This window comes from Bidens hawaiensis, unplaced genomic scaffold (genome assembly GCF_021521415.1).
Source record: "Bidens hawaiensis isolate Kalapana, Puna unplaced genomic scaffold, B.hawaiensis_p1.1 tig00051727_1, whole genome shotgun sequence".
NCBI lineage: Eukaryota > Viridiplantae > Streptophyta > Magnoliopsida > Asterales > Asteraceae > Bidens > Bidens hawaiensis.
In genome coordinates, this window is record NW_027499296.1 from 1 (window position 1) to 72,089 (window position 72,089).

The 72,089-nt window shown below is 41.0% G+C and overlaps 2 pseudogenes across 1 annotated transcript; one reads left to right on the forward strand and one right to left on the reverse strand.

The window, feature by feature from the left end:
• Positions 1 to 7,023: 7,023 nt before the first annotated feature.
• LOC143599274 (bifunctional dTDP-4-dehydrorhamnose 3,5-epimerase/dTDP-4-dehydrorhamnose reductase-like) lies at positions 7,024 to 36,203 on the forward strand (annotated as a pseudogene). Its single transcript, XR_013147272.1, has 3 exons — positions 7,024 to 7,495; positions 27,188 to 27,454; positions 35,870 to 36,203. The product of XR_013147272.1 is annotated as a bifunctional dTDP-4-dehydrorhamnose 3,5-epimerase/dTDP-4-dehydrorhamnose reductase-like (transcript).
• A 28,790-nt stretch (positions 36,204 to 64,993) lies between these two features.
• On the reverse strand, positions 64,994 to 65,494 carry LOC143599275 (ethylene-responsive transcription factor ERF026 pseudogene; annotated as a pseudogene).
• Between the last annotated feature and the right edge of the window lie 6,595 nt (positions 65,495 to 72,089).

The following is a 72,089-nucleotide window of genomic DNA, read 5'->3' on the forward strand; positions in this document are numbered from 1 at the left end:
CCAGGACTCGCGGAAATAATCGCGCAGGCGATTGCGACACATGAGGCCAGCAAGGCCGAATCAAGTCAGGGTCGTCAGAATGAGACCCCAGAACCCGAATCAGGAGCCTTGGACAAAGGATGCTCCTACAAGACATTCATGGCCTGTAAGCCTTGGCCATTCAAGGGTACCGAAGGGGCCATTGGGCTCTACAACTGGATTGACAAGATGGAGACAGTTCTCTCCATTAGCAGATGTAGTGAGAACCAGAAGGTTCTTTACGCGACATGCATGTTCCAAGAAGCAGCTTCGTCTTGGTGGAAACTTCAAATGAAGACTTTGGGGCGAGAAGTTGCTCTTCACAAGACCTGGGAAGAACTGAAGGAAATGATGATGAGAAAGTTCTGCTCTCGCGCAGAAATTCAGAGTCTGCAGCAGGAATTCTGGAACCACACCATGGTAGGAACGGATATCGACGCCTACAACAACCGGTTCAACGAGCTTTGCCAGTTGGTACCCCGACATGGCAAACACGGAGGAAAAGAAGATCGAGAGGTATATTTTTTGGGTTACCTCCTGTTGTTAGGGTTCCGCTCAACGCCGCAGCGCCTCCAACCTTTGATGAGGCGGTAGCGCGGGCCATCACCCTTACAAGGGATACGGTCCGTGCGGGTATGTTAACTACGCGCGGAATCGAGCAGCGAACCTCTGATCCCAAGAGGAAGTGGAACTCTCACCACCGAGGGTCCGACTCCAAGCAACCACCGTTCAAGAAGCAGGAGAGCGCAAGGGCTTACGCGATCCAAGCCGCGGAGCCATCAAGGAAAGGATACAGCGGGCCTCGCCCATGGTGCAACAAATGCAAGTATCACCACGAGGGTGAATGCGCAAGAATCGAATGTGCCAAATGTGGCAGACCGGGGCACAAGACGATGAATTGCCGTGTCAGAGAAGCTGGAGCAAGCGACAACTGCTACGCATGCGGGAAGCCAGGGCATTTTAGCCGGGATTGCCCGCAAAAGGGAAACCAAGCTCGCGGGAGAGCTTTTGTGATCGGCGCAGGCGAAGCTAAAGAAGAGCCGAATGTGGTAACCGGTACTTTTTTGCTTAACGGACATTTTGCATCTGTCTTATTTGATACTGGCGCTGACCTGAGTTTTATATCCGCTGAGTTTAAAAACTCCCTAGGCCTAGCAACCAGTAGGCTAGACACACCTTATACTATAGAACTAGCCAATGGTAGGCAGTTATGCGCAAGCGAAAGAACTGAACAATGTGTAATAGTCATGGGAGGTCACGGGTTCAATATTAACTTGTTGCCAATAGACTTGGGAAGTTTTGACATTGTGATAGGTATGGATTGGTTAGTCGAGAACCACGCGGAAGTTATTTGCCATGAGAAGCAGGTTCGGGTCCCACTGTTGAACGGAGAAACCTTGGTGATTCAAGGAGAAAGAAGGGGAGTTGCGACGAAACTAATTTCGTGCCTAAAAGCGCGCAAGTGCCTAAGGAAAGGGTGCTACGCCTTCCTGGCGCATGTAGTAGAGAAGAAAGGAGATGAGCGAAGAATTGAAGACTTACCAGTAGTGCGCGAATTTCCAGAAGTTTTCCCTGAAGATTTGCCCGGATTACCGCCGCCGCGACAAGTCGAATTTCGTATTGATTTAGTCCCAGGAGCTGCGCCAGTAGCTCGAGCGCCTTATCGATTAGCTCCATCTGAGATGCAAGAGCTATCCAATCAGTTACAGGAACTATTGGATAAGGGTTTCATACGCCCAAGCTTTTCACCTTGGGGAGCTCCAGTACTGTTTGTTAAGAAGAAGGATGGTTCTTTCCGGATGTGTATTGACTATAGGGAGCTGAACAAGCTGACAGTCAAGAATCGGTACCCCTTACCGAGGATTGACGACTTATTTGACCAGTTGCAGGGATCCAGTTATTATTCGAAGATAGATCTACGGTCAGGATACCACCAACTTAGGGTCCATGAGGAAGATGTGCCGAAAACAGCCTTCCGAACTAGATACGGCCATTATGAGTTCTTAGTGATGCCTTTCGGGCTAACTAATGCGCCGGCTGTGTTCATGGATCTGATGAACCGCGTGTGCAAACCATACTTGGACAAGTTTGTGATTGTGTTTATAGATGATATTCTGATTTATTCTCGGACCAAGGCCGAACATCAGCAACACCTGAAATTGATTTTGGAATTGTTGAGGAAAGAAAAGTTGTATGCGAAGTTTTCCAAGTGCGAGTTTTGGCTTAGAGAAGTTCACTTTCTCGGTCACGTTGTAAACGAGAAAGGAATACACGTTGATCCTTCCAAAGTCAAGGCCATCGAAAACTGGGAAGCGCCAAAAACCCCAACTGAGGTGAGGCAATTCCTAGGACTAGCTGGCTACTATCGACGCTTCATTAAGAACTTCTCCAAGATAGCTCTACCTCTGACCGCGCTAACTCAGAAAGACAAGAAGTTTGTTTGGGGCGAAAATCAGGAAGCAGCGTTTCAAATGTTGAAACAGAAATTATGTAGTGCGCCAATTTTGTCTCTGCCCGAAGGGACGGACGACATCGTCGTTTACTGCGACGCTTCACATCAGGGACTCGGATGTGTCCTTATGCAGCGAGACAAAGTCATAGCGTATGCCTCGCGCCAACTCAAGACCAATGAAAAGAACTACACAACGCATGATCTGGAACTTGGAGCGGTTGTCTTCGCGCTAAAGATTTGGCGCCATTACCTCTATGATACAAAGTGTATAATCTTTACGGATCACAAGAGCCTTCAACATATATTTGATCAAAAGGATTTAAACATGAGGCAACGAAGATGGGTGGAGTTGTTGAATGATTATGATTGTGAAATTAAGTACCACCCTGGAAAGGCGAATGTGGTAGCAGACGCGCTAAGTAGGAAGGAGCGAATAAAAACGCTACGAGTCAAGGCTCTAAGGTTGACCATTCGCGCAGATCTCTTTACCAGCATCCGAGACGCTCAGCAAGAAGCCTTGAAACCAGAGTTTGTTAAAAACGAATCCCTTGGGGGTATGATTAAGGATTTGGAGCTCAAAGAGAACGACACTCGGTATTTTGCTAACCGCATATGGGTCCCTCTCAAGGGAGGATTGCGCGAGCAAGTATTAAACGAAGCTCACAAGACGCGGTATTCCGTACATCCTGGCGCAGACAAGATGTACCAAGATGTTAAAGCGCTGTATTGGTGGCCCAATCTTAAGGGCGCCATCGCGACGTATGTCAGTAAGTGCCTGACGTGTTCAAAAGTAAAGGCTGAATATCAGAAGCCGTCGGGGTTACTTCAGCAGCCAGAAATTCCCATGTGGAAGTGGGAACAAATCTCTATGGACTTCATCACCAAACTGCCAAGGACACCTGGGGGTTATGATACGATCTGGGTTATTGTAGATCGGCTAACTAAGTCAGCGCACTTCCCTGCCGATCAAGGAAACCGATAAGATGGAAAAGTTAGCCCGACTGTATATTCGAGAAGTAGTTTCAAAACATGGAGTCCCAGTGTCCATCATTTCTGATAGAGATAGTCGGTTCACATCAAGGTTTTGGAGATCGTTACAAGGGGCTCTAGGTACTCGTCTTGACATGAGTACGGCATATCATCCCCAAACGGATGGGCAAAGCGAGCGAACAATCCAGACATTGGAAGATATGCTGCGCGCGTGCGCAATCGATTTCGGTGGTAGCTGGGATACTCATCTCCCATTGGTTGAATTTTCTTACAACAACAGCTATCACACAAGCCTCAAGGCTGCGCCGTTTGAAGCTTTGTATGGGCGCAAGTGTAGATCCCCACTGTGCTGGGCTGAAGTGGGTGACAAGCAAATGACAGGTCCAGAATTGATCCAAGAAACAACAGACAAGATTTTTCAGATACGGGATCGCCTTAAGACAGCGCGCGACAGACAGAAGAGCTACGCAGATGTGCGAAGGAAACCGTTGGAGTTTCAAGTAGGGGATAGAGTACTTTTGAAAGTCTCTCCATGGAAAGGAGTCCCCCGTTTCGGCAAGCGAGGAAAGTTGAATCCGCGCTACATTGGACCATTTGAGATCCTGGAAAGGATCGGTCCGGTTGCTTATAAACTCCGTTTACCCCGCCAAACTCAGTGGAGTTCATGATACGTTTCATGTGTCCAACCTCAAAAAGTGTTTATCTGACGAAACGTTGATTTTGCCGTTGGAAGAGATTCACATCGACAAACAGCTGCACTTCGTAGAAGAACCTATAGCAGTAACCGATTGGAAAGAACAAAAGTTACGCAGAAGCAGAATCAAGTTAGTAAAGGTTCAATGGAACTCGAGGCGTGGGCCTGAATTCACTTGGGAAAGAGAAGACCAGATGCGCGAGAAATACCCACACCTCTTTCAGAACATGGCTTCTGCCAGCGACGTCTCCTAAATTTCGGGACGAAATTCTCTTAACAGGGGGAGAATGTGACACCCGGTAAATTCCCAATCCCTTAAACCAAGTAATCAACCTAAATATTAGGTAATTATGTTATATGCGCATTGCGCGAGTGCGCCATGTTAGTCAGTGCGTGCATTTGTTATGTGCGCCCTGCGCAGCGCGCCATGTTAGTCAGCGCGTGCATTTGTTATGAGCGCCTTGCGCGAGCGCGCCATGTTAAGAACCAGCGTGGGCATATGTTATATGCGCCATGCGCGAATGTTTTGGCTTTATGTTTTCATGTACCTTAACGTTATGTTGTCTAATGGGTTGACCATCCCGCATGATGCTAAGGCGGGTGCATCCCAAATCGTTTATGCGCGTGCGGAAGGGGAACTAACCTTCCCGCATGGCGGGAACATTGAGAACTAGTTTGTCTGAAGCTCCAAGATGGAATTGACTTCAACATGACTGATCACTATGTTGAAATACCAAGACCACCTGGAGAATCTACAAATGAAACTCAAATGTCCCTGACTGCGAGAAGGTCACGCACCTACCCGCAGCAAAGAAATGTCCTTCACGCAGAAAGCTATGCGCACAAAGTAATACGCGCAGAACACTTAGTCTATTCTCCAGTTGTAAGGAGATTACTCCCGCCCAAAAAGAAACGGTAGCGTGTTTCAGAGATTTTCCACTGTACACTGACAAAGTACCTGAAAAAGCACACTGTAACATGAAAAGTCAACTGTCAGCCACCCTACTCCACCAACCACAGACCTGCATGTCCTGTCCAAATCAAATCAAAATCTTTTATCCACTACTCCACTCTTAAATAAATAATAATAATTTCCATACTTTATCATCATTACACCTAGATATAAAGAGATTTCAATCCCTAAAGCAAGGGATTGTGTTCCCTTGAGTTTGCCTATAAATATGTAACCTAAAATATCACCCAAAACACACTTCAAACTTCTCTCTTAAGAACTGCAACTTGCACTAATCATCTCCCAGGCATCCGTTGCTTTCGTTTCCGATCCTGTTACCAGGTAAGCCAAGAATATAACCTTGAGATCTGCTTTCCAACCCTTATATTCTCCTAATTCTTGATCTTAATATATATACTTCTTGTTATTTAATCGTATTCTAGACCTTCAATTCCGAGGCCAACACCAAGAAAACCCGAATCTCGATTAATCCCTTAACAAGAACCACAGGTGAGTCTCACAGCCCCTATTCTCGCTGTTTTCACTGTTTTTAAACTGTTTTCGGGGCGAGGGACACGTACTTAAATAATGTTTTATCATGGTATACTTACAAGCTATGCAAGCGATTATGTGTTTAAATTATATTTCATGATGAGCAATGCGAACGGTTATCTAAGGTTTTCGATGTATGTGCGCTAGAACTCGAGTAAGTGATCACTTTACCATTGGAACTCTAAGGGTAGGGACTGCTGGTTTGATCCACCCACTCGTAGGGGTCGCACCTCTTTGCATAGACGAGTGCCTAGTATGGTCATGGGGCAGTACTATGGGTTTGAGCCCGCTCGTAGGGGTCGCGCCTCTTTGCATGGACGAGCGCCTTGTTTTCCGGCACAACGTCCGCGCGTAACCCGCGGGACGGAATTATTGATTAGCTCGTAGGGGCAGCGCCTCTTTGCATAGACGAGCACGGTTTTTCAGAAATGTCCACGCGTAAACCGCGGGACGGCATTATATTATTTAGCTCGTAGTGGCAGCGCCACTTTGCATGGACGAGCACACTTCCAGTAATGATCGCGCGTAGCCCGCGGAACGACTTTTATCAGAAATATGTGTCAGATCTATGTTTTCATACGGATTATCAAGTATATGTTTAGACATGAAATCATAAATGTGTTTCAATATGATTTTGTCAAGACTATGATGCAATGCGATTTATCAAGTTACTAAAGCTTGTGAACTCACTCAGTTTATACTGATTCAAATGTTTTTACGTGTCTTTCAGGAGATAACTAGGTAGCGCATGGAGTCACACTTAGAGCACCTCACGCTGAACATCTAAAACTAGCTTTTTTTGGAAGATTTTAGTTCTATCCCTTCGATGCGCGTGGTTGTTCCCGCCGCGCAAGGGGATAGGGCGTGGAAATCTTCAACAGTTTTATACTTGGATGTTTTTATGTAATTTTTGAACAATGTAATGTATTTGTATTAAACATTTCATGCGCAATGAAAATCTTACTATAAATGTTTGCAATGGCCCGTGCTTAATTATCAATCCCCACTCGCGCGCGCCCGGCTGTTTCCGCCGCTCAGGGCCGGGTGTGACAGTGATGGTGGTTAACAGTGGGTGTTAGTAGGTGATGTTTAACCCTATGTAGACCTTAGAATATTTAGAAGTGGGCAGATCAAGTTTACACCAAAAAGAGTTCAAAAAAAAACAAACAACCCACAGGCAATGTATGTGCGCAACCTGAACAACGTATATAAAATAGCATGCACAGAAAAACTTTCATGAACACTTTTTCAGAAAAACAAACGGCACCTAACTCGAATAAGATATAACAGCTGGCACATCTCCTTCCCCCTATTAAACTCACACACAACAACCCCTCCCTCACTCCACCACCACTACCCATAATATCCTCTACACCTCACCCTCACCCAATTACCATGGTCACCCAATCCAACGGCTCACAACCCACCCCACTCCACTTCCTCATCTACGGCCGGACCGGCTGGATCGGCGGTCTGCTCGGCAAAATCTGCGAATCCCAGTCCATCAACTACACCTACGGAACCGGCCGTTTAGAGTCCCGTGAAACCCTAATAGCCGAAATAGACTCCGTACACCCTACACATGTTTTTAATGGTGACCGGGCGGCCGAACGTTGACTGGTGTGAGTCGCATAAGGTGGAGACGATTAGGACGAATGTTGTCGGGACGCTGACGCTTGCTGACGTGTGCAGGGAAAGAGGGTTGATTTTGGTTAATTATGCGACTGGGTGTATGTTTGAGTATGATTCGGAGCATGAACTCGGGTCGGGTGTCGGATTTAAAGAAGAGGATACTCCGAATTTTGTTGGGTCGTTTTATTCCAAGACTAAAGCTATGGTAAGGTTTTGTTAAAGTCTGGATTTTAATTTTTTATATTTTGGTTCCAGATTTTAATTTTAATTTTATTATGTTTTTGTGTGAATTTGTTGGAAAAAAATATGGGTGGGTTTAAGATTTTGACACGGTCCACACGAGCTAGAGCTTGGCTTGTTTCAAGCCTTTTTTTTTTAATTTGAACTCGGCTTGTGAGTGTTTTTGAGCTCATCTCGAGATAAAGTACTTTATTATTTATTAAATAGTTTATATACATTTTTTAAAATTCTTTTATGTAAAATAAATGTAGTTTTGATAAAGTACTTTATTATTTATTAAATTAAATAATTAGTGATGGATTTAAGCTCTTGATATTCATTTCATAACGAACCTTTATCTTCCATTGGTTTGTGACAGAATTACAAATTTTGTCCTTTAAATAAGACGAATTACGGTTCGTGTCCTTTTCTAAGTTTCCTTGCAGGCGGTGTACTTTAAACTTTTTTTTCCTACAAGTTTTGTCATTTACACTAACTGGGTTAGAAAAACTTAGTTAAATACCCTCACGTGAGACGCATGTGAGGGCATTTTTGTCTTTTCACACTGTCTATGTATCTTCCTTTCTTCTCTCTCATAAATTGAAGAAACCAAACTGCAACTTTTTTTTCCCATCAAACCCAAACCCTAATTCCAAAAATGACACCCACCTCCTACTCTAACTCTACTCCTACTTACACTCCTACTTCTTCCACCTCCACCGTCGCCGCCAGCAGTTCTTCCACCTCCACCGCCGCCGTCGTTGAACTCCCTCATCATCCAGCGTACGAGTTCAACATCCAACCCCCTCATCATCTTCCAGCATCTTCACCCAAACGACTTCACCATCTTTCTTCCGGCATCTTCACCCCCAAATCTTTAATCTCTAGTTCACCACTCTTTATGCTTCCCAACATCGAATTCCAAATAAAGAGCGAAGATTCAAACAAGCTTGAAATCATTCCTAATCAAACCCTAGTCATCAACTCCGGTCGACAACGTCGCCGATGTACCCGCCCCCCATAAACGTCGGTGAAGAAAGAAACAGTTCCCGTAGATGATACCCTCAAATGACGCCGTCAATGACCTCCTATTCATCCGCCACAAGTCCAGCGACAAAGACACAAAGTCAAAACCCTAACGTCTCGCCATAGCGTCGTTGGCAAGTCGGCAACTTATGAATCCATAAATTGATTGCACGAATCAAGGATTCAGGTAACGATTTGTAAAAGAGTAAGTGGTCGCCAGAAATTCGACTTGAACACAGAAATGGTCGCCGGAAAATTGAGATTCGGTTTTCAGCTTCGCCACCATCGTGGACGGCCCTAAGGCCATGCCGGAAATTGGTGTTTGCATCAGCAAAAGTAAGAAATCCTTCAACACCACCGCCCCATCATGACCCTGTTGATTATTCCCTTTGTTGTGTGCCGCCTTGCCGGAGTTTGGGTTTGCAGATCTGTTTATCAACATTGCTGCCCAAAGGAGGGGAAGGTGTTATAAATAACATGATATAGACGAAAAGACAAAAATGCCCTCACATGCGTCTCACGTGAGGGTATTTAACTGAGTTTTTCTAACCCAGTTAGCGTAAAGGACAAAACTTGTAGGAAAAAAAAGTTTAAAGTACACCGCCTGCAAGGAAACTTAGAAAAGGACACGAACCGTAATTCGTCTTATTTTAAAGGACAAAATTTGTAATTCTGTCTTGGTTTGGTTTGTAGAATTATAAAATATTGTATCCAATTTTATGGGTATTTATGGATTATTTATAATTATGGGTCCCACAAAGTTAGAGTACAAGTAAAAGATTTAGTTATTTATTTCAAAATCTATTTTTTTTTCATATTTATGATTTGTTCAATGTACACATTGATATGTTGATTTTGTGTTTGACTTTTGATATATGTTTGTGAAATTGTTGATAAAAAGTAAAAACTTTGGTGGATCTAAATATTCTATAAGCTTTATTTTTACTTTATGGTTCATATGAGTCCATATTATTTACTTTTTCTATACTCAAAACTAGAGCTACAAATTAGGCCCCACTAATGAGTGAAGCCATAGTGCAGGAAAAGGTGACGCCTTATGGTATTTGTTTGTTCTTATGATATTTTTGTGTGAATTTGTTGATTCAAGAGGTATGTACCCGCCTCAACACCGAGCGAGGCGGGTCAACCCACAAGATATAGACAAGAGGGTTGAAATCAAGATATTATGAAGGCACAAAGCCAAAACCTATGCGCATGGCGCATATCACATATGCTCATGCATCACATGCTCAGGCATCACATATGCTCAGGCATCACATATGCTCACGCATCACATATGCTCACGCGTATCACATGCTCACGCACCATATATGCTCACGCATATCACATCTGCGCGTGGCGCATCCGCGCGTGGCACATATCACATGCTTGTGCATATCACATCTGCGCATGAAACATCTGCGCGTGAGAATAAAGAGAAGACCTCGCGCATCCTCAGGATAGGCGCATATCACACATGCACATAATCAACCTCGTCCTTATCCAAATCAGGATTAGGGCAACCTTGATTGTGCACGTCAGACAACATTCCAGAAGGTATCTTTTTAAGGAATAAGAATATGCTGACGTTGACAGCTGCCAATGAAAGGTGGACAACTCAGCAAAACCCATGTGCAATTAATCAATGAAAAAGCACCAGGTGTCCCAAGGACACGTGGCGCAAAGCAATAGGAGGAGGCCAAAAATGCCCTAATTGGGTCTGAGCCCAATCATTGGAAACCCTAGCACTATAAATACCACTTCAACTCCACAAGGAGGGGTATGCCTTATTACACAGTATTCAGCTATATTAAGCAATACACTCCAATTCCTTACTCTCAGATTATCACCTTTTCCTACAAACTCTTATTCTCACACCGGAGGGTTACCCCAAAGAGGACCCCTCTGTCCCTTTCTGAGGGGTAAGTTTACGGTGCTGTTCATTTTGTAGGTGGAAGAATTCAGATCCCAGAGAACCATCGGTGAAATAGCATAATCACACCTGAGGAAAGTAGATCGTCTACCAGTGAGTCGATCCACGTTTCTTCATTGGCGCCATCCGTGGGACAGAGGACGAGGAAAGTAGATCGTCCCTTCATTGGCGCCATCACCTGTTACAACGGCAACAAAATCTCATCAGATCTCTAAAAAAAATTTTTTCACCATGGCTTCTGGTGTTCGTAACAGCGATCAAGTTCTGGAGGATATTGAACGTGAGGATGTTAATGAGGGACATCAGTTTCTGAGGGTGCCGCGTGATTCTACGCGCACCACCAGTAACCATCCCTTCATCACAACTCCTCATGGCCAGACTGAAACTCCTCCAGACGATCTCACGTTCCAAAATCTTACCGGCGCGAAACAAAAAGGACCAATGGGTCCAGAAGATGAAACCAATGACCCTAAAGAATGGCTCATAAACGAGCAACGACGTCTAATGGACAAGTACAATGAGATGGTCAAACACAAAAAGTTAGCCGACTTAACACAAAGGCTAGCGTTTGATAAGCAAACCGTTCATGGAACAAGAAGGGGGCGCGCGCCGGAAGAGGGTCACTCTGTTCACACTGAACACGCTGAGTTTAGTGATGAAGAAGTGCACAACATGAGGAGGACGCGAGATACTCATGCAGGAGGCTCACAGCTCCGCGCGCACATGAACATGGCGCCTGGAGCCAAAGCCGATCTGGATCTGCACACACCATACAGCCCACCAGTGAGAGGGCAAGTGGATGTAACCACACCGTACAGGCCAGCCATCTTGGTGAAACATTCAAAATTCACTGAGCGCATCGCGAAGGCCCTCATTCAGCACAAAACCATGATGCCAAGTGGTTTGGGCAAATATGACGGCACAACAGATCCAGACGATTTCTTACAAGGTTTTTACAACACTGGAAACCTAGAAAGCTGGACGATGCCAACATGGTGTCACATGTTTGCTCGCTGCCTCACGGGCGCGGCGCGTGTCTGGTTCGAAAGCTTGCCCACTGGGCAAATCGATGGGTTCGAGGAACTATTGGAAAAGTTCCAAGCTCACTTCGTACAGCAGCGCAGACACACGCGCGACCCTGATGACATCATGCACTGCGTGCGCAGGAATGATGAAACGATTGAAGACTACATAACTCGTTTCAATCAGGAGTCTCTGGCAATCGGAGGTATCACTGAGCAACTATTGCGCGTGGCCTTTATACAAGGCGCGCGCAGTGATCAACTCCGCCGAGTTCTCGTGAGCAGAGATGGCATGCCAACCACTTGGGCCAAGCTAATGGAAGCATCGCGAGTCTTCGCGAGAAATGAAAAACAAATTGCCCAAGATAGAGCGAGAGAAAGAGGGCATCAAGCAGAGGCACCGCGCAACAACGAAAGAAGGGGCAAACAGAACTCTGTATGGTCCAGGTTGCAACCAACCAGTTTTTCTTCCGCAGAAAAGCAGGTGCAACCAAGCTCACCCCAGCCCCAAAAAGACGTTCGTAATCGCGGGGAGGGTGACAAGAGGGAAGGCGGCAGAGATCCTAACAGACCTCTGCCAAGAATATGGACTCCCCTCACTAAAACACCTTCACAAGTGTTAAGCACTGAGAATGTCCAGTTCAAAAGCCCCAAGCCACTACACTACAAGGGACCATCAAACAGTGGCAAGTACTGTGAGTTTCACAAGTCCACAGGACACAACACTGATGCATGCCACCACTTGAAGGATGCAATTGAAAAAGATGTGAAATCAGGCAAGCTGGCTCACCTGGTAAAAAACTCAAGACCAGAAAATGAACAACCAGAAGGAGCCTCTGCCAGTAAAAAGTTCAAAAGAATCTGTGTAGCCGAGGGAGGAACGCAAGGGCAAAGATCAAGAAAGAGAAGCGCGCAAATCCAAGGAGATTGGCGCGAGCAACAAGTAATCTTCCCAAGAATCAGGGGAGGCCCTTCCATCAGCAGTCCTCTTGTCATCACTACACACATTGCTCATTATGAAGTGTCAAAAGTCCTGGTGGACACTGGCAGCGAATCAGACATCATGTATGAGCAATGTTTCAGGAAGCTGGATCCAGCAGACCAAGCAAGGCTTGAAATTGTGAATGCACCAATCTCTGGTGTTTCAAATGAAATCATTCATCCCCTAGGTCAAATACAATTTGAACTAACTATGGGGGATGAGAAACACAAGCGAGCCGAAGTTGTCAACTTCTTGGTCTTGCCCACCACTTCTTGCCACAATATGATCTTGGGTAGAGGAACGATTGCCCAATTTAACGCCATACCGTCGCCAGCGCACGGCGCGTTGGGGTTCCCAACTCCAACAGGTGTAACTTTTGTATACCGAGATCATTTGTGTGCAGTGACAAGTACTCCGCGGGAAGGGAGAATGAAACTTCCAATGGCAGACAACGCGCCAGAGGAATGGATTCTCAACCCAAAATTCCCGGAGCAAACAATCACAATTGGCGCTACGATATCAGACGATACGAGGTTGAGAATGAAAAGATTGCTCACAGCATATATGTCGGTCTTCGCGTGGCAACACTCCGATATGACTGGGGTTCCGCGAGACCTGGCACAACATTCTCTCAACACTTTCAAGTCTGTAGGCCAATAGCTCAAAAGAAGAGAGTCATGGGGGATGAGAAGGCGAGGGCCATGAATGCGCAAGTTGAGGATCTATTGCGCGCAAACATCATCCGCCCGATACGATACCAGACATGGGTAGCCAATCCTGTGATGGTAAAGAAAAGTAACGGGTCGTGGAGGATGTGCATTGACTTCAAAGACCTCAACAAAGCATGCCCAAAAGATTGTTACCCCCTCCCAAACATCGACGCAAAGGTGGACTCCGTGGCGCCATTCAAGTTCAAATGTTTCCTGGATGCCTACAAGTGCTATCACCAGATTCAAATGGCACCACAAGACGAGGACAAGACTGCCTTCAGAACCGACAAGGGAGTTTTTTGTTACACAAAAATGCCCTTTGGTTTGAAGAATGCGGGAGCCACCTACCAAAGACTTATGGATGCCGTTTTCAGCGAGCAAATTGGAAGAAACCTAGAAGTTGTTGGTACATGTATGTCAGTAGTTCATAGTCTAGCATTTGTAATCGAGTCTGTAATGTAATTATGTTTTGTTTATGTTTGTTTTGTAATGCGCGAAGTTGTCAACAAGTTCGCTATGGCGAACTTGTTGAATCAGCGAAGTTATTGACAACTTCGCCTGTGGCGAAGTTGTCGTGTTTATATACTGTTTCAGACGAAACAGTTTGAAGTCGTTCGTTTAGGGTTTTCGTTTCAGTTTTCAGTAACCGAGTTACGTGTCATAGTCTGTAACGGTGACCTCGGGTCACGTGTTTGTTATCAATATAACGTGGTTGGTTTATTGCTTGTGTGTTCGATCTCTACATACTCTACACTCGTATCTACCTACGCAGGGATTCCGCACCTGCGTTGTTAGAGACATCCCGTGTACAATCCCGTGAAGCACAGTAAAACTAAGCATATTGACATTCGTCATCACTTCATACGGGATTGTGCTGAGAAGAAACTAATAAAGATCGAAAAAGTTGATACACTTGAAAATTTTGCTGACTTGTTTACAAAAGCGTTTGATAAATCCAGATTTCAAAACCTAATTGAGCTAAACGGGATGATCAATCCCGAGTAACCATGTCTTTGGTTTAAAAAAAAAAAAAAAAAAAAAAACATGGGTCATTTCTGCTTAAAATTAGTCGGTTACCTCAGTTTGATGGACATATCCTAGGATATGTTTTGGTCCTCGTTTCAACTTAGAGAATGAGGATAGCCATTAACCGGAAGACTGAAAGTGACCGGTGCAGCTATGACGTGTGTTCTTTCAGTTGCTGAAAATTAGTCGGTCATACTTAGTAAGAAGGACACATACTTGTATGTGGTCGGTCCAGTTGATCCATTGGATCTTCAGGATAGCCGTTTACCTGACGACTTTGACGTGATTGGGGCGATTGAATTTAAAGTTTTTTTAAGGGAAATGAAATTAATTTTCAAGTCTGTTACTTCGTATGAAGTTCTATGCTGTGTTTAACAGAAAATTGATCCAACCTTGGAAAATGATATATATACTGATCGTGTGTGCTTAACTAGTGAAGTTATTAGGCTTAAAAGGCTTTAGAACAGTCATTGTATGTCGTGGTAATTTTTATGGTGCGTAAAAGTGTATGTGATACTAACTTAAACTACTCGAATTTACGTGGAAACTCCTTAAGAGTTTTGAATGTCTTCACACATATCTTTCCGAATGATAGGCAGAAAAGCGACTACCCAGTCATACACGAGCCCCTGAGTGATCTGATTCCCGTGAAGAAAACATTTCAAGACACTACAGTGATCCAGATTCGGGACTTGCAGTAGTTTAATACTCCGAAGTCAATAAGAATGATTGCTTTAAAAAAAAAAAAAAAAAAAAAAAAAAAAAAAATGTGTGTATATCTTTAGTACTTATGAGACATAGTAACAATCAAGACTTCTCATGTCTGGAGTAAGAAAAGAACGGGAAGCAGTCAACGAGTATATACAAGTTAATCAGACATTATGGGTCGAAGTCAATTCGGGGTGACTTGGGTATAGCCAAATACGCTTTGAGAATAGATAGAAGACATCATTATCTCTGAGATGTTGCCATCTTAAACTTTTGAGCTTAACTGAACCTTAATCCGTATCACAGAAACGATGAAAACCATTTACGTTATTTACATGCTTACAACCTGTGTCTCTATGTCATAATACAGCCAAACACGGATCTAAGTGACAGTCACATCGTTAGTATGATTCCTGTTAGGATCTTTTCTAAAACGTAGTGGTCCCTGACTAGACTGAAATTTGATCCCTTATTTCGTTAAAATTTTTCTAAGATTTTTTTTGTTTTGTTTTTTGTAGTTATATCATTTTATTGTTGGTTACTAGATCTTGATCATATTTGTTTAACTCTTTTTGGTAATTTCTAAGGTTAAATTCAGGATTATTCAAACTTAAAGGGCTGATTTTGAAAATTACGGGCGAAGTTGTTGAATTCGGCGAAGTTGTGCTTAACTTCGCCTGAACCAACTCTGCCCTATATAAGGGATTGTAAACAGTTACTGTATCATTTTTTTCGAATTACCAGCGAACTTGTTCTCAAAACCAATACATCCGGATCTTGTTATTCACTTTCGATTTCGATCTTGTGTTCCTTGTTTCTACTATACTAGTGGTATGTGTAGTCAATAACATCCTATCTTTCTCGTTATAGTTTTACCCGGTTCGAGACCTCGGGTCGTCGAACCTTAGAAACCAAGTTTTCCGACCTCACGTTACGTGTTCATGGACGACCTTTTCGTCCTAACACCATTGAAATATGTTGGACTTCATTGTTAGATCGTTAAATCGGTCCGAAACATCGGATAAACCTTGTTTGAATCTGAACAGTCGCCGTTTCAGATTCAGGCGAAGTTAAGGTTTACGCGAATTTATTCTCAACTTCGCCAGTAGCTTAAGTTCGCCTTCAGCGAAGTTATCCACAACTTCGCTTGAAGCTTAATTTCGCCTATGGCGAAGTTATCCATAACTTCGCCTTGAACACAACTTCGCCTATTTCAAATTTTTTATAAGTTTATAGACGAACTTACAGATGAAGCGAAGTTGTTCCCAACTTCGCCTCAACTTTAAATTCGCCTGTACATCACAACTTCGCATATGGTACACAGCGAACTTGTGAGATGATTATATGGTCTCTAACTTGATTTGTTTTGTGCAGATATGGCTGCTGTTGGAGGTACTGGAGGTGATGATGGTGATGAGCAACGACAATTCTTCCCAGCCCATAACCAATACATCACTTTGGATCCAGACGCACGAGGCGTTGAAGACTATAGGGAGATTATCACATTTCTCCAACGATCACGAGTTTTTCACGCGATCACTAATACACTACCCATATCTCTGCCCAACATTCAAGATTTCTGGCAGACGGTGTATTATGATTGCAGACCTGAGCCTCCAGTGATGCGAGCAACTGTCAATGGTCAAGACATACAGTTTTCCTCGGAAGATATACGGTTGGCTCTGCAGTTCGGTGATGAAACGAGAGACGACCCAACGGAATTCGTAGCTCCTTTCCGTGACGGAGCTTACTTAAGGATGGGTTATTCGGGTCCGCTGGGGGATTCGCAGAGGAGGAAAGGCTTTCTGCTGGATCAATGGCGCTTTTTGATGCATGTGTTGATAGTATGCATGTCCGGCAGAAAGGCAGGAACAGATGGGATGGGTGCGACGATGCAATCGGCTATGATTGCGCTGACTTACAACCGCAGATATTCGTTTAGTCAGCTAATCTTTTACGAGATTGATCGTCAGAGACGGGCGACGGCGCGCGAGCGTTTTATTATGTATCCTCGGTTCCTACAAATGATTATCAATCATGTCGCTCCGTCTGTACCGCAAAGACGCCCTATCAGATACGTTGAGTGCGTAACAAAACGTATCTTTGCTCAGTGCAGAACGTCAAGCACTCGAAGCAACCCTGAGCGGCGTCCCAGGCATACTCCACTTTTCGGGTATCTCATTAACCCGGAGTATGTTCCTGCAGGAGGGGACGAGTTCAGGGATCCGCAACCACATCAGGCGGCAGCACCTCATGCTGTATCAGCTGCGCCTGTTGTATCTTCTGCTGCTGTGCCAGCTACTATATCTCAGGCTGTGTCCAATGCTGAAAACGTTGATCTAGATGCTGCTTTTAGTGGACATGGTTTGTTTGATATGGATGTCTCGGGTCCTCAGTTTATGGATGTTACCAGAGCAGCTACTTCGGTAGCTGACTCTGATCTAGACGAGACGTTTGCTGAGGCAAGAAGACTTATGGTGTCTCGTGAACGGACTACGGGAAAGAGGCCGAGAACTGTGGGGGAGGATGAGGATGAAGTGGATGAAGAGGAGGCAGTACAGATTGTGCTAAGACGCTCAAGAAGAGAACAGAGAGGGATAGGTTCGGGAGCTGGAGAATCTTCAAGACTAGTACGTTTTGCTCCACCTGCCTTATCTGGTATGTCTCTTATTCCTACTACTGCACAGGTTTCAGCGATCGAGACGTCGGCACCAACAATTGTGTCCCTACCACCTCAACCGCTTAATCCACCGGTGGTAGTTGCACGGTTTGTGGAGTCGACAATAACTTCTACTGCAGGGTTACCAAGTGTACCACCTGCGGTCACTTCTGCTGATGTTCCACCAACTCCATTGCCTACTTCAGATACCGAGAGGATTCTTTCGCTAGAGCGGATTGTTGCTGAACAGTCAAATACTATTGATCGCCTAGTGGAATCCAATCGACTACAAGCTGCCCTCCTGGTAGAACATGGACGAGTAATAGATGCCTTCAAGGATTACTTGGCATCTCAGGGGAAGAAGACGTGTAGGGGCGATGAGTTGAGAACGAAAAGACGAGAAGATCATGACGATGATCCCAATGCACCTTCAAGTGCAGGTGATGAGCTGCCAAGAACCTCTCAGGCTCTTGGAGCTTCCACAACTGAGGGGGAGTCTACAAATGCAGATGGTGATGATGTTGTAGTTGTGGATGACGACGCTGATGTTGAAGACGTTATTGATGCGTTGAAGGAGTTGGATGAGGAGGAGGACGATGAGTTAATGGATGATGATGACGTGTTGCCTATGGATGAGATTGAGAGGATTGGAGAACAGATTAATGTGGAAGATGTATTAGAAGAAGGTGAGATTGTGGATGATTCAGTGGAACATGAGATTCCAGCTGTTGAGAGATCAGAATTGGGGGATGAGAGCGTGATAGAAGATACAGTATGGGAGGAGCAGCCGAACTGGAAAGAAGGCTGTGCTCAGTGGTTTGTTAAAACCAAGAAGCCTGCAGTGCCAACGATGTTCAGAAAGACTTATAATATAAAGGGCTATGCAGAGTCAAAGAAAGGAATCATATGTTGGTTGTACGACAAAGAACTGAAACTATTTGTGATCAAACGGTACGACGGCATTCAGTACTTTAAGAGATTGTTGAGATCTCTGAATTCCTTACCAGAATGTGAGGTGAGAGATTTAGCGAGATTGGGGCTGATCAATAGAAGTAATGATGATATGGCAAGAATCATTGGGAAGATCGTCTGGAAAGAAGCCATTAAAGACAAAAGGTTTGAACTGCTAAAGCCTCAAAAAGGAAAGTTGATAGAAGACAAAGATCGTGGAATGAGGGCTGACGGCAAACCTTGGATGGTAATGAAGTATAAACCAGTCCGTCATTTGAAAGAAGTACCGATGAAAGTTATGCCCAAGAACGTCCTAAAAGATTTAAAATGGTGGTACGTGGATTGTGAGACAGCTGAGGCGGTAATGGAAGATGAGGATGAACAAGAAGTACTTCGGGTGTACGACCCGATGCATCTTGTTAATCTATCGAAGGATGATTTGAAAGTGCTCAACGAGAAGAAGATCTTCTACATTCCTGCTTGGAAGGATCAAGCTAGGAAATATCAAAGGGTAGTGTCGGTATGTGTGAGAGAAGGGGCGCACGCGTAGAGGTAAAGATTACAAGACTCAAGATTTGAAGATCAAGATATGAAGCTACTGCCAAGGGGGAGTCTGTTGGTACATGTATGTCAGTAGTTCATAGTCTAGCATTTGTAATCGAGTCTGTAATGTAATTATGTTTTGTTTATGTTTGTTTTGTAATGCGCGAAGTTGTCAACAAGTTCGCTATGGCGAACTTGTTGAATCAGCGAAGTTATTGACAACTTCGCCTGTGGCGAAGTTGTCGTGTTTATATACTGTTTCAGACGAAACAGTTTGAAGTCGTTCGTTTAGGGTTTTCGTTTCAGTTTTCAGTAACCGAGTTACGTGTCATAGTCTGTAACGGTGACCTTGGGTCACGTGTTTGTTATCAATATAACGTGGTTGGTTTATTGCTTGTGTGTTCGATCTCTACATACTCTACACTCGTATCTACCTACGCAGGGATTCCGCACCTGCGTTGTTAGAGACATCCCGTGTACGATCCGTCCAGGAACCTACAGAAGTCTACGTGGATGATTTGATGATCAAAAGCAGGGAGGAAAAACAAATGCTCAAAGACATCGAAGAAACCCTCGGGCGCCTAAAGGAAGTTAACATGAAGCTCAATCCGAGCAAATGCACTTTCGGCGTACAAGAGGGAAAATTTCTAGGTGTAATGGTCACCAAGGATGGTTTCAAGGTGAACCCAGAAAAGGTGGAGGCCATCCTTGACATGCCCTCGCCATCCACCATGAAAGAAGTCCAGAAGCTGAATGGTAGATTGGTATCAATCAACAGGTTCCTAGCGAACCATGCAAGCAAATCTACCCCATTTGTCAACACATTGAGAAATTGCTTAAAGAAAAGCCAATTCAAATGGACTCCTGAGGCCGAGCATGCTTTCAGTGAGATAAAAGAATGTTTGATAAATCTGCCTGCGCTCACAGCTCCACTTCCTGGTGAAATTTTGACATTGTACCTATCAGCAGGAGAGCGCGCCATCGGCGCAGTATTGTTGGTGGATCGCAAGGGAATCCAAACGCCAATATACTATGTGAGTCGGGTGCTGACAGACCCTGAGACGCGCTACTCCATCATGGAAAAGTTAGTTTTGTCACTAACACACGCGTCGCGCAAGCTTCATAGATATTTCAATGGTCATCCCATTGAAGTTCTGACTGGTTACAACATCCAGCAAGTCTTGCGGCGTCCCGCGCTCTCAGGAAGGCTGACAAAATGGGCGCTGGAATTAGGTGAGCACACGATCGCCTATAAGCCCCGTCCAGCAATAAAGGGACAAGTCTTAGCTGATTTCATCGCAGAAATCCCCGAAGGAAAAATTGAAGAGGCTCAGCGCGAGGTAGATCCTCCGCGAGCCAATGATGAAGAAAATGTTTGGAGATTATTCACTGACGGAGCTTCAAACAACGAAGGATCCGGCGCAGGTCTCAAACTGGTGGATCCAGAGAATCATGAATATACTTACGCCATCAGGTTGGACTTCAAGAGCACCAACAATGAAGCTGAGTATGAAGCCCTGCTGGCTGGCCTGCGCATCGCGCACAAATTCGGAGTTAAAAAGCTAGAGGCCCATGTTGATTCATACTTGGTAGCAGCACAGGTCAATGGCCTTTATAATGCCAAGGAGAACACCATGCCTCTATATCTAGAGCAGGCGAAAAAGCTCATCGAGCAATTTAACTTCTTCAGAATCATTCATATTCCGCGCAGTGAAAACAAATCTGCCGACGCGCTGAGTAAGATGGCATCAACCAGCTTCGATCACTTTGGCAAAGATGTCAGGGTAGAAGTAATGAGCAACCCGTCGGTGGTAGCGAAGTCTGTCCTTGTAACTCATACAACCCCTTCATCATGGATAACTCCAATAATGGAATTCTTGAAGGAGGGAAAGGTACCGGACAATCGCGCACAGGCGAGGAAGATAAGACACAAGTCGCAGAACTATGAACTGCTTGATGGTACATTATATCGACGCTCTTATCTTGGACCGCTCATGAAATGCCTAGATGCTGAGGAAGCAAGCTATGTGATCAGAGAGATACACGAAGGAATATGTGGAATACATGCTGGCCCACGCATGGTGGTTGCCAAGGCAATGAGCGCAGGTTACTATTGGCCAGGCATGTACTTGGACGCTTTAAAAGAAATCCAAAAATGCAAAGCATGTCAGAGCTATGCGCCAAACACCATGCGGCCAAAGAACAACTTGATTCCGGTGACCTCCGCATGGCCTTTCCACAAATGGGCAATCGATATTGTGGGTCCCCTACCGCAAGCGCAAGGGCGAGTAAAATTTTTGGTAGTGGCAATAGACTATTTCACAAAATGGGTCGAAGCCAAGCCACTAGCAAAAATCACAGCCGAGGCGATGAAGCAGTTTATTTGGAGCCACATCATATGCCGTTTTGGCCTTCCCATGGAAATTGTGAGCGACAATGGCAAACAATTCACTGACAAGAAGATATCCAGCTGGCTCAAGGAATTGCGCATCAACCAAATTTTCACTTCAGTATACCACCCTCAGGGGAATGGCCAAGTGGAGCGCGCGAACCAAAGCTTGCTAAATGGGCTGAAGAAAAGGTTGGAGGGAGAATCCCATTCTTGGGTCGAAGAGCTACCTAATGTCCTGTGGGCGCACAGGACATTAAGCAAAACCAGCAATGGCGAATCCCGTTCAGCCTAACCTATGGAACGGAGGCAATGATTCCAGCAGAAATTGGATGCCCATCCCATAGAGTGCTCATGATGAACAAGATTGATAACGAGCGCGAAAGGAGGTTGGATCTCAACTTGCTTGAAGGGCGCAGAGAGGCGGCTATCATCAGTGAAGCCAAATACAAGAAAAAACTGGAAAAATATTACAATCAGCGCGTGAAAGAATGCCACTTCAAGAAAAATGATTTTGTCCTTCGAAACAATGAAGCTAGCCGCGCGATACCCCCGGGAAAAATGTCCCCCAATTGGGAGGGACCTTATCAAGTCTCGGAAGAATTGGGAAAAGGCGCGTACGCTTTAAAAGATTTGAATGGAAAGAAGATCCCGCGCGCATGGAACGCGGCACAGCTTAGAAGATGTTTCATGTAAAAAATGTCAAGTTTGTAATCAAGGCTTTTTAAGCCATTATGAATAATGATACGCGCTATCTTCTCTTAATGTGGATTCTATTACCTTTTGCATACATGTTTCACACTTCTCTTTATTAATTTTGAGCAATATGAAAACATTGTATTGACATCAAAACAAAAAATAAAACGAAGTAAAACATACATGCGCGAGCTTCAAGCTCAAACGCGTTAACAAGTCTTAACTCTAAAACGTCAGGGCCTTAGCCCAATAATATGAGCCTTAGCTCAGGGCCTTAGCCCAATAATGTGAGCCTTAGCTCAAATCACTCACAACATCCATCCTACATGCTGCGCAGCCTGACCATAAAAATACCTAAGCACAACTAAGGCAAAGCAAATGCCAAAACATAGTTGTTAAGGTCTCAGGTCGAGGTCGCGCATGAAATTGTAATGGATATCTGAGTAACACATACTGACACGTAAAGGCTAAAAAACTCATAATTCCCTATAATGAATGCGCGATAACGTCGCGCAAAAGAGGAATAATGAAACGCCAAGGCACGTGTCAACATAATCAAGATATGGCAAAATCACTTACAATATGACAAGGATTAAGTATAATAATTTCCTTACAACCTTGTTCTTATTTCAACGTGCAAGCATATCTTATATTCAACAAGCAAACATGCAACATAAAGAGATGAATGGGGAATGCGCAAGATGCGAATAAGGGAAAAACAAAATTTCATTCCAAAGCATTGAAATTTACAAGTTTACAAGATGATGAGATACAAACTACAAACAAAAAAAAAAAAACATGAAGGGCTTCTCAATTCTCCACGTCGACGTCAGCCTCTTCATCGTCCTCATCACCGCCCTCAGCATCTGGCGCAGCCCGCTCCTCGTCATCTCCAAACTGACCATAGTCAAGTTGTTCGTCCTGAATGGAGTCTTCTATCACAATAGTGTCAAGAGCGGATCCTTTGGCCACGCCAGAGCCGCTAGCAGGGGCAGCATTCCCCGCGCCATCATCGCCGCCACCAGCCCCTTCGCACTCGTCAAGTAATTTCTTTAGCGCGCCGAGATCGGGCTGGTCAGCAAGCGCGGATATCTGCAAATCATATGGAAAAATATGAGTACAAAAAGACTTGGAAAATAAGTCAAGGTAATCTCATTAAGGTTAAAATACCTGCCCAAGGATGGAAATGGGAGTATTCAAATACTTCTCCCCCATCTCGGCCATATCCGCGAAGACAACGTCGAGCTGGTAAGGGTAGTCGGATGGGTTCTTCTTCAGTGCGCTATATTCACAACCATCCTTGAACCCTTCAGCTCGACCCACCAAGCGCGAGGCAGCGTTGCAATCCATCACAAGGGCCTGAAACTCGTCTGAGTATTTCATCGCATAAGCGCAACGAGTCATACCCTGTGAGACTAGCCATTGGCGATCCTGCGCGAGAGAAGAAACAGTCGTCTCGAGGGCAGGAATCTGAGAGTTTAACAACTCAACAGTTTCCTTGGTCTGTTTTAGCTCCTCTTTGTCGGACGCTGCTGCCGCCAAGGCTTCTTCCTTTTCCGCTCGCGCAGCATCAAGTGCTTCTTGGCTAGACGCTGCCGTCGCCAAGGCTTCATCTTTCTCGGCCCGCGCGGCCGCCAGCTCCTTCTTCAGGCGCGCAACCTCACTCTCCAATGATGATTTGTCAATTATAGACTGGACAAGAGCTTGGTCACGCGCCTCCGCATCCAACTCCAAGTCGCGCACTCTTCGCGCGTACTTGGCCGCGTCCGCCTCGGCCGCCTGTAGCTTCTCCCGCGCAGCCTGTAGCTCATGCCCGCGCTTCATGAAGGCGGTGTTGGCACTTGCTCTGTTCTCGCTGAGCTCTGCTTGGAGTTTCTCAGCTCTCTCTCGAGCATCAGAAAGATGCCAAGCAGACACTTTAGCCTCTTGCTTGGCTTCCGCAAGAGCATCACGTACCTTTACGTAATCATAGCGAAGCTCTTGGGAGGCAGCAAAGAAAGCCGACCCAGCAAACAGATGATCGTTGAGCAAGTCCACGCGAGCGCGGTCCTCCTGAAACCTCCTTTCAGCTGGAGGCACAGAATGAGCGCATAAGTCCTCACACACACCCATGGATTGAAATGAGCTGTCCTCAGTAATATTCCATCTCGGGCGGTAAATGTGATCGGCTTCCTGCAAACACAAAGTAATGATCTAAGGCATCAAAACACTAATATGGAAGTCCGCGCAGCGGAGCAAAACGAACCTATACCTGCGGGGATGAAGCAGAAAAGTCAGCGCCAGCCCCACGAGAAGACTGCGCCGCAAAATCTCGTGGCGCTGCAGGGCTGGCGCGGCCGCCGTCGGAGTCTTCAACTTGAACCTCCTCATCCTCCTCTGAAACAGGCCTTTTCTCCTACGACCTAGGACCAAAATCAGTCTCGCGAGGAGGGCTGCGCGCAGGAGGAGGTGAGGGAGGTCTCGACGCCGCCAGGTCGGCTCGTAAAACGGCCTCCTGCTCCTTAGTAATCCCGATGAGGGGAGATTCAGCGCTTGCAGGAGCAGGAGCAGAACCAACGGCGCTGGCACCGGCGCCAGGAGTGCCGCCAGCTGCTTGTACGCCAGCTATGACTCCTATGAAAAAATCAACAAAAAGAAATGGTTCATGACTTGATCTAAAAAAAAAAAGTCAGAAAATAAAAGCGCAATACATACCTTGGCGCAACGCCGTTCGCGAGTTAAACATCGCCATGAAGTCCATTCTCCCCTTTTTGAGGGTAAAACAGGGGACTTCGAAGCGACCTCCGGCGCAGCCTCGGCACCTTGTTGCGCCTGAGGTTGATCTACCAAGGTCGCCGGCTCTACAAACATTTGAGTGAGTAAAGATTCATTAGTAATTCTATCAGAATCGCGCTCATAGAACCATAAAGGATAAGCAAAGTATACCTGTCGAAGAGGAAATAACAGGCGCAACGCCGCTTCCCTTTTCCGCCGCGCGAAGGGAGGAGGTGGCGGCACCATACCTCGTGTGGACAGGAGGTATGCCCACTTTTTGAGGCAGGGAAGACAAGGAAAACTTGGAGGTAAACTCCTGGGTTTTCTCAAGTCCCTTCGCCTGAGTAGGAGGATCCTGAACAACAGGGGCATCATCTTTCTTCTGTTTCTTACTGGCCCCTGCGCCAGTTTTCCCTTTAGCTTTACGCTTTAGTTGGGGCACCTCAATCTCCTCCTCCTCCTCCTCTTCCGCGAGCTCCAGCTCGTAGTTTTCGAGCGCATCTACAATACGTGCAACGGAAATGTTAGCCAAATTTGGTATTATAAAGGCATAAGCATAAGTACAAAGGCTTACCAGGCGCATCGCTGTCAAAGAGAAATCCCAGATCAACAGGGATGAACATGTCATCGAAGCGATCGGGGAAGCCAACCTCCCCAGCGCCCAGCGCGACGGAGCCACCCTCCATATGCTCATCATAGGCGGCGTGGACATACTCCTTGCTGACTGCACAAAACAAGTCAAATGATATCAGCAAAACGAATTATATTCGCGCAGAAATAATGCAATGAGATTAACTTACACAAGCCGTCAACTTGGATAACGGGCTCAGTCGCGCTGTCGGCCCACCTCCTGCTCATACCAACCCCCACAAGTGCCTCCTCGCAAATGTTCTTGGCGGGGGATGGTTCGGCAGTCAACGTTTTAACCCAGGCGCCAGTTGGGTTCTTGAAGACACCCACATCCGCAGGCGCAGAAGAGATCGCAAGCATGGTCATGCGGATGGGGATCACACCAGCCTTAATGTAAAAAAATCTCTCAGACCAGTCATGAAGGCTCTTGAAGGAAACAGTGCAGCACTTGACCTTCTGACTGCGAGGAATGAAGGAGAACCAAGAATCTTGGATCTTTGGCTTATAAAAAAATTGAAAGCGACGAGGGGTGGGCTCCTCGCGCTGGGATTTGCACATGAACTCAAAGTGAGTCATGCGCACAAGTCCAAACGGATGGACTTGGGATATATGAATCCCATAAAACCTAAGCAGCGCACCCACAAACCTTGTCATCGGAAGACGAAGGTTGCAGTGGGTGAAAAAATGGCAATAAAGGGATATATAGCCGGTGGGCGGGTCCGCCGCCGTTTGCCCGGCCGCCGGCAGCATGCAGCCATACTCAGGGAGAAAACCCTGAGAGGCGATAAGGCTGTCAAAATCGGACTGCCTCAGTTTACAGGGGATCTCATCCCACTTTTTCACTGCCTTGGTCTTCCCTACCTCCTCCGATGAGGCCTCAGCAGCCCTCTTCCCCTTGCCGGTCTTCTTCAACGTAGACATTACTAACGATTTCACGCGGCGATTGCTGGGGGAGATTGTGTTGTCTGGGCTATCAGACATACAACAGAGTCAGACACAAGTTGCTTCTGAAGAACGGAAATCTGAAAGATAGGCACTTAATCGGAATAGAAAGAAAAGAAAGCTCTGAATAAACAACAAAGAAGATGAAGAATAAAACTCAAAGGGCTTACTTTTATAGGCCCAGGAGAGAGAAAATTTGGTACTGATCGGACTTCACGCGCCACCATTCGCAGGTGTAAGCCAACGCGAGCGCGACACGTGTCCCTGACACTGTGTGAGAAGACACGAAAAGAAAAGATACAGGTGCTGCCAGAGTTCACGCGCCACCACTCGCAGGTACGGACCAACGCGAGCGCGACACGTGTTCCTGACACTATGTGAGGGGACATGAAAGACAACTGTAGCACCTCGAGCACACGAAAAGTCTGACACGTCTCCATCACTGACGCATGTCTGCAACAACCAACCACGTACATGGACGATTCGTTTCAACCAAAAGGATAGATTTTCGCGCAACGATGAGTAATAAGAAGAAAAAGACAAAACCCAATTAAAAGAGCAAACTATTAAGTCTAATATCTATCTTACCTCGCTCGCGCGAGACAAGACACACATTAGACTGGGGGGGGGCTTGAAGAGGTATGTACCCGCCTCAACACCGAGCGAGGCGGGTCAACCCACAAGATATGTATTTGTAACATATGTAGGTGGAGGAATTGCTCAAAAACTATGATAACGTATGCACATTACGCGTACGAATGCCTATTTCTTCCGATCTTACAAACCCACGAAACTTTATCACCAAAATAAGCCGTTATGAGAAAGTGGTCAATATCCCTAACTCCATGACCATTCTCGATGAACTCCTCCCAATCTCCGTAGAAATGGCTAAAAGAAACCTAACCGGGATCTACAACTTTACAAACCCAGGTTGTGTTAGCCACAACGAGGTCTTGGAGTTGTATCGCGACTACATTGACCCGACTTTCACATGGAAGAACTTCAATCTTGAGGAGCAAGCAAAAGTGATCATTGCACCAAGAAGCAATAATGAGCTTGATACAACTGAAGAAACACCAACAGGACCCCGGGCAGATTACGGGTAACCTGGGGGTTAGATAGATGTTTCCCACGAGGAGTTAGACCCGGCAAAGATGGTTCTTCTGATAACCTGCAAAACAGACACCGTGAGCTTGTCACTGAGAAGGGGGGGGGGGTTCCTCCTTGTGACCACCCTCCGGCGTGAGAATCAGACTAGATTGCTCTTTAAATATAAAAGTATATTAAGAGATTGCTAGAGCAGATATCAGGTATAATATGATGATAATGTGATGTGATAAGATATGATCATACCATTTGTGGTATTTATAGCCGAAGGTAGGTTTCCAAGGAGGTGTGGCCTGCTGAATAGTATTCCTGTTCTACCAACTGTGGCCTACGCACGTGCCCTGCTGGTAGTTGGTGGGTAGGCAGCGGCTGATAGTGACCAGGCCTACTGTGTACTATTCCTTTTCCACCAACTGCCGGCTATGCACGTGGTATGACAGGAGTTGGTAAGTAGGCAGCGGCTAATAGTGACATACAGTACAGGAGCATGTTGCTCGCCATACTGTTGTCAATAAGCTGTCGTATCTTTAGTCAGATCTTTTGCCCATACCTCGTCAGGTACAGTACAGAAGATCTTCCCGTATCGTACGGACTGGCTTTTGGGCGGGAGTATTCCCCCTCCCGCCTTTGTGCGGGATTGTTCCCGGCTTTGCTCATTCCTTCAGGTGACACTGAGTGATGAGAGCTAAGTGCCTTGTGCGTGTAGCCTTGCTGCGCGGGTGGCCTTCCCTGATGGCTTGTATCCGCAGCTGCTGGAACAGGCAGAGTCCTTCACCATTGGGAGGCATTTCCTGCGGGAACAGCTTGCGTACTGCGCGTAAGGACGTCACGTCTCTGAGCATGGCTGGTCCTGCGGATCCAGTTGGTTTCTGCGCAGACGTCCCTCTTCAAGGTGAGTCTTGCGGGTCCAACTGGGCTCTGCTGGGACCTACCTCTTCAAGTCCCCCCAGTCCAATGTTCTTCTCATGAGTGTTTAATAAAGTGAGGTGAACTTTTGGACTTAAGCAAAAGGGTTTTGAAAAAGTTTTTTTTTTTTTTTTTTAAGGTTTTCCATGGGGATTCTTCCCGCGGAAGTCCTTGTCACTTGCAGAAGTTCCCGACTTTCCTGCTTGATCTTTGGGTATGATGCGGGTAGGTCTGTAACCTCCTCGCAAGTCAGGAGCGTTGAGTCCCACTTGTGTGGATTCTCCATGAGGTTTTGGTAGTTTTGAACATAGTGATCAATTATGTTAAAACCCCCAATTCCATCCTGGAGCTTCAAACAACGTAGTTCTCGACGTTCCCGCTATGCGGGGATGTTATTTCCGTTTCCGCAAGCATTGCCCAGAAGATCCTTCTTGGTTTCAATTCCCTGCGGAGCGCTAGGTATGTGAAGGGTTTTGCCTTAACACCGTACCCGCGCTCGTCTTACGGTTACTTTACTTCCAAAGTATTCCTGGCGTCAATTCCCTGCGGGTGCTAGGTATGTGAAGGGGTTATGCCTTAACACTGTACCCGCACCCGTCTTATAGTTACTTGGTTGCCGAGGTATTATTGCCTTCAATTCCCTGCGGGTGCTAGGTATGTGAAGGGTTTTGCCTTAACACTGTACCCGCATCCGTCTTACGGTTACTTGGTTGCCAAGGTATTCTTGGCTTCAATTCCCTGCGGGTGCTAGGTATGTGAAGGGTTTTGCCTTTACACTGTACCCGCATCCGTCTTACGGTTACTTGGTTGCCAAGGTAAGGGGTATTTTCCCGCTTACTTTTGAATCTTTTTGAATTTTTTTTGAAATTCGAAGAGTTGGTGAAAGGATAAGAACAGTCCAAACCTCTGAAACGTCGTGCGACGGTTTCTTCTGACTGTGTCAGGACGTGCAGGAAGTTATGGTGACGTGACAGTACATGGTCATTCCAGACGCTTTTTCAGGCGCGTGGGCGCGATTTTTCGGGCGCGTGGCCGCGAAATTAATGGTATGCGTCCTGTCAACAGCTGTTGCCAGCTTGCTCTTTGCCACGTGTCATAGTTTCATTGCACCTTCGATTTCTCTCTCTTCCGCATTAAATGCATCGCATTAATTGCGATTAGTATATAAAGGGGGAGAGGGTTCTTTGTAATTCACACTTTCACTCTTCTCTTCATCTTCTAAGCGATTTCCGGCGAATACTCGCCTTTTCAGGCAAGCATTCTCTTGAAATCGTTTTCTTCTTTCATATCTGCAAGATGTCGTCTCGTGATCTCGAATCTACAGCCGATGACAAGAGTACTGCTGGCGAGTGCCAGTGTATTCTGCCTGTCGATCTGTATCAGTACGTCGTCAGGAAGTTCATGCTCGAGTCTCTCGAGCCTGAGTTTCCTGAACCCCATCAGACGGTGTACGATGCCCCCAGAGGCAAGATTGGGGTATATGCTGCATTCTTTGTTTATGGGAATCTTAGGTTCCCATTGACAAAGTTTGTTTACCGTGTCCTGGAGAGACACGGTGTGCACCTGACCGAGGTGCACCCGATGGCGATTGCCAAGATTCAGCACTTCGAGTGGGTGTGCCGGATTTTGGGCATTGAGCCCTATGTTGACCGCCTGATGACCTTCTACTCTTGGAGGTGCATCCAGGGGTGGTATACCCTGATAACCCGGATCAAGGGTTTGAAGATTTGCGCAACCGAGCGCAGTCTTCGCTCGTGGAAGCGGGAGTTCTTCTACATCTCCGCTCGCGCCATCCCCCTTGCCATGAAATTCAAGAACGGGCAAGCACTTCCCAGCCTTCACGCCTCCAACTACGAGGAGGCGGAATGGTTTTCGAAGATATCCCGAATCCAATCTCCGGTTTACCGGTTTGCGGAGTCCGGGATGGTGATGCTGGGGATGAGCCGGGTGTGGAAGGAGGCGGATGCGCAAAAGATCCCAATCGTCCTTGAATACGGTTCGAACTCTGTTCCTTACGGTATGCTCTGTTTCTTTTTGTTGATTTAGAATCTCTTCTAACTTTTTTCCTGTTTATTTCAGAGGGGAACGACTTGCAGTCGCTCCTGAACCCGCGGGAGGCTGACGGTCCCGCTCGGATGGGTACTCGCGCTCTAGACGAGAACGAGTTGCCCATCCTAGAACAAACGGCGGATCGGTTCGTGGAGGTCTACCCGCTAGGCCACGAGATCCTAGCGCCAGGCGGCCAGGTAAGGCGCTATTCAACCCTCGACCCCTCAATGTTGAAACCTCTGCTGGAATTCCTCTAATCGTATGTTCTGATGAGGAATCCGCAGATGGTCCTCCGTTGGTGCGGAAGAAGAAGGCTGCCGGCGGGAAGGGGAAGGAGAAGGTGGCCTCCACTGCCGATCCGGTGCCTCGGTCTGATTCGGAGACCGAGAGCGAAGAGGTGGCGGGGAATCCCGGTGGTGATAAGACCACCGCTCCGGAGGCGGCGACTGTCACCGGAGAGCCCAAGAAGACGACGGTGAGCGGCGCAAAGAGGCCGGCTCCATCGGGTTCGTCCCCGCCTCTCCGTACCTTTAGGCTCAAGAAAACCCGTAAGTACAAACTTCCTTTCTTTAACTTCATAGTTTGCCATCATTAATACTTATCTTCTTTGTGTAGGCGTGGATGTTGACGCATTCCAGGGTGGAGCGCAGAGGAGTACCTCTCCGCCAATGACGGTAGGCTTGGTCAGCCTACCTGAGGCGACGACCCAGGCGCCTGCGCCTGCTTCCGCTGGTTCAGTTGCTCACTCCTTTGAGCCGACTGTTCCAGCTGTGATGACGTCACCGCCGGCTGTGAGTGCTATTTTTACCGCATCTTTCACCGAGCCGGCGGTTACTCTTGCTGCGGATTCCGCAGTCGCGACCGCGGCGGCCGCGGCGGCCTTTACCATGCCTCCTCCGTCATCGGCAACGACGGCCGATCCTTCAGGTATGCATGGGGCGTATCGCCAACCTCTGCCACCTTCCCATCTGCCTGACCTCTTGGATGGATTTCCCTTGGGTTCAGGTGATGGGTTCGGCGGCTATCGGCCTGTTATTGACCCTACAGGTGCGTAGGGTTCTTTTGGCCTATTTTATATTTTTCAATCATCTTTTCCTAACTACTCTTTGTTTTTTGCAGTGTCGGATTCCAATGAAGTGTATGTTCCACGATGGAACATTCGCCGAGGAACAACCCTTCGCACCCCTGTGGAGTGCGTGGAGTGGGCTCGTCACGCTGCTCCTAGTGGTGCGTTGGGGGAAGCCATGGCTAGCTACCAGGAGGGTAGGCTAACCAATGAGCTTCGGGTTCTCCTGGCCCGGATGCAGCCGCGCGTCGAGCTGCTTTGTCGTGAAAACGACAAGTTAAAAGCAGCTCGCCTTCAGGAAGTAGCTCAAGCGCGGGCTGTCCGAAAGGAGAATAGGAGGCTTTCCGCCGCGGCGGCGGAGAAGGAGAAGGCGTTCAAGGCCCTTGAAGTTGAGGTTCAGGCCCGTCTCGAGGCTCGCTCCAAGGCTGCCCAAGCTGTTAATGAACAGCTTCGGCTGGCTAAGGAAACTGCTAGGAACGCAACTGAAAGGGCCACCAAGGCTGAAGCTGTTGCTGAGCCTCTACGCCTGGAGAATGAAGAGCTTAAAGCCATATTAGAGGCTCTCCAACAGGCTCATGATGCCTTGGCGATGGAGGACGCGAAGAAGCTCCAAGAAATCCTGGACCAGAGGGGCGTGCTTGACCACACTGAGCGGAAGCTAAAGGGCGTCGAAGAGGCTGCTGCAAAGGAAGTGTTGCTTGCCAACCTTAATAAAAGTGAAGCCGAACGCGCTTGTACCCAAGCTCAAGCCGCCCTCCAAGAAGCTCTGGTTGCCAAGGAATGGCTTCTTCGAGAAGCGTTGTCTCAGGTAAGCTTTTCATGTCTTTACGCTTTTCTTTGTAAATAGAAAAGGTTCTGATACTTGTATATTTTCTTTTGTAGGTTGTGCATCGAGTCTTCACTGAGACGTCTTATGACGATGCTATGAGCGCAGCCCTCAACGCTTCTCACGAGGATGGGGAAAAGGCCGGCTTCCTGCTTGGTCTAGGGTTCGTTGAGAAAGGCATCCCGCCTTCCAACTTCCCTTTGTTTGATGTAGATACTGAAGCTGTATACGACCAAACAGTGAATCAGTATGCCGCCTTCCCGCATCCGGTGGTGGAGAAGGTAAACGAAGTTGCTGCTGCTGATGATGGGCTAGCTATCCTTAAAGCTTTCCTTGAACTGCCACGCTCTACTGATGGTGCTGGTCCAAGTGGAAGTGGCCCTGAAGCCTGATCCTGAAGATCCCTTCCCACTGCTAGTATAGATTTAGCTTGTATAGATTTATTTTCTTGTAGGCGGGTAGTTACCCGGCCATTCTTGTAATGAATCATTGTGAAATATAAATCTTTGTGCGGGTAAGACCGCTATTTTCTCTGGATTCCTTGCTTTATAAACGTTATATGACTTGCATACTTTAGTTTAAATTAGCAATTTTCCAAGTGTTTAGAATAAGTTAACCTTTGAACGTGGTAGATAATAGGTTGAAGTTTTGCTTCCTCTTTCGTGATTGTGCGGGTAGGACCGTCACTTGCACTTAGTAGGATGGCTAAACTTTACCATCTGACCTGCGTGGAGGTTTTCCTCATCTTTTTTTGAAATTTCTAAGTCTTTAGGATAAGTTAACATTTGAACGTGGTAAATAATAGGTGTGAAGTTTTGCTTCCTCTTTCGTGATTGTGCGGGTAGGACCGTCACTTGCACTTAGTAAGATGGCTAAACTTTACCTATATCTGACCTGCGTGTAGGTTTTCCTCATCCTTTTGTTAGCAATTTTCTTGAATAAGTTAACCGTTCGACGCGCGGTTGTCAATAGGTTAGTGTTCAGTTTCCTCTTATCATGATTCATGCGGATAGACCGGCACTTTCATTTAATGGGATGACTGAACTTTTCCCCTTCAACTGACCTGCGTGAAGGTTTGCCGTTTTTTTTTTGGGTTTATGCGGGTTTTGCCGCCTTCCCCATGCAACGACTTTTCACGTAATTATGCGGTGAAAACCGGCATATCCGTGTTGAATAAATTAACCTTTCGACGCGCGGTTGTTAATAGGTTAGTGTTCAGTTTCCTCTATCATGATTCATGCGGATAGACCGGCACTTTCATTTAGTGGGATGACTGAACTTTTCCCCTTCAACTGACCTGCGTGAAGGTTTGCCGTTTTTTGGGTTTATGCGGGTTTTGCCGCCTTCCCCATGCAACGACTTTCACACTTATGGATGCGGTGAAAACCGGCATATTAGTGTTTAATAAATTAACCGTTCGACGCGCGGTTGTTAATAGGTTAGTGTTCAGTTTCCTCTATCATGATTCATGCGGATAGACCGGCACTTTCATTTAATGGGATGACTGAACTTTTCCCCTTCAACTGACCTGCGTGAAGGTTTGCCGTTTTTTGGGTTTATGCGGGTTTTGCCGCCTTCCCCATGCAACGACTTTCACACTTATGTATGCGGTGAAGACCGTCATCAGTGTTGATAGTTCATAAAGTATAAATGTAAAATCATCAGCGTCGATGTTCTAAGGAGAATCATTTCCATTAGAAGTGGGCTCTTGGCCTTTTCTTTACAAATTTGGAATTGATCTACATGCAAACTGTGTAATTGAGCTCCCTTCCATGTTGTTGGGTGGGAGTGCCATCGAGCCGATACGCACCTGGTTCGGGATCTCGTTCTTTACGCAGCATGTAGTCTCCACATTGAAGCTGGAATTTTATTCGTGTTTTCCCCAGCTGGGGTTCTACACGCATCAGCCTGCTCAGCGTTTATTGCGCCACGAGGTGCGCGAGCGTCCCATCTCTGACAAATGCTTCGACCATGTCCTTTACGTCTATGCATTCTTCGGTGTTGTGGCCTTTTGTCCTGTGAAAGTCACAGTATTTGCTCCGATCAGCATTGTGACGATGTCGGATTATTGGAGGCTTTGGCCATGGGAGCTCCTCAGTGGCGAATATCTCGGTGACGCTTTTGGTGAGTGGCGTCCATCTGGAGTTCTGGTTCGACCGTACGTTATCCCTTCCGCCTAACCGATGTTGCAAGCTGGATGAGGTGTCAAAGTTTACCCTTGACTGCCAAATGCCTAGCTTTCGCTTTTTGTTTAATCGGGCGGTAAGGACGTTGTCTTCCCTTGTTTTCTGGGTGTAGAGGTTTGTGCTCTGAGGGAGATCTCTACCCAGTTGCTTCTCCGTTTCCGCAAAGCGTTTAGCTGCTGTCATGATGGCATCCCATGTGGATGGCATGCCATCTTTACCCGTTAAGGTGCGGATGAGCTCTGGGTCGTTCGCGCCCTGAATAAAAGCAGCGCGAACAAGATCTTCGCTAATGTTACCCAGACTTAGCTTCTTCGAGTTGAAGCGAGTGATGAAGTCTAGCAAAGATTCATCTTCCTCTCGAATGCATTTGAGGATTGTCCATTGCTCCTCGGTATACTTTCTTTGCTGGCTGAAGTGTTGGCTAAACTTCTGTTGGAAGTCTGCCCAGTCGTAGATGTGGTTGACCGGTAGACGATCGAACCACGCTCTAGCAGCCCCAACAAGCGTCATTTGGAACATGTAACACCACGTAGGTTCCGTCCAACTACTGACGGTTGCCCCCGCTATGAATCTGTTCAAATGATCATCTGGGTCAGATATACCATCATATGTGCCTATGCTGGACATTTGTTTGGCACTTTTTGGGCAATTGCTTCCGCAATGTCCCTTGCAAATTTGGACGTTGCAACGTTTGGTCTGAATGTTTTGGAGAAGTCACGTGGACTTCCACCTGTGTTTTTTGGTTTGAAGGCTTCTCCAAGATGCCTTCTCGGTTGGGAGTCCGTTTCCTTACGCTTCCCTTTTGCCCTATGGCGAGGGTTCGCGTCGGTGTCGGATTCCTCCGAGTCATCGTCCAAGTATTCTTCGGATTCGTCAGCCTGTTGGACGGAACGCAAGTGTTCGTCCAACTCAGCTTGGAATTCCTTTTGACGTGCCTCCGCCCATGCCTTAACTTCATCGAGTGTTTGGCGGGGGAGTCTTGTTCGTTTCTCTAACTGGGTATCGGTGAATCCCAGTGAGCGATTATTTACTGCACTTGCCCCAGCTTGGGTAACTGGGGTAGTGTTCGTAAAATTTACTTCACTTGCCCCGGCTTGGGTAACCGGGGTAGTGTTTGTAAAAACTGTGTAGCCGGTATTCCCCCCAGTAGCTGGGGTTGTGGTTACCGGAGTTTCTTTAACCATCTTTCCAGAAGTTCGAAAAAACTGGAGAAAAATGAAGTTCAATCTTGGAGTTGTATCGCGACTACATTGACCCGACTTTCACATGGAAGAACTTCAATCTTGAGGAGCAAGCAAAAGTGATCATTGCACCAAGAAGCAATAATGAGCTTGATACAACCAAGTTGAAGACTGAGTTTCCGGAGCTCTTATCCATCAAAGAATCGCTTGTGAAGTACGTGTTTGAGCCAAACAGGAAGACACGTGTTGCAGCCTAAGTGTATTCAAGTTCGCGATGATATTATTGTTGTATGTTGAATTATCATGGGTATGATGAGGGTTCGATTTGTTTACCATATAGTGGATTTTTCGTGTTGTCTTGTATTTTCGAATTGTTTTGGTTACGAATAATATTGTTGGAAATGATATGGGTCTATTCTCATTTGGCCATGTTAAATTTCTTCAGATATTAATTCGGTTTCTTGGTAGTATAGGATATATGGTTTAAGCTCTAAGACTATCCGTTGTAGACTAACGCCCACACAATGCCGCCAAGGGGCACCAAATATGGGGGTGTCACCCCATTACTTGGTGATTTCACTTTGAGTGGGTGGGGTCCACTTTGTTTTATTAATTATATTTGCATACATTTTTTTTCTTTGATTTCATGATATTTAAAAAATAAATTAGTTAAAGCCCACTGTCTATATGAATAAACCAAGCACACTTTTTACTTTTTTTTAAGTTAAACCACGACGGACACATAGTCTAATTATGTATAATAAAAGTAAGGAAATCAGGGAAAAGTTAAAATACAAAGGAAAACAAAAATGAGAAGTGTGAGAAGGATTTGTGGTCACACAAAAAACCTCTTAAAAATTCCAAAAAATTAATAAAAAAAACCATAACTCAAAATATAAATAAAAAACAAAAAAGTTTAAAAACCAAAAATGTTCCCCTCGTCATTCTCGTTCCAAAAATAAAAATAAAAAATAAAAAACTTTGAAAAGACACAATGCAGAGACAAAAGACACAATTATAACTAAAAAAGGACACAATAAATCGCAAAATATAACACAATACCGAACAAAATATAACACAATGTTGAGTAATAGAACACAATATCAAGAAAAAAAGACACAATCAATGACGAAAATAAACACAAAACACAATTATAAACAAAAAGGCACAATGGTCTTTTTCACTTAACATTGTGTTTTTTTCGAGTTTTTTTAAGAACGTGAAAGACGGTGGAAACATTTTTATGTTTTTACATTTTTTGTTTTTTTATTAAATTTTGAGTTATGATTTTTTATTTATTTATTTTTAATTTTTTTGAAGGATTTTTTTTGTGTGGCTATAAATCATTCTCATCCTTCTTATTTTTGTCTTCTTTTGTAAAATAACTTGACCCAGAAAATCAATACACATATTTTGCTTATTGTACTTTAAGCATTATCAGTTTACTAATTGATTGATTAGTTTGTCTAATGGTTATAAAATAGTAATTTGTTTGGTTGTCTAATTTGATGTTTATAATCTTAAATATATATAAACAAAACATTTAAAATATCTCTGATTGCTTCCGACATCTTCTCAAATCTTTAGATTGTTTTATTTGATCAGAATTTATGAGCATGAGCCTGACCAAACCCAAATAATCTTTAAATGAGTTATAACATCTAATTAAATTAAAAATTAATCCCACCATATATTGTATATGAAAATCCTATAATATAAGGATATAATAAAAATTAATATCCAGTTTTTAAAAAAAATATTATTTATAATTAAGAAATAATTTTATAGTAAATAACTTAAGCGGGTCATGGTCTCACCAAACCCAAATATAGCTTTTAAACGGGCTATAGCATCTCATTTATTTGTGAAATCATTTCATCATCAAACCTTAATTATATTATTAACTTCTAAAATAAAAATATATATAAATATTATAAACAAAAAATGAAAACAATCCCGTATCATAGGAGATAAAACCTAGTTTCATATATTATCTATACTATATATAATACATAACTCATGGACAAATTAAGACACTTATATTTTAAGCAATTTACAACTTAATTAATAAATGATACAGCTTGCATAGCATGCTGAAGATAGGCAACAAAGTCCATTAGAAATATGAAACCGTAAACTTCAATTCTTTAAACATTGTTACAGCATTGCGCTCTAAATTTTAATTAATTTTTGTAAATTTAAGTAATAGTTACACTTTTAGCCCTTTAACTTTTAACCATATATTCTTTTTAATTTCACATTTAACCTAACTTCCACCAACGACTTTTAAATGGTCATAATTTTTCACATGCTAATAATTTTTTTAAAAACCCATCACCATAAAAGTAAGAATTTTATTCTTTTTAATTTGAGTATTATATCACGTTAGTTTTTTTAGTTAAAAAATTTAACATTTACGTAGCGGTGTTCGCGATCTGGTTTCAAAGTCTTTAAATAAACAATTAGTAGCGGTTTTTGATCATCGTAAACCAAAACAAAACCATTAAAAATTAAAACCAACCATTATCAACAGTGTGTGTTTCCGCTGCATCATGCAGACACTCGTCTAGTTAATTTATTATTCACGAGACAAACGTATGTGATGTTGTAATCATTAAATATTTTTACGAGTTTCAATCTTTAATTTTCATTAATTTCTCACTTTATCCTTTAAAATTGGTGTTTTGAAAACCAAGCTATGATTAAATTAATGTTTATCACATGCCATCTGCCTTACTGCTATAGCCCGGTTGATTCTTTCAAAAGAGGTCGTTGATTCAAGTTAAATATTTAAAACTAAGTTTGTTATTTGAAATAAATTATAAGAAAAAGAATAAAACTAAGTTTGTTAAATTTATTTGTTGCTTTCAAGTTTCAACAATGCAATCTTATTTTCTATTATGAAGATCTTTCCATCCTATTACTTTAGTTTTTAACCAAGTTTGTTATTTAAAATTAAAAATATATATAAAAAAAAGAATTAAAATGCACCAATTACGAAAGAAAATGAATAAAAGAAGAGTGTTTGGTTGTCTAAGTTGTAGGGGTGCCAATTGTGTCTGGTTGACGGGATGATTTCTTCAACCGTAAACCCGACCGGTTTATGTATTTGGGTTGTGTCGTTTTGTTTTGTGAGTTTGTAAAATTTAAAAAATAGGCGTTTGAATGGGTACATGCTAGAATGTTCAACTAATCGAATTCAGGTTGTTTGAATTTGAAAATTTAAAATTGAATTCGAATTCAAATAAAATTCTTACAACCGGATGGAATAAATTTGAATTTGGGTCGATATACTAAGTTTAGAAAACAAAATTCAAAATTCCTAATTAACAAAACGTTTAAAAAACTTGACATGTCGTTTTATTTTGAAATCCAACTATAAAACCATGAGTATGTTAAAGGCAAAAAGTATATAAAAATATATAAATTTGAGATACTCAAATAGAATCAGTTTGAGAAACAAGAATTCGAATTTGATTCACATTCGAATTAGTAACCTGAAATTTATTTCATTATTCGAATTCAATTAGATTTGATTTTTGGGTTATTATAAATAGATTGGAATAACCCCTAGTAATTAAGTGCATCCAATAATACAATATCATAGTATTTTATCAGTTCCTCTACCTTCCCATTGTTTGCAATCTTTGTTGGTAGAGGAACGGCTAAAAAACTATGATAATGTATGCACTTTAGCATACAAATGCCTATTCCATCATATCTTATAAACCCCCAAACTCCATGACAATTCTTGATGAACTCCTCCCAATATCCGTAGAAAAGGTTAAGAGAAACCTAACCGGGATCTAAGATTTTACAGACCCCGGTTGTGTTAGAAGTAACCGAGTTGCACCAAGAAGCAAATACGAAGTTAGTACCGTGTTGACGTGTTGTATGTTCAAAAGTTCAAATACATAATATTAGAGTTGTTTTTTTGTTGGTATGTTTTCTGAATTTTTTTTATTATGATTATTAATACTGTTGTCATAGATGATATAAATCATCTCTACTGTTATGAAAGGGTGTATGAAATTTGCAATGAACAGACCAGATTTGTTAGTTTTACTCTGTGTATATTGTTTTTACAGATTCTAATTGATTACTTTGTCGTTCGATGACTGAAACGCGTGCTGACTAATGGATAAAAACTTGTAATTTTTATAATTTTTATAGAGTTTCTTCCGATTTTGTTGTTTGTTTGAAATTTCATATATTGCTAACTTGTTATCTATGAGAAAATATAGGGAAAATTCCCAAAATAGCCCTTTTTAAAAAGAGAAAGTCCAAAATAGCCTTTTTTTCTTCAGAATTTGGACTCTCTAGACGCATTGGGAAAAGATAATAATATAGAGGGAACATGCCAAATCTTTAAAGAAAGTTAGGAAGGAGACCAAATTTGGAAAAATAATGAGGGTAAAGTCCAAATAATTTTGAAATGTTAGAACAAAAGTTTAAATTTTTCCTAAACTTTTTATCTCAAAATACCGTCTTGAGACACTGTTCTTTTATGTTTCATATATTTTCCGTCCATATTTTTCAAATCTAGGAAAACCGTCTTGAGAGACGAGATTCTACCACCACCATCCACCCCCACCACCCACCCACCGTCTGCCACTACCATCGATCACCACCCACCACCATCTTCCGCACCACCATCCATCACCACTACCCACCGTCCTCCACCACCTTATCCTTTAAGATGTAACAAAATGTCAAATTCCCGGGTAGGTTTAGCGATGGAAGCCGTTTAACATTAATTGTCAAATTCCCCTGTGGTTGAGTGTAGCTATCACATGGGCTTCTGCTGGGTTGTTGCAAGATGAGCATGATGATGTCTGAATGAAAATCCCAAATCAGATCCAGTTGTTATAGATTCAATCTTTTTTATTAATATCATAAGAACTACATTTTGTTACATCTTAAAGGATAAGGTGGAGGAGGACGGTGGGTGGTGGTGGGGGTGGATGGTGGGGGTGGCGAACGGTGGGTGGTGGTGGTGGTGGATGGTGGGGGTGGCGAACGGTGGGTGGTGGTGGTGGTGGATGGTGGCGGTAGTGGTGGTGGTAGAAGGCGAACGGTGGGTGGTGGTGGTGGTAGAATCTCGTCTCTCAAGACGAGATTTCAAAATCTCTTTTTCCTAGATTTGAAAATATGGACAGAAAAGTTAGGAAACATAAAAAAACAGTCTCTCAAGACGGTATTTTGAGATAAAAAAGTTTATGAAAAATTTGAACTTTTGCTTCAACATTTCAAAATTATTTGGACTTTACCTTCATTATTTTCCCAAATCTGGTCTCCTTCCTAACTTTCTTTAAAGATTTGGCATGCTCCCTCTATATTATTATCTTTTCCCAATGCGTCTGGAGAGTCCAAATTATAAGGAAAAAAATGGCTATTTTGGACTTTCTCTCTCTATAAAGGGCTATTTTGGAAATTACTCATTATATGCCGAATGTGGGATATATTAGGGTGTGCATGAGTCGGTTCTATGCTCAAACCAAACCAAAAACTGAAATTTTGGTTTTTATGATTTTAAAAATCATTCGGTTTTGATCATTTTTGACAGTTGGGCTTGAGTTTTTTGGGCCGAAAAAAGAAGGCTGAAAAAATAAATTTGAGCCTAAATCATTTTTAAAATATTTTTTTAATCAATAATGAACTGTGTATACATTTGGATTGAATTTTTGGGTTACACTATTTATTAAATTTTATAAATTACTTAAAAGTTTAAAAATCCAAAATGCAAATCATGACTTTCAATTTTTGGATTGAAAGTCATGTATCCAATTTGAATTGCGTGCAAGCCTGAAAACATTTCGAAAGTTTGGTTTTTACAAAAACAAAAACAAAAGCGTACGCTTTATTTTTTCATTTTGATTTTGCTACACAAGAAACTGACAAATTAATAAAGTTAGTTTCTTTTATCACTCAACCTTTGTTGTTATCTGTGACTGATAAAAAAAATAGTGTATGAACAAACCAACTACCTATGGGGTCGATTTGAAACCGCAGAATTGTCACAATTGGTGTCTTTAAACGTGTCGAGTTCTCGTGTATCAAACACAGGGTTGCAGCGTTTAACACAGGGTTGGCTCCGAGAAAGCAAAAAAAATTTTGGGCCGAAGGCGAAAAATTTTTTGGGCCTTAAGTAAAATGAGTATTTTGTTAAGTTTAAACAGTTTAATTTTTATATGTGCTTACTTAGTTATAATTTGAGTTGTGTAAAAAACTTTTGTATAAAAAATATTAAGATGTATTAAATGAGGTTAGAACCTACAACCTCTTGATTGTAAGTAATAACCATTTGCCACTAGTCCAAGCTAGTGATTATGTAATTGTGTTTAAACATTAAGTATACATATTGTTTTTAATAAAAACACATATAATTTTTTTCAAAAAAAAAAATTTCGGGCCTAGCGGGGTGTCGGGCCTGTGGCCGTCGACCGCCCTGCCACCCCCAAGGGCCGGCCCTGGTTTAACAAAACTAAAGAACATGAAGTCACTAAGTTTGGAATCAACTAAAGTAACCGCAAACGATATCAAGAAGCTCCACGAGTCGCATCTCCCGGACTTGGTGACGTATCGACCCGAGTAGAGGACGGACGGGTTTGGGTCTAATAAACGAGTTTTATGATTTGTTGACCTGTAAATATTGATGTTTTGTGTTTTATGGGTTTGAATGCATGCATGATGATATGTTTGATGAAATAAATGTGAATGTGAAGCTGCTGCTTATTGCCATGATAAAAATGGTGGAAGTTGTAATGCATGTAAATAAATGGCATCCTGACCTCTACATTCATCTCGTTTTTGTAAATATTTTGTTTTGTTTATGAAAGTTACTTTATTATGTTTTATATCTTGTGTTTGGTTTTGCTTAGGGCTTTTAGCAAGAATATGGGTCTAGACCCAGCCAAAATTGGTCCAAAAAGCCCAAAGTACGATCTTGAGTTTTTGAAAACGGTTAGGTTTCATATTTAAAAAAGACGTTTGTTTTCAGATTTTTTCACTTCGGGTCCGTATGTCGCATTCGCTATTTTCGGTTTGTCATTTGTGGTTGAAATTTTGCTCGAAATTTTGGGTTTGTATTCCCTATTTATTTTGCTCGAAATGTTTTGGCAGGAAAAAGTTGGTTCAAAATAATGAATTTGTATCTAAATCTTTTTGTTAGTAATAAACTTAACTGACTATTATGCATTTAGCTTAATACTATTTATTAAATTTTATAACCTAGTTGTAAGTATTTACACATTTTTATGACACTTAACGGTCTAACGGGTACAAATTTGAAATTTCGACTATAGTGATTTTAATTTATTGAAGTTTAAAATTTGTAAGAGCATTCCCAACCCATTCCCTACCCTATATCCATATGTATCATATAATTACACTAAAAATCACTGTTTTTTCCCTTTCCTGTTTAATTAAACAATACTTTTTATACCTTTATCATTATCTTTTCTCTTTTCTCCACTCACAACCACTTTTAGAAAATATTAAAAAATTATACGGTATGAACAGTGAAACCCCAAATTTAACTTTCCCCTATAACATTTTCTCTCTCTCATACTCACAACCACTCATAACCATACCATGTAATTTACAAATCCCTCACATATTTTAAAGGAATGGGCTGAGAATGCTCTAATAATGTTGTCAGTTTTTATTTAACGTAGCCATAAATAGTTTTAAGTATATATATATCATAGAAAAATCAAGTCTACCTATGACATACACGGTCGCGATCTATTCTAATTAATCCAACAAATGCATTTGCAAATGCTTGTTGTATGCGATCAAGAGCATTCAGGTTATGGGGTATACTCTAACCACTCTTAACTTCACGTAAACATCACTTCACTCATTTTCTTTCTTTCACCCCATTTCACCCAAAAGAAATGTTTTAATTCATTTAACTCCATCTCACTTCTATTAATTTTAATTTAATATATGGTTTTTTGCCTTTTAACGCTTACAGAGCATAATCCATGACCCTTTTTAATAAATTAAACACAAATGGGAAGTGGTTTAATCCACATTTAAAATGCCATGTCATCTTAATTTATGTTGGGGGCTAGAGTATACCAGTAAGCCTCAGGACTCATGCAACACCCATTTACCCGTGTAGTATCAAAAGAAGTTTTGTTGCTGATAGTTATCGGGTGATTATTCTTTATCTATGTGACAAAAACCTACGTAACGTTCAATGTAGTTTCTATATAAAGGCACTAATTATATAAAAAAAATCTTGCCATTTGAACTATATGTATAAATTTTAAAGTCATCGATAAAGATTCAATGGCCAGTAACATAATGACACGTAGCTCTCAAATACACGTGTCGGTATATTATAGGTCATTGAATTTTATCGTGAAGATGGAATTAGGAATGCCCATTTTGAGGGGTTTTTCAAAATCGTGTGCCATTTTTGGAATTTCTCTTTTTCTTTGGGTCATTTTGAGAATTTTCATAAAAAAAACTATATGGAAAGAGAATTATTATGATGTGAGGAGGTTTGCTAAAAAGCCTACTGAATTACAAGATTATTTGTTCGTGGTTGATTTGTAACATCTAGATCACTACTCATTTAACTGAAGACGTGTATGATTTTGCGAAATATCAAATTATTGGTTAATTTCAGTGGCGGACCTACATCAAAGCTGTAAGTTTCAGGCGACTCCTATGAATTTTTTAAGGTTTTTATATGTTAAAATCTCGTTCGACACTTATAAAATTTTGACATCGACACTCTTCCGACCCCTATCAAATTTTTCCTGAGTTCGTCACTGGTTAATGGTCTGTGCTTGTAACTGACCAACGGTTAAAGATTATTGTTGTGTGAGAAGTACAACTCCATTGACCATTGTTCACCATGCAACATGCCAACATGATAGTTTTTACGTATGCATTAATGAGTATATGTGTGATGCACGTATATAAGGGCGATGCACAAGTACTTATCATGTGTGGCTAGAGTTGTTCACAAGCCGAGCCGAGTCAAGGCAAGCCTGAGGCCGACTTGAGTTTTAAACTAATGAGAAAACTTGAGCTTGAGTTCCGCTTGACTCAGTTTAGAAATGGCTATGCTCGTTTTTGGATCTATTTGGTAAGATTGTTAGAACCTATAAAAAAGAAAAAGGTCATAATGTGAAGTTGATTAATTAATGATGGAACGTTGAGCTTAAAAGATTGAATCTCTTTAACTTAGGCTATAAAATTTTAAAAGATAGGCTATAAAATGTTACAAGATAGGGTTTATTTAAGCTAATAGTTATAATAGTGTTTGGAATGTGTTAGCTGGATTATACTACAGGGGTTGAAGATGTAATTTCTATAGTCATTGGTTAGTTCGGTTACTTAGTGTTAAATGTTTGTAACATCAGGGACTAGACTTATAGATCTTGAAAGATATTGGTTTTTAGTCGTTAAGAGTGAATTTGGGGATAAATAGACCTCAATTAGGGTTTGTACATTTCATTATCTTTCATTCTATTTTATCCCTGTAATTAGTTTTTTTTTTTGTTTTGATCATCAATAGTACTTGATCTTCGTTTTATCTTGTTCTTAATTTTATTATAAATCACGATTCAATTTGCAACAATAATCAAACATACCAAATGCATTAATGATTTAATGAATTAGTGGGTAGGCGGTTATGTACCCGCCTACATATTCTATTGTATAACACTTAGAACAAAATGTACAAGTACATTATGTGGGTCTCGGCGTTCTCAGCCTTTTTTTTGTTTTGATTTGATTTGATTTTCTCCTCCCTATAATACGAAACATTGATAGGATGATGGGTAACGTGTGAATCAACTCCACGTTCAATTCAAACTATGGTAATATATAACAGTTCTTCAAGGAATTAAAAGTGTCTCATGCATGTAAAAGAAATAAGGAGCTTGAGGATTATTGGAAACCTAACAAGAATGAGAAAAATAGTAAAATGACATACGATCATACCTTAATTAACACACCTGTCGAAGCCTTCAAAAACATTCGTGTTAATGTGTTATAATTAAAATTAAACAAACTAGTTGCAGGGCAACTCTCCTTTGGCAGATAACTTCTTAAACCCTCGATTCATGCATACAACACAAGTGAAATCTTAAATCAGGGTTTCAATAATTGCCTGTCAAAGGAGAGAAGCCCTACAACTGCTTCGTTTATTACTCACACGACTATGGTTCAAAACTCTTACGATTTATAGAAATAAAGAGTTACAATTAAGGTGGTTCGATCGGTTTATGCCATGGATATTCTTGTATGTGTGCAAAGGTTCTTGATGAGTGAGATTCTTGAAGTAGTTATTCGATTTGTTTGTGAAGAACAAGATAAAGGTGATGCTTTATAGGTGGATATGGTCTTTGGACTCTTGAGAGGTACATGCCAGGTAATATTCTTTCTAAAGGAATTATGTTGCTTTAAATCTCTTGTTTCTTGACTTCTTACTTCCACATATTAGTTAAATGTTACACAATCAGAATTATATATAAAAGTAACTAGATTTTATCCCCCGTATTACGGGGTTGTTTTACATTATTCATTTCTAATATTTATATATGTATATTTGGATTTTAATTTTATTTATTGTAAGAAAGTTAATAATTAATATACTTGAAGTTTGATGATGAAATAGTTTCACAAATAAATGATATGTTATAATCCGGTTTAAAGCTATCTGAGTTTGGTGATACCTATTACCCGTTTTTTTCTTTATTATAAAATTGTTTCTTAATTATAAATAATATCTTTTTTTAAATAAAATAGGATATTAATTTTTAGTATATCCATATTTTATAGGATTTTCATATCAACTATTTGATGAGATTAATTTTTAATATAATGAGATGTTATAACCCGTTTAAGAGCTATCTGGAGTTGATGAGACCTTTACCCGTGAATTCGGGTCAAATGCTTGAGAAGCCTTCATTTACAAATAAAGCAATCTGATGGCTTGAGAGAATGGTTGTTTTACATTTTTTGTTTTTTAATATTTAGTTTTTGAATTTTAATTTTTTTATTGTAAAAAAGTTAATAATATACATAGGGTTTGATGATGAAATGGATTGAGAGAATGGTTGTTTTACATTTAGTATATCTCTTGTGTTTTCTCCAATTTTCTCCCTAAAGAATTCCAACATTCTTGATCATCTTTATCATTTTCTTTAAGGTACTATTTGGGTGCTAGAGCCCTCCCTGGCAGTACATATTGCTTAAGCCGTTGTACCCTGGGAAATAAAACGGGGAGAGACCCGGAATTTGTTTTAAGGGCCCCGTGTAAAACACGATCCTCGGCTACAAAGACTACGACACCATTCTTCTTCTACACCTTTCTTGCATTATTTTATTTCAATTGTATTGTAATTTTAATTTTTTCCGGTGTAATTCGTATTGTAATTTACCTGCTTTCCTAGATAGGTTTGATTCCTTGCATTGTAATCATTTTATTAAAAAGTGTTTTATTTTTATACGCGAATGGTTTCCTACAATCTTAAAACAAATTTTTAAAAATCACCGTTCGTGTATTCAAAATATTCTCATGTGACTCAAACTAGTTTTGTTTCACGCGCTTGTGTTTTTAAAAAATATTTTTTTTCGTTTATATTCAAATGAGCGACTTTGTGGAAACGGAAACCGGTTACAATTCGGATTTTTTAACGCTAAACTCTTGGAAAAACCCATTGTTTGGTCCCTTCAAAGTTGGACTTAGAACACGTCGATGGGTTAATTCGAGTGTTCGGATTAAAAAGTTTTGCGTAACTTTTATTTAGTGGGAGCGACCACTATTAGTATTTCTGAAAAACTAACTTAGCATAATTTATTTTTTAGAAAAAATGACATCATTGTAATCGAGTAACGTTATTTTAAGAATCTGAGGATCTTGAATTCTTAGAACAATCTATTATTTTCAAGTAATAACAATATGAGGATCTTGGATTATCATAATGGTTAAAAATATATGTCTATTTGAAAAACTTTCGTTATAATTTTTTCAAACAAATCATGTATGCATAAAAATGAGTCGGATCAACTATTGGAGAACAATATAGAATCCGAAAATGACTGTTTTGATTAAACACATTCGAGTTTATGGGTTTTGGTTATGTTTCGTTAAGTCGAATCATATATAAAAATATGTAAATGTTTAAAAATGCATTTTGAATCACTTAATTTTTTTTAATGAGTATGTTAGAAAAAGGTATTTTTTTGAAAAACCCATATAATAAAACATTTGTCAACATTTTATCTTTCTAACAGGCGTGTTAGAAATTATTATTTGCTAAATAATATTGGTTTCAAATGTTTTGGAACATGTATTTTCTAATGTGCATCTTAGAAAAAATATTTTCTAAACCATAAAACGTTTGCGTACGTTTAGTTTTAACAAACATTTAGAAAATATCATTATTGTTAAATAATAAAGGCTTATACACTTTTACTCTCTAATGAGCGTGTTAAAAATTGTGTATTTTCTTAATCCACATTGGTTAAAATGTTTTGTAAACGTTTGACATTCTAACATACGCGTTGGAAACAGGTTAATATTATAAAATAAATGAATGTTTTGTGTAAATGTAACGGTTTTAACATGAGTGTTAAATACGTATTATTTTATAAATCGAAGCCTTAAAATATTTATCTAAATATTTAACTTTTCTAACGAGCGTGTTAGAAACGGTTTATTATAAACTAAAGTTTTAAAGCGTTGATATCTAAACGTTAATTTTCTAATGAGCATATTAGAAATGGTTAATTTATATTAACCAAAGTTTAGAAACGTTTTATCTAAGTGTTTAATTTTCTAACGAGCGGGTTAGATTTTCTAACGAGCGGGTTAGAAGTGGTTTATTTTATAAATCGAACGCCTAGAAATGGTTTTGTCTAAATATATTATATTTTCTAACGAGCGTGTTTGAAAGTATTATATTTGTATAAAACATCTTATTTTCTAACGAGCGTGTTAGAAACAATTTATTTTATAAACCAAAGGCCTTGAAAATCATTTTGTCTAAGCATTTATGTTCTCTAACGAGCGTGTTAGAAACAATTATATTTGTATAAGAAATCGGTTAATATTCTAACGAGCATGTTAGAAGGGTTCGATTTTGTAAAACCAAAATTATAAAAACGTTTTGTATAAATGTTTATTTTATTTTTAATGAGCGTGTTAGAAATGATTTAAAGGCTTCAATACGCTTTGTTTAAAGTGTTTAATTTTCTAACGAGCGTGTTAGACACGGTTTATTGTATAAACCAAAGGGTCTTAAAAAATGGTTTTGTCAAACCGGTTAAATATTCTAACAAGCAGGTTAGAAGTTGCATAAATATTATAACGAGCACGTTACATAATAATTTTTATTAACCCAAAGGTGTTAGAATGGTTTTAAACAACTTGATGTTGTTGTGAACAAATTAAACTGTTCAAGTGTAACTACGTGTGTGTAGTTAATATTTGTTCAATGTGGGAGTACCACTGAGGGAGAACCTCAAATGAGTGATGTTGTGATTGCATAGAGCTCTTGTGCGGGGGAGCCTAATTGTATCACTTGAAGACATCATGGGAACGATTTCGGAGATTTATGAAATCATGTGGACATTTGGTGTTCGTGGATAGTTCTTATTGTTTGAAGCATATATTCTGTTATGAAAAATGATTCAAAATAAAGACCTATCTTCTTGCTAAGAGAAGCATGATACTTATTGATGGTCGTTGGACATCAATAAAAAAATGTAGAACTGGGTTATCTACATTAAGTATCATAATTTTGAGAGTTAATTTATATGTTCCCAAACGTCTCAAAAGGGTATAATATTTTCCAGTAAGCTTACTAGAGATGGATACTCGTTGAACTATAGCAGTTTATTGATTTACTTTCAAATATTGTTTGGGTTCAATATCTTCGGATAACCCATACATAGAAATTAATCAAATGTTTATAGTATAACGAATAGTGAAAGAAGATATTTGCACAAAGACAATTTGTGAGTTGTCACCATGATTAAATTTCAAGGATGAGACATCACACACCATGTGATGAGTACTCAACATTGTGAAGATTTACATTTGTGAATTATAACATATGAAAGAAATATATGTTATTATTGTAAATGACTTTAATAAACTGTGTGTGATTTATTATAGGAGACTTACAATAACGATGGATTTGTGGTTGCGTCTACCACCATCAATGTTGTTTGAACTATGTGGAGGATTTATCCTTCTTTTTGGGAGAGTATCCCAATACATGGTTTCAACGAAACAAACAACGGAAATGTATAAATCACTTTAGGCACATGCAATTGTCTTGCTTGATTTTCAATATACTTGACTATATTTCAAACTTTAGTGATCTTATACGGGTAACATTCATTATGTTGAATGTGTTCACCAAACTAAATCGTTTTAAGACTCATGTTTGAAGTTCTTATGAGTAAATGGTAAAGCTTTTGGAGAACAAAAGTATATATCTTAATTTGACTAATTAAGTTAAGTATGTTTGCGTAACGTACTTTAACTTTTGAGACTTTCCTAATACCAAGGTGTTGGGATGATGAATAAAGTCTCATTAATTTGTCTAAACCAAGATATGAAGGTTGGCAAGAGATAATGTGGTATCTCTTGAGGCTGTAAAGAATCAGAATGATGCATCTTCTGTTCACATGCTAAAGTATTGTAGTCTAAAGCATGCTAGACTAGTACTTGTTAATTTATATGCTCCGCGGAGATTAAATTAACTTAGAAACATTCATAATATGGGTACACACAAGAAGGAATTCTTATATGGGCTAAACCATAAGTATAACTTCATTAAGTCAAAACGGGATAACTAGATCATAAGGAGAACTCATACGCTAGTAAATGTGGGAAACTCACACTAAGGCATATTTGCCTAAACTGGATCAAAGTGCAAGCAATGTGGGGGATAAGCCATTTAAGAAACAACCCAGTATGGTATGTTGAAATGGTCTTTGAGAATGCTTTCTCAATCCTCGCGTTAAAGGGAGAACCTTTCATTACCCCTCTTAGTGATTGGATAAGTTTATCTAATAAGACTTAAATGTGGGGGTAACTTGCAATTTGATAAGAATGTAGAATGTTTGGAAATAAGGATGTTGGTAATCCAATTAAAGATTGCAAACATGTGACCAAGTGGAGTACACAATGTCATAACAAGTCTATCTAGAATATTAGACTTGGATGCCAATTGGTAACATTCAGAATCCTGGTAGATTTCTGATACAGTTTACCAAAGGCATGATGGAAACGTGTTGAGCCTTGAAGAGCGTTTCATGTAATTCTAAAGACTAAACGATGTAACTAGATCTAGGTAGAGATTATGAGTTATAGTATTAGGAATGACAAATGGCAAGAATGACTTATGAGCCAACAACACGTTAAAACAACTTATCTCAATTACAAATTATCGTTGTTGATTTTACAAAGTCAAAGATAATGTCTATGGATCTAACAACCCGAGGGTTGATGAGAGATCAAGTTGTGGAATGAGACTAGAGGCGGAATGGCTACGTCAATTTGTGGAAGATATTCCAATATGGCCAAAGCCTTTGTCGGCTATTTGCATACATTGTGACAATCAATCAGCGATTGGTAGAGCCCATAACGTGATGTACAATGGCAAATCAAGGCATATTCGACGTAGACATAACACGGTACGACAACTACTCACAACGGGTGTTATCACGATTGACTATGTGAAGTTAAAAGATAACATTGCAGACCCGTTAACAAAAGGCTTAAGCAAAGAGTTAGTTAACAAGTCGTCAAAAGGAATAGGACTAAAGCCCATGGGAAAAGAGGACATGAGGGAAACCTAACCTAGTTGACTGGAGATCCCAAGATCTAGGTTTAATAGGACAACTTAATCATGAAACCAAGGGTGGTCACTGTGGGGGAGTACCCCAAACCAAACTAAAGGGCATTGCATGTGCGCGCGTCCTATTCCATTCCAGTCAGTGACACATGTTGTAAAGATAAGCATAATAAAGGTTAATGATTTGTGGAAATCAACAAACCTATTGCTTTTAATGATTCGAGCGAGAATCACCTATGTGAGAGAGAACTAGGGTCGGTTCGAATGGATTTTGGGGCAAAATACTAGAGCTCTCACAGAACCAGGCTAGTGTTCCAGTGTGACACCCGGTAAATTCCCAATCCCTTAAACCAAGTAATCAACCTAAATATTAGGTAATTATGTTATGTGCGCCCTGCGCGAGCGCGCCATGTTAGTCAGCGCGTGCATTTGTTATTTGCGCCCTGCGCGAGCGCGCCATGTTAGTCAGCGCGTGCATTTGTTATGTGCGCCCTGCGCGAGCGCGCCATGTTAGTCAGCTCGTGCATTTGTTATGTGCGCCCTGCGCGAGCGCACCATGTTAAGAACCAGCGTGAGCATATGTTATATGCGCCATGCGCGAATGTTTTGGCTTTATGTTTTCATGTAACTTAATGTTATGTTGTCTATGGGTTGACCATCCCGCATGATGCTAAGGCGGGTGCATCCTAAATCGTTTATGCGCGTGCGGAAGGGAACTAACCTCCCCGCATGGCGGGAACATTGAGGGCTAGTTTGCCTGAAGCTCCAAGATGGAATTGACTTCAACATGACTGATCACTATGTTGAAATACCAAGACCACCTGGAGAATCTACAAATGAAACTCAATATCCCTAACTGCGAGAAGGTTACGCACCTACCCGCAGCAAAGAAATGTCCTTCACGCAGAAAGCTATGCGCACAAAGTGATGCGCACAGAACACTTAGTCTATTCTCCAGTCATAAGGAGATTACTCCCGCCCAAAAGGAAACAGTAGCGTGTTTCAGAGATTTTCCACTTTTTACTGAACACTGACAAAAGTACCTGAAAAAGCACACTGTAACATGAAAAGTCAACTGTCAGCCACCCTATTCTCACCAACCCCAGACCTGCATGCCCTGTCCAAATCAAATCAAGATCTTTTGTCCACTCCTCCACTTTTAAGTAAACAATAAACAATAATAATTTCCATACTTTATCATCATTACACCTAGATATGAAAAGATTACAATCCCCTAAAGCAAGGGATTGTGTTCCCTTGAGTTTGCCTATAAATATGTAACCTAAATTATCACTCAAAACACACTCCAAAGAACTGCAAACTTGCACTAATCCTCTCCCAAGCATCCGTTGTTTTCATTTCCGATCCTGTTACTAGGTAAGCCGAGAATATAACCTTGAGATCTACTTTCCAAACCCTTATATTCTCCTATTTCTTGATCTTAATATATATACTTCTTGTTATTTAATCGTATTCTAGACCTTCAATTCCGAGGCCAACACCAAGAAAACCCGAATCTCGATTTAATCCCTAACAAGAACCACAGGTGAGTCTCACAGCCCCTATTTTCACTGTTTTCACTATTTTTAAACTGCTTTCGGGGCGAGGGACACGTACTTAAATAATGTTTTATCATGGTATACTTACAAGCTATGCAAGCGATTATGTGTTTAAATTATATTTCATGATGAACAATGCGAACGGATATCTAAGGTTTTCGATGTATGTGCGCTAGAACTCGAGTAAGTGATCACTTTACCATTGGAACTCTAAGGGTAGGGACTGCTGGTTTGATCCACCCACTCGTAGGGGTCGCACCTCTTTGCATAGACGAGTGCCTAGTATGGTCATGGGGCAGTGCTATGGGTTTGAGCCCGCTCGTAGGGGTCGCGCCTCTTTGCATGGACGAGCGCCTTGTTTTCCGGCACAACGTCCGCGCGTAACCCGCGGGACGGAATTATTGATTAGCTCGTAGGGGCAACGCCTCTTTGCATAGACGAGCACGGTTTTTCAGAAATGTCCACGCGTAAACCGCGGGACGGCATTATATTATTTAGCTCGTAGGGGCAACGCCTCTTTGCATGGACGAGCACACTTCCAGTAATGATCGCGCGTAGCCCGCGGAACGACTTTTATCAGAAATATGTGTCAGATCTATGTTTTCATACGGATTATCAAGTATATGTTTAGACATGAAATCATAAATGTGTTTCAATATGATTTTATCAAGACTATGATGCAATGCGATTTATCAAGTTACTAAAACTTGTGAACTCACTCAGTTTATACTGATTCAAATGTTTTTACGTGTCTTTCAGGAGATAACTAGGTAGCGCATGGAGTCACACTTAGAGCACCTCACGCTGAACATCTAAAACTAGCTTTTTGGAAGATTTTAGTTCTATCCCTTCGATGCGCGTGGTTGTTCCCGCCGCGCAAGGGGATATGGCGTGGAAATCTTCAACAGTTTTTATACTTGGATGTTTTTATGTAATTTTTAAACAATGTAATGTATTTGTACTAAACTTTTCATGCGCAATGAAAATCTTTGAATGTTTGCAATGGCCCGTGCTTAATTATCAATCCCCACTCGCGCGCGCCCGGCTGTATCCGCCGCTCAGGGCCGGGTGTGACAGATTGGTATCAGAGCACTGGTTATAGCGAACTAGGAAAAGAAGTTTTAACCTAGACTATAACCGTTGGGGAATCGCATGAAATATTTTTCAAAGAAAATATTTTCAAAAGAAACTATACACACACTTAGGAACACGGGTCACACAGTGTCTAGTAAATAATGATAACATAATGTGCTCAGAGTACATGCGCTAAGCCTGATATATTTTCATTCTCTTTTAAAGCGAGAATGCCTCCAACTAAAGCCAAAGGAATTACCATGACACCCGAGGAACTCGCGGAAATAATCGCGCAAGCAATCGCAACACATGAGGCCAGCAAGGCCGAATCAAGTCAGGGTCGTCAGAATGAGACCCCAGAACTCGAATCAGGAGCCTTGGACAAAGGATGCTCCTATAAGACATTCATGGCCTGTAAGCCTTGGCCATTCAAGGGAACCGAAGGGGCCATTGGGCTCTACAACTGGATTGACAAGATGGAGACAGTTCTCTCCATTAGCGGATGTAGTGAGAACCAGAAGGTCCTTTACGCGACCTGCATGTTCCAAGAAGCAGCTTCGTCTTGGTGGAAGCTTCAAACGAAAACATTGGGGCGAGAAGTTGCTCTCCACAAGACCTGGGAGGAACTGAAGGAAATGATGATGAGAAAGTTCTGCTCTCGCGCAGAAATCCAGAGTCTACAACAGGAATTCTGGAACCACACCATGGTAGGAACGGATATCGACGCCTACAACAACCGGTTCAACGAACTTTGCCAGTTGGTGCCAGACATGGCAAACACGGAGGAAAAGAAGATCGAGAGGTATATTTTTGGGTTACCTCCTGTTGTTAGGGTTCCGCTCAACGCCGCAGCGCCTCCAACCTTTGATGAGGCGGTAGCGCGGGCCATCACCCTTACAAGGGATACGGTCCGTGCGGGTATGTTAACTACGCGCGGAATCGAGCAGCGAACCTCTGATCCCAAGAGGAAATGGAACTCTCACCACCGAGGGTCCGACTCCAAGCAGCCACCGTTCAAGAAGCAGGAGAGCGCAAGGACTTACGCGATTCAGGCCGCGGAGCCACCACGAAAAGGATACAGCGGGCCTCGCCCATGGTGCAACAAATGCAAGTATCACCACGAGGGTGAATGCGCAAGAATCGAATGCGCCAAATGTGGCAGACCAGGGCACAAGACGATGAATTGCCGTGTCAGAGAAGCTGGAGCAAGCGACAACTGCTACGCATGCGGGAAGCCAGGGCATTTTAGTCGGGGTTGCCCGCAAAAGGGGAACCAAGCTCGCGGGAGAGCTTTTGTGATCGGCGCAGGCGAAGCTAAAGAAGAGCCGAATGTGGTAACCGGTACGTTTTTGCTTAATGGACATTTTGCATCTGTCTTATTTGATACTGGCGCTGACCTAAGTTTTATATCCGCTGAGTTTAAAGACTCCCTAGGCCTAGCAACCAGTAGGCTAGACACGCCTTATACTATAGAACTAGCCAATGGTAGGCAGTTATGCGCGAACGAAAGAACTGATCAATGTGTAATAGTCATGGGAGGTCACGGGTTCGATATTAATTTGTTGCCAATAGACTTGGGAAGTTTTGACATTGTGGTAGGTATGGATTGGTTAGTCGAGAACCACGCGGAAGTTATTTGCCATGAGAAGCAGGTTCGGATCCCACTGTTGAACGGAGAAACCTTGGTAATTCAAGGGGAAAGAAGGGGAGTTGCGACGAAACTGATTTCGTGCCTAAAGGCGCGAAAGTGCCTAAGGAAAGGGTGCTACGCCTTCCTGGCGCATGTCGTAGAGAAGAAAGGAGATGAGCGAAGAATTGAAGACTTACCAGTAGTGCGCGAATTTCCAGAAGTTTTTCCTGAAGATTTGCCCGGATTACCGCCGCCGCGACAAGTCGAGTTTCGTATTGATTTAGTCCCAGGAGCTGCGCCAGTAGCTCGAGCGCCTTATCGCTTAGCTCCATCTGAGATGCAAGAGCTATCCAATCAGTTACAGGAACTATTGGATAAGGGTTTCATACGCCCAAGCTTTTCACCTTGGGGAGCTCCAGTACTGTTTGTTAAGAAGAAGGATGGTTCGTTCAGAATGTGTATTGACTACAGGGAGCTGAACAAGCTGACAGTCAAGAATCGGTACCCCTTACCGAGGATTGACGACTTATTTGACCAGTTGCAGGGATCCAGTTATTATTCGAAGATAGATCTACGGTCAGGATACCACCAACTTAGGGTCCATGAGGAAGATGTGCCGAAAACAGCCTTCCGATCTAGATACGGCCATTATGAGTTCTTAGTGATGCCTTTCGGGCTAACTAATGCGCCGGCTGTATTCATGGATCTGATGAACCGCGTATGCAAACCATACTTGGACAAGTTTGTGATTGTGTTTATAGATGATATTCTGATTTACTCACGGACCAAGGCCGAGCATGAGCAACACCTGAGATTGATTTTGGAATTGTTGAGGAAAGAAAAGTTGTATGCGAAGTTTTCCAAGTGCGAGTTTTGGCTTAGAGAAGTTCACTTTCTCGGTCACGTTGTAAACGAGAAAGGAATTCACGTTGATCCTTCCAAAGTCAAGGCCATCGAAAACTGGGAAGCGCCAAAAACCCCAACTGAGGTAAGGCAATTCCTAGGACTAGCTGGCTACTATCGACGCTTCATTGAGAACTTCTCCAAAATAGCTCTACCTCTGACCGCGCTAACTCAGAAAGACAAGAAGTTTGTTTGGGGCGAAAATCAGGAAACAGCATTTCAAATGTTGAAACAGAAGTTATGTAGTGCGCCAATTTTGTCTTTGCCCGAGGGGATGGATGACATTGTTGTTTACTGCGACGCTTCACATCAGGGACTTGGATGTGTCCTTATGCAGCGAGACAAAGTCATAGCATATGCCTCACGCCAACTCAAGACCAATGAAAAGAACTACACAACGCATGATTTAGAACTTGGAGCGGTTGTCTTCGCGCTAAAGATTTGGCGCCATTACCTCTATGGAACAAAGTGTATAATCTTTACGGATCACAAGAGCCTTCAACATATATTTGATCAAAAGGATTTAAACATGAGGCAACGGAGATGGGTGGAGTTGTTGAATGATTATGATTGTGAAATTAAGTACCACCCTGGAAAGGCGAATGTGGTAGCAGACGCGCTAAGTAGGAAGGAGCGAATAAAAACGCTACGAGTCAAGGCTCTAAGGTTGACCATTCACGCAGATCTCTCTACCCGCATCCGAGACGCTCAGCAAGAAGCCTTGAAACCAGAGTTTGTTAAAAACGAATGCCTTGGGGGTATGGTTAAGAATTTGGAACTTAAAGAGAACGGCAATCTATATTTCGCTAACCGCATATGGGTCCCTCTCAAGGGAGGATTGCGCGAGCAAGTATTAAACGAAGCTCACAAGACGCGGTATTCCGTACATCCTGGCGCAGACAAGATGTACCAAGATGTTAAAACGCTGTATTGGTGGCCCAATCTTAAAGGCGCCATCGCGACGTATGTCAGTAAGTGCCTGACGTGTTCGAAGGTGAAGGCTGAATACCAGAAACCATCAGGGTTGCTTCAGCAGCCAGAAATTCCCATGTGGAAGTGGGAACAAATCTCTATGGACTTCATCACCAAACTGCCAAGGACACCTGGGGGTTATGACACAATATGGGTTATTGTGGATCGGCTAACTAAGTCAGCGCACTTCCTGCCGATCAAGGAAACCGATAGGATGGAAAAGTTAGCCCGACTGTATATTCGAGAAGTAGTTTCAAAACATGGAGTCCCAGTGTCCATCATTTCTGATAGAGATAGTCGGTTCACATCAAGGTTTTGGAGATCGTTACAAGGGGCTTTAGGTACTCGTCTTGACATGAGTACGGCATATCATCCTCAAACGGATGGGCAAAGCGAGCGAACAATCCAGACATTGGAAGATATGCTACGCGCGTGCGCAATCGATTTCGAAGGTAGCTGGGATACTCATCTCCCATTGGTTGAATTTTCTTACAACAACAGCTATCACACAAGCATTAAGGCTGCGCCGTTCGAAGCTCTGTATGGGCGCAAGTGTAGATCCCCACTGTGCTGGGCTGAAGTAGGTGACAAGCAAATGACTGGTCCAGAATTGATCCAAGAAACAACAGACAAGATTTTTCAGATAAGGGATCGCCTTAAGACAGCGCGCGACAGACAGAAGAGCTACGCAGATGTGCGAAGGAAACCATTGGAATTTCAAGTAGGGGATAAAGTACTTTTGAAAGTCTCTCCATGGAAAGGAGTCCCCCGTTTCGGCAAGCGAGGAAAGTTGAATCCGCGCTTCATTGGACCATTTGAGATCCTGGAAAGGATCGGTCCGGTTGCTTATAAACTCCGTTTACCCGCCGAACTCAGTGGAGTTCATGATACGTTTCATGTGTCCAACCTCAAAAAGTGCTTATCTGACGAAACGTTGATTTTGCCGTTGGAAGAGATTCACATCGACAAACAGCTGCACTTCGTAGAAGAACCTATAGCAGTAACCGATTGGAAAGAACAAAAGTTACGCAGGAGCAAAATCAAGTTAGTAAAGGTTCAATGGAACTCGAGGCGTGGGCCTGAATTCACTTGGGAAAGAGAAGACCAAATACGCAAGAAATACCCACACCTCTTTCAGAGCATGGCTTCTGCCAGCAACGTCTCCTAAATTTCGGGACGAAATTCGCTTAACAGGGGGAGAATGTGACACCCGGTAAATTCCCAATCCCTTAAACCAAGTAATCAACCTAAATATTAGGTAATTATGTTATGTGCGCCCTGCGCGAGCGCGCCATGTTAGTCAGCGCGTGCATTTGTTATGTGCGCCCTGCGCGAGCGCGCCATGTTAGTCAGCGCGTGCATTTGTTATTTGCGCCCTGCGCGAGCGCGCCATGTTAGTCAGCGCGTGCATTTGTTATGTGCGCCCTGCGCGAGCGCGCCATGTTAGTCAGCGCGTGCATTTGTTATGTGCGCCCTGCGCGAGCGCACCATGTTAAGAACCAGGGTGAGCATATGTTATATGCGCCATGCGCGAATGTTTTGGCTTTATGTTTTCATGTAACTTAATGTTATGTTGTCTATGGGTTGACCATCCCGCATGATGCTAAGGCGGGTGCATCCTAAATCGTTTATGCCCGTGCGGAAGGGAACTAACCTCCCCGCATGGCGGGAACATTGAGGGCTAGTTTGCCTGAAGCTTCAAGATGGAATTGACTTCAACATGACTGATCACTATGTTGAAATACCAAGACCACCTGGAGAATCTACAAATGAAACTCAATATCCCTAACTGCGAGAAGGTTACGCACCTACCCGCAGCAAAGAAATGTCCTTCACGCAGAAAGCTATGCGCACAAAGTGATGCGCACAGAACACTTAGTCTATTCTCCAGTCATAAGGAGATTACTCCCGCCCAAAAGGAAACAGTAGCGTGTTTCAGAGATTTTCCACTTTTTACTGAACACTGACAAAAGTACCTGAAAAAGCACACTGTAACATGAAAAGTCAACTGTCAGCCACCCTATTCTCACCAACCCCAGACCTGCATGCCCTGTCCAAATCAAATCAAGATCTTTTGTCCACTCCTCCACTTTTAAGTAAACAATAATAATTTCCATACTTTATCATCATTACACCTAGATATGAAAAGATTACAATCCCCTAAAGCAAGGGATTGTGTTCCCTTGAGTTTGCCTATAAATATGTAACCTAAATTATCACTCAAAACACACTCCAAAGAACTGCAAACTTGCACTAATCCTCTCCCAAGCATCCGTTGTTTTCATTTCCGATCCTGTTACTAGGTAAGCCGAGAATATAACCTTGAGATCTACTTTCCAACCCTTATATTCTCCTATTTCTTGATCTTAATATATATACTTCTTGTTATTTAATCGTATTCTAGACCTTCAATTCCGAGGCCAACACCAAGAAAACCCGAATCTCGATTTAATCCCTAACAAGAACCACAGGTGAGTCTCACAGCCCCTATTTTCACTGTTTTCACTATTTTTAAACTGCTTTCGGGGCGAGGGACACGTACTTAAATAATGTTTTATCATGGTATACTTACAAGCTATGCAAGCGATTATGTGTTTAAATTATATTTCATGATGAACAATGCGAACGGATATCTAAGGTTTTCGATGTATGTGCGCTAGAACTCGAGTAAGTGATCACTTTACCATTGGAACTCTAAGGGTAGGGACTGCTGGTTTGATCCACCCACTCGTAGGGGTCGCACCTCTTTGCATAGACGAGTGCCTAGTATGGTCATGGGGCAGTGCTATGGGTTTGAGCCCGCTCGTAGGGGTCGCGCCTCTTTGCATGGACGAGCGCCTTGTTTTCCGGCACAACGTCCGCGCGTAACCCGCGGGACGGAATTATTGATTAGCTCGTAGGGGCAACGCCTCTTTGCATAGACGAGCACGGTTTTTCAGAAATGTCCACGCGTAAACCGCGGGACGGCATTATATTATTTAGCTCGTAGGGGCAACGCCTCTTTGCATGGACGAGCACACTTCCAGTAATGATCGCGCGTAGCCCGCGGAACGACTTTTATCAGAAATATGTGTCAGATCTATGTTTTCATACGGATTATCAAGTATATGTTTAGACATGAAATCATAAATGTGTTTCAATATGATTTTATCAAGACTATGATGCAATGCGATTTATCAAGTTACTAAAACTTGTGAACTCACTCAGTTTATACTGATTCAAATGTTTTTACGTGTCTTTCAGGAGATAACTAGGTAGCGCATGGAGTCACACTTAGAGCACCTCACGTTGAACATCTAAAACTAGCTTTTTGGAAGATTTTAGTTCTATCCCTTCGATGCGCGTGGTTGTTCCCGCCGCGCAAGGGGATATGGCGTGGAAATCTTCAACAGTTTTTATACTTGGATGTTTTTATGTAATTTTTAAACAATGTAATGTATTTGTACTAAACTTTTCATGCGCAATGAAAATCTTTGAATGTTTGCAATGGCCCGTGCTTAATTATCAATCCCCACTCGCGCGCGCCCGGCTGTATCCGCCGCTCAGGGCCGGGTGTGACATCCAGGACCATAATAGGACACGACAGTGAGGGGTTGGCCAGACCAGGGAGAGTGTTGTGTGAAGTGTATTGTCGTCTACATAAATGGGGGTATGTTCAAAGACATCGTGTCTACACACTGCTAGGAAACTAAGTATGCTTCACAAAGGAAGGTTCAAAGGGTAACACCTACCTATCCTGCAATGCCCAACCGTTGAATTGAATCTAATAAACTTGCATGTATGGATTGTTCTTAATGTGAAAATGAATGAGTTTTGTTTTCACATGTGGGGGATTGTTAGAAAATGTGTGGAAATGAATGAGTTTTATTTTCACATGTGGGGGATTGTTGGAAAATTTTTTGTGTAAATAAAATATTTTTAATTTTGAATTCTTTTATATTACATGATTAGTTGAAACACCTTTGATTTAGTCAAGACCATTCAACATGTCATTAAGTTTTGGTCAAAACTTAAATGCGTTGGTTAATGTTGATTAGAGTGTTTCAATTTTGTCATTAGTGATGGTTGAATGGTTTCAATCTTCTACTAGTATAAATACCAAGGGAGCTCCTTGGTTGAAGACACACCACATAACACATTCTCTCTTGTGTTTTCTTTAACTTTCTTCCTAAAGAATTTCAACATTCTTGATCATCTTCATCATTTTTTTAAGGTACTATTTGGGTGCTAGAGCCCTCCCCGGCAGTACATATTGCTTAGGCCGTTGTACCCTGGGAAACAAAACGGGGAGAGACCCGGAATTTGTTTTAAGGGCCCTGTGTAAAACACGATCATCGGCTACAAAGACTACGACACCATTCTTCTTATACACCTTTCTTGCATTATTTTATTTCAATTGTATTGTAATTTTGATTTTTTCTGGTGTAATTCGTATTGTAATTTACTTGTTTTTCTAGATAGGTTTGATTACTTGTATTGTAATCATTTTATTAAAAGTGTTTTATTTTTATACGCGAACCGTTTCCTACAATTTTAAAATATAAAATTTGATGTAATACAATAAAGCGAAGTAACTAACAAAAATGATTTGCAAAAGTAAATTGGGTATATATCTTGTAATTTGGTAGTACTGAAAATAAGCAATTTAAAATTACATTATACAATATTATAAAACAGTTGGTATTTCTACAAAATACTATTTTAATTAATAATATAGAAACCTAACAACTTTATTTAAGAAAAAATGAGCTTGTGCCATTACAAGTTTATACTTGAAAACAAAGCTTGCGAGAAAATATCTACACGTTCACATGTGACATATCCGTTTCTAGTGGTAAAATTTAATCAGTTTGTCACTTGTAATGTTAACTCTATGCTTGTTCAGTTGTTCACGTGTATAAGTTTGTGTTCACGCAAACATAATAGTTGTAAATTGTAACCCACACTTGAACGTATTAGCCCAAACAAATTGACGCAAACAAGTTGGTATCGAAAAATTCGATTTTAGGCACATTTGCATTTATTTAAATGACAAATACATAACGGTCTATTTTCCAACTGGTGAAGGTCCCTTTTATAAGCGTCACATCCTCCTTTACTTTCATACAAGTTCCATGTGGAATTAAGAAAAAAAATTGAGTAGTTTTATTTTTAATAGAAGCCATTGAACACTTAATATTTATATGCATCATGTGATCATGTAAAGTATAAATTTTATGAATTAAATCAATCTCATTAGACAGCTCAACCTTTTTATTTTTTGAATGATGAACAACGCTAATAGCTAATACTGGTTACTTAATGATTTAGCTCGCCAAACTTCTGTGCGGTTAAAGTATTTGTTATTTTGAGTTGGTTGTCTGTAGCTATATTATTATTACTTTAAAGTTAAAATGAAATCATAATTTTAGGAGTTTGGTTTTTTGCCACAATTATGGGTATGTTTGGCAAAACTAGCTGGAAGCTGAAAGCTGGTAGCTAGAAGCTGGAAGCTGGTAGCTGTAGCTTTTTAGATAAATTTAGGTGTTTGGCAGAGTAGCTGGAGCTTTTTAGATATATTTAGATATTTGGCAGAGTAGCTGGAGCTTTTAATAAAATTAATTGGGTACCAGCGCGGTGTGGCGGAGTGCGCACGTAACCTGAGATCAACCGCATAATCAGTGTCAGTACGTGATTCACTTGATAGTAGTGCACGCATAACCCGAATGCAAACGTATACTTTGTGCAAAGACAGCAAGCATGTAATCGTGGCGAAAATCAAGAAACAAAACTAAAATATACAGTAATTTCAAATAGATAGTTTTTTAAAACAACCTCTTTTGATTTGAAACCTTTTCCGACCCGACACCGTTTTTAATCTGAAACATGTTCTGGCCTGGCCCCTTTTGACCCAAAACCGTACCGACACGAACTAAACTAAATTAACCCTTTTTTATCAACTCGTTCCGACGCTAATTTGGTTTTACACAAGACCCGAGCTCTTCTGACTCGACTTGTTGCCAATCGTAACCGGTAAAGAAGTATATCAATATCATACTCAAATTAAAGAGAATAAAATGTTCTTTTTTATGATGTAATGTGTTTTAAAAAATATTAACGTGTGAAAAAATTATGGACTTTTAAAGAGTCATGGGGGTAGTTAGTTTTAAATAAGGGTACAATATGTAACTATTATATAAATTAACAAAAATTGATGAAAGTTCAAATACCAAAATTGTAAATTCAATTGTAAAAGCTTTTAGCTTTTTCTCAAACGCTAATAGTAGTAGCGTTTAGAAAAAAAGTTTTTTCTCCTAATACAAAAGTTTCAAGCCCATTGAACCAACAAGGCTTTTTGTTAGATAGAAGCTTTTTCTCAAAAGCTTGAAGCTTGAAGCCCCTAAAAACTCCTAAAAGCTTTTTGCCAAACACACCCTACGTCTTTTTTTTTTTAACCGACTCTTTCTAACCTGACCCGGTGTAACTTGACCTATTTTTCCCCACACGAACGAAATGATACGATCATACGTCAACTCAGGAAACATATGGGTGAACGTGCACCGGAAACAAAGAAATCGCATGTGAACAAAGAAACCACTCACAAAAAGGGATTTCATCATTAAGTGCATCAAAACAAAATGCTAGCAAATATATCTAGTGCACTAGATACAAGCACGTTGTAATGTTGTATGTGTAAACAAAACGAAAATTTCGTTGTCAGTTTCGTTTTTTGAGTATAAAGCGATAACTATTTTATATAATGTACTGCTAGCTCGCTTTAAGTCGAGTTAAAAAAATCAAAAAAATATTAACTATGGCTCATATATTTCTGTTTGGGTCATTTAATTTAAAAGTGTAATATTTCAAGAAAAAATAACAAAATGATGAAACGAGCATAAGGTGAGGTGTTTTTTTAAAAATACACTTTGTCTACCGTTTAGTGAAGTTTTTCGTAAATAACTGATATATAACCAAATATCTCACCACATTATAATACAAACCATACTTAATTATAGAATTTTTATACTTTAATTAAACTTCATTTCACTCAACCAAGCACCATATAATACACGACCTTCACACATTCATGCATATACATGAGATAAAATTTGTATACTCATCATATACTCAACACAGTCATCTAATTTGACCATGCATGCAATATTATGCGATATGCATATATACTACTTGTCACGTACACTCCATTTTGTTTACAAAATAAATACCTAAATATAATTAATAACTCCATAGATTATCAGAACCAGAAGAATCCACCACCGATGAACCATCGTTACTAACCTCCGGCGGCGGGCTGATCATCATTCCATCAGCCATATCAATCAACAAATTCGGCATACCGAATAAAGCATCTTCATCAACAAACTCTCCACCACCTGTCTGCCTGACACAAGTCGTCTCATCCAAACATTTCACCAGCCCTGCCGCCGCCTCCGCTGCACTCTTGATGAAGGCAGGCTCCAGCGAAGGCGGCAACGGATATGACCTGGCAAGGTCAGGGAAATTCAACTCTGCGCTGCCGCCTTTGAGTGACAGCGCTGCCACGTCATAGGCGGCAGCAGCCATCTCAGGAGTGGGGTACGTCCCGAGCCAGATACGAGTGGTTTTGCGTGGCTCGCGTATCTCTGACACCCATTTCCCGCTACGACACCGTATTCCGCGGTATGTAGGGTGTTTTCTGGTTGATGTAGGACTGGGGGTTTTAGAGGAGGTGCTCATGGTTTTTTTGTATGTTATAATTAAGTATCGAGTGGTTGATTAAGAAACAGGTTTTGAAGGTTGATTAGCTAGGTAACGAACGTTAGGGGATGTTGGAGGCATATGCAGAGTCAGTAGTTATAACTTATAAGCATTAATATTTATTTACGTACAGAGAGACAAAAAGTGGTGTGGATGGATATAGTGTAAAGAGCTTGGACAGGATATTTTATCCTACAACTATTTTTTAGTAATATAGTTATGTTATATAATAATATGATGTTATGCAACGTCAGACAATAGGATATGTTGGTGATTGGAGATAAAGCTTGAATAATTTGATAGTCGTGATACACTTCCCGAGAGTAATACAGTAATTTGGGAAATGGATAAAACTCAAACTTCTGACAACAACAAGTGTAAATTTGTGTGACTTTCGTGAGAGACAGCTAGATGACCTCTACATATAGGGATTGGATAGAGGTGGTTAATAATCATCATAACTACCATCGGTGGTTATATAATCGGCCAGTAGCTATATAACCGTCATAGCTAAACTTGGTAGTTTTATAACCAATGTAATTACTAGTAGTGGATTGCCAAATACCATGTTACTATAAATTAGAAGAATCTTCATTAAATGTGTATTTATTTACACCTCCTAACTTGTATCAATTTATATTTTAATTTCTTATTTGAACCTAAGTGAATCACTAATCACCCAAAATGGTCTGATAAGTGATAACATTAAAATCATCAGACCAACTGAATATAGAAAAATAGAAAATATTTAAAATGCATCTCAAACTGTATGTTATCTTATTGTTACATGTTCCTGAAGCAACTTTGCTCTCAAACTCTAAAATAGCATTCCCCATGCTCCATCCACGGTCTTGTTTTGTGTTTATAATTTTATATATACTCATGTCGTATTTTATGCGTTCTCATCTAATGTATTGTGGTCAAAGTAGATGCTGAAATATTTTAAGTATTCGCTCTATTAAGTTCATAAATCAATCGGACACATTAAGTCTTGCATGAAAGTGGGATGTGACTACTTAACGTAACCCAACATACCTTATAATAAAATTTTGTTATATCATGCTACCTTCTTGATTTAATTTCAAAAAAATGTGTATAGCCAAGAATGAACTTGATATACTGTCGGTTTAAATTCATAACGTTGAAAAGGTGAGGTAGATACTATATAATTTGTTGCATACTTGTATAGTACATGTACGTAATCATGCATGCATCATTGTAGAAAATATTTATGATCATGTACGTGTATATTTATGTCTTTTGAGTTATAAGTACGGTTATTATTATTATTATTATTATTATTATTATTATTATTATCAAGTATGTTTATATATTACCAACAGTTAATTACTCATAACTTTAAGTCTTCAACTAAAAGCTGTAAATTACTTTACATGCATGCATGAAATTATGTAGTTTAAGACATGCTAGCGTTCATCGCTGATAGGAAAATGATTTTGTTGACAAATTGAAAATTATTCCAAAGAAGGATATGATCTCGCCTTTGCAGAGGTGGTTCCATGGACTCATGGATCAAGCACTTTGGGTTGAGTGGTATTAATATCACCTTCAGGTCAAGCCCCACAAGCTGTTAAAAGATTGAAGTTTCAAACCCGCGGTATCACCCACAAAGCTTAGAGGCGACTGACACCGTCATCAACTGATAAAACAAAATAAAAGGTTAAAATCTTAGTTTTGACCGCATAGGCAATTTTATGGTTTTTTAAAATTTTGTCAATGATTTGTTGGAAATCATTGTGGTTATATTAACACAGCGATTAATCGAAAATATCTGCCAATAAAGTATACATCGATGACCCTTTAGTAAAATCGGTCATCCTCAAAATTATGTTATGGTTATAGATGTATGAGATATTTCAAAATAAAGGGGAATGCATATTTTGTAACGGTTAGTGCAAAGCAATTATGCATCATGTATTAATCATGTGAAAAGTTTACGCATCTAACATAGATATCGTCCCTTTTCCAATTATCCATAACCCCACAACATAATAAGTTTAATTAAACGTTTAAAACATCTTATGTCTTTATATTATCTTTAAAACATCAATATATATCTACAGGGCTGTTTCCGAGAATTTAAATACTTAGGCCGAACCGAAATAAAAAGGCCCGTAGGCTATGCCGAGTAACGAAATATATAAGCTAATTTTTTCAAACGACGATAACGTTAACTATTTATTTAGTTTTTTAAATTTAGTTTGGGCCAAATAGATTAAATGGATTGTGGATAAAAAAAAGTTTTGGATCCAATGTATTTAATATGCTTAAGATTCATACCTATTTTATAATTTTTTTAAAGAATATATATATAAAATCTTATCTTATCTTACTATACTAATAAAAGAAAATATTGACGCTTAGGTGTCAAGCCTATATTTCTCCTAACTCCTAATCTTTCATCTCATTCATTCTAACTATCAACGGGTCATGAGTCAAAATCATTTTGTCAATTGGGTTATAACATAGTGTGGATTTTATTCATTATTGAGTTAAGTGTCGTTTTCATACCCGATATTTGACCACCTACGCAATTTTAGTACCTTAATTCATAGGTATTTTGAGAATCACATTAATTGAAATAGCAAACCTTATTTATTTTTATCATATGGAAAATCCCGTGTAATACACGGGTTCAAAAGCTAGTGTGTGTATATATATATATATATATATATATATATATTGGCCCCCAAAATTTATGTGTCTCGGCCGGCCGCCCAGTTTGCCCTACCCAAGGGCCGGCCTTGTATATCTGTAAAAAATCTATATGATAAGTTATTTTCTTTTAAATTAGGATGTTTAATTATTTGAGAAGAATTACAAAGGCTGTAATAAAAATATAAAGATGTGTATCACTTGGTCTACTTTAACTAACTTTTTTTAATGGCTAACACACCTTTAAAAATCAATTTTTATAATATACTTAGGGGGTGTTTGGCCTAGCTTTTATTTTTTGGTTTATGCTTATATTTTAAAGTGACTTCTAACTTATTTTTTATTATTTGATAAGCTTCTTTTAAGTGTTTAGATTAGCTTATATTTTACAAGTTGATAATAAGTTGTTAAATCCATCATTCTTTAATTTGTTATAGTAATAAGTTGCTTTAATAATTATTAATCCACCATCATTTGAAGGCAAATGAGTAACTTACACCCTAACACAAATAAGCTTATTCAAATAAGCTAAAAAACCATTTTCAAATAAGCTTCTTCAAATTAGCTTATATAAGCTTATAAGCATAAACTTAAAAAGCTAAAACAAGCACCAAACTAAGCTTATTTTGTAAAAAAAAAAAAAAAAAAAGCTAAAAAAGCTATAAACATGATTAAATAAGCTAGGCCAAACACCCCCTTAACATTTATTTTGTAGAATTCAAACCAACACTACTTTTAACATGGATAACGTACACCTTATTTAATTAGGCCAAGAGGCGATGTTTAAAATATTTTGAATACTTATGTGATTCAATGGTTATGTTTAAAGTGTAAAATTATACTATATCTTAAAAACAAAGTTTTGAGTGTCCTGTATATCCCATTGAACCGTATAAGGTGATTCACGATTAATAAAAGAAATCAAATTCCTTTCCTTTCGGGATTGTAAAAAAACAGTTTCTAACATTTTTATTATGAAGTTTTAACTTTTAATTGTAAAAAAACAGCTACTTCAAATCAAAGTACTGATTTTGGTTTACTTTTGTGTCTTGTCTGCAGAAAAGGATATTCAAATATGATGATAATAACATTTCTATTATTAAATTATAATGTCCATATTCGCATCAGGAATCCGCTAATCATATTTTCACAGGTTGTATTTTTGCAGCTGAGATATGGGATAGGATTGCCGTATGGTGCCGTTTGGATCCTATTTTTGTGTTTGAAGTTCGGGATATTCTTGTGTTAGCGAAAGGTTTAAAGAAGCCGAAACTCGACAAAAGGGTGGCTCATTGTATAGTGGTTATGGTCTTATGGAGTATGTGGAATGCAAGAATTGAGAAGATTTTAAGGATAAAGAGGCCAAAGCTTTCGAGGTGGTGTCCAAGATTAAATCTTGTTGGTATTTTTGGATTCGAAATAGGTCTAGATTTAAATCTATAGAATGGAGCAATTGGTGTAAATATCCTTTTAGATTGATGTAACTTGGTTTTCCTTGCGGCCCTCGTTTTGAGGACTTGCAGGTTGTTTGTGATGAATGAAGCTTATTTTTCAAAAATAAAAAATAAAAACGTTCTCATTCACTATAACCAACATTATATTCAATCATAATCATTAAAACCTTGATTTTAATGTTGTTTATAATTGGCTTCTGTCATCACCATCCGATCCTTTTTTCAATTTTCTTGGCATTAAATTATTAAGCTAAATTTATTTAATAACTTTGTTTTTAGAAAATAAACATTAAATAATCCCTCCCCGGTTGGTTAGAAACGCCCGAAGAACATAAAAAATTACATACTTGATAAAAGTTTTTTAAGTTACTCTACCCAGTTTAAATAAAAAAAAAATATAACTACAAGATGAAAACTAAAGATAAGACACCTATAAAATTGAATAAAAATAAGATCTTTCGTATCTTTCATAAAGTCTAAATTGTCTCATTACTCTCAAAATAAACCACCAAATAGTAAACACAATCGCCTCTACAACATAAAAACAGTTTATTTGATAACTTCTATCATTTGTCTTAAAGTAGTAAACCTACAATATTTTTTGAAAGACCAATAAAGCTTGGCCCGGCCCTCCATCACCCAAGCACACTGAGGGGCAAAAGGTCGCATATACTCGCGATCGCACACAACGCTAGTGGCCCGACCCTCCATCAATTTCAGGGAAAACTCAGTGCTTGAAAGCCCACTATAATAAAGCACCTGGCTTTTATCTTAAACTAGACTAGAACCGATAAGCTTCCCTAGAGAAAGTCATCGGGGTACCGCTAGAACACTACTTTTGATAGTACACGTACAATTAACTAGACTAGAGCTGATAAGCTTTCTTAAAGAAAGTCACCGAGGTACCGCTAGAATACTACTTTCGACGGTACACGTAATTAACTATTAGCACAATACATAACTTTTTCCAAATTATTTGTAATAACTTTTGAAGTTCAATGGATGAGTGTTAAAAACTTGAGAGGCCTTTTTTTTTTGTTAGTTATGTGGGCCATCCGGCCATGGGATAGCTTTATATTTAGCACATGGGGCAGATGGCAACCTTAGCTTTGGTTTGATAAGATTGTTCATGTTATTTGTTTGTTTTAAGGTTTTCATGTTATTTACCTGTATGTTGGGTCAACTCTTCATGGCCGGACTCCATGCTAACCTAGAACTATCGGAAAAAATGATTAACTTAAAATTTGGGTCATTGATAATTAAAATATAGGGGGCATGTCGATTAAATATTAATTAACTAATAATTAGTTAAATTAAACAAAAACAAGATTGATCGTCAATCAAGCATGCCTTTCGTAACTGGGTCATGAACTAACTCATAATGAGATGAATCATGTAAACCAAAAAAAAGAAAAAGAAAAAAAAGAAAGAAAGAACTAATAACTTTCAATTCAAACTAACAATATTTGAATCAAATAATTATATGGTACGTTACAAGATTCCAAAAATATATGAAAAAAAAAAAAAAACCCTAATGAACAGTTTAGATAGTATTATAAACAGACTTGTCAAACAATACATTTTGTTTTCACTATTGGTTTTGTCCTAACAATGTTACCAAGAAGGAGCACCGTTCAAAATTTCAATGGCCTTTGAATCTTTGATTGTGATGATTCGATGGTTCCATGAGAGGACGAAAAGGGTGTAGGGTCCGGTTTCATTAAAGAAGGGGCGGTGGGTTTGTGGGGTTTGTTGAAGACGAGAGCGAAATGTATACTTTTTTTTTCTTTTAGTTTAATTACACTAATGTTTCATGTAGTTTTTTTGGCCCATCTTTTTTAAAATTACATTTATAGTCCGTATTGTTCAACCAACCGTGACACTAATGGTCTTTGAAATAGATGGATGTTAGTTTTTAGCGTTAAAGTTTATGTAAAAGGTCCCTAGCCTGACCTAGCGTACCCAAACCGCTGGTAGAGACCGGTTCCAGTTCCTCAGAGAAAACATAAGCGTAACCATAACTGAACGAAACCACTGAAACCGATTCCACCTCTACATGGTCAAAAACCAAACCTAAATCGAACAAAAACCGATAAAAAGCTGGTCATCGTGCATTTAGAGAATTCGCATCCTTTCACTGTCTTCAAATCTAAAACTACATTAAAAATCACTACACTTTCTCTTTCCTTCTCAATTAATTAATATTTTTTAATATATTTATCATTACCTTTTCTCCACTCACAACCAATTCCAGAAAGTATTAAAAAATTATAGAGACTAAACAGTAAATTTTCAAATATACATAAAAAGCACTGCATTTTCTTTTTTATTCCTCACAACACCCTAAATAACATCCTATATTATAAAAAATATCTATGACAAAATATAAAGTATAGGATGTGAATGATCTTAGAACGTTCACATTCTACTCACCAAATTCTGTG